Source organism: Myodes glareolus, chromosome 26, assembly GCF_982192425.1.
Source record: "Myodes glareolus chromosome 26, mMyoGla1.1, whole genome shotgun sequence".
NCBI lineage: Eukaryota > Metazoa > Chordata > Mammalia > Rodentia > Cricetidae > Myodes > Myodes glareolus.
The window spans coordinates 27,439,817-27,511,905 of record NC_142051.1 but is presented as its reverse complement, the minus strand read 5'-3'; the positions used below and the strand labels follow the sequence as shown (position 1 = coordinate 27,511,905).

At 36.5% G+C, this 72,089-nt stretch overlaps 1 protein-coding gene across 1 annotated transcript; it reads left to right on the top strand.

Moving 5' to 3' along the window:
- The first annotated feature begins 12,642 nt into the window (after positions 1-12,642).
- On the top strand, positions 12,643-64,301 carry Slc6a15 (solute carrier family 6 member 15). The gene is made up of 12 exons (XM_048418656.3): positions 12,643-13,109; positions 32,945-33,390; positions 37,163-37,320; positions 37,698-37,824; positions 38,661-38,842; positions 45,956-46,066; positions 49,780-50,021; positions 50,123-50,315; positions 53,684-53,876; positions 55,142-55,301; positions 61,524-61,686; positions 62,959-64,301. The coding sequence occupies exons 2-12, from the start codon at positions 33,102-33,104 to the stop codon at positions 63,328-63,330; spliced, it is 2,190 nt and encodes a 729-aa protein (XP_048274613.2). The 5' UTR covers positions 12,643-13,109; positions 32,945-33,101; the 3' UTR covers positions 63,331-64,301.
- Positions 64,302-72,089: the final 7,788 nt, after the last annotated feature.

The window sequence follows — 72,089 nt, the reverse complement described above, 5'->3', positions numbered from 1 at the left end:
ATGGGATTGACATAGGCCCTATGCATATTATATTACAGTTCTATACTTTGGTGTGCTTGTGGGACTCCTAACAGTGGGAGCAGGGTCTGTCTCTGATTCTGTTACCTGCTTTTGGGACCCCTTCCTCCTACCTTCTTGCCTTGTCCAGTCTCAATAGGTGAAAAGGTACTTAGTCTTCCTGTGACTTGATATACCATGTCTGGCTGATAGCCAAGGGAGGCCTACACTTTCCTGAACAGAAAGTGGAAGGAAGAGATGTGGGTGAAGAAATGGGAGACTGGGGAGAGGAATTAGAAGAAAAGGGAGAAGAAACTGTAATAGGCTGGGAAAATATTAACTAATTAATAAAAAAATTAACAAAAACTCATGTGTATTGGGAAAATCAGCAAAGTGATTGCTTTGGGAGGTTGTTAGAGATCTTACCCAAGAAGATGCAGTTGCAAACTCTTTTGAATGTTTCTTAGTCACTGTTCTCCTGCTGTGAATAGATAATCTTTAAAAGAAATTCTTTTAAAGATTATGTTAAAAGAAACCTTGAAATTGGAACCTTCTGACAGTTCAGAGGTTTCATTCATTGTCATCATGGCAGGGAGTATGGCAGCATAAAGTCAGACATGATGATGGAGAAGTGATCCAAACATTCTATCTGGAACGCCAAGCACTGAAAAAGGAGTCACTGGCATGGCTTGAAACACCCCCAATGACACACTTCTTTCAACAAGTCGACACCTACTCCAACAAGGCCATCTCTCTTAGAGGATCCATGCCCTAGTGACTACTTATTGAAATATGTGAGCCATAGGAGCATTCCTTTTCATACCTCACAGAATGATGGCATTGTAGGGTTACATAATTGTGTCAAAACTCATCACATTATATAGTAATTTCTGAGGGTGGGCATTTAAGTTTCTGGCAAACTTGTTTGCAAACTGAAAATTCTTGTAACCCTAGATCAGATATCACTGCTTTTAGAGCTCAAGGGGACATTTTTTTACATTTAACAGTGTATTTGAAAGATTTATGAACTGTCCAATGTACGGATTCATAGGCCTACAGTTTTCCAAGAAGAAGAACTTCCGTCTCCATGAATTGGTGTGTGTTTTTCATTGGACACATGGGTAGTTTCAGTTCGGGGCTCATCATCTCATAGTTTAGACTTTTACAGGAGTTTCATTCCATGAGTGTAACTGATTATTAACTCCACTGACAGCTCCTCTTTCCAAACTTAAAAATTTTAGGAGTGGCTGAAAGTTCAGTTCTTCTAATAACTGCATAGCTTTCTGTTGTTTAGCCCTTAACCCGAAGCTATACAGTAGCCACTTTAGAATCAAAGCTACTGCCATTCCTGAGAAAAGTATCAAGGATTTATGGGTTCTGTGGTAGGACCTGAATTCGGTTACCTAATATATATTTCTGATATTATAATGTATGATAATTCGCATGCAATAAAATGTGAATGGAATAATATAAGTAATGTGTATACACACACCCACAGTTACACACATATGTGCACACATATGTATGCCCTGGAAAACACTCAGATTTATGTGATTTGTCTATATATTCATAATTTTTCAAAATAATTTTTAGCAAATATTTCAACCACTGTTTTTAGAAATCAGAGCTATTTGGATCTGAACCAATTACTTCTTTCCTGTTTGCACAATGGTAGTTCTCTGTTCCTCGTTCCCATCACACCAGAATTTTTCATTTTAGTATATGAGAGTAAAATTTGCTTTTTTATAAGTATGTATCTGTCTCTTGTAAAATGACATTGTACTTTATTTTACTTATTGAGTCATATTAAATTACTATTGTTACTTAAGTCCAAGGTCAAGATTTCTAAAACTTAGCAAATTTAAAGTCTTTTAAACTACCTTTCTGTTTCCTATGGTATAAGTCTATTTCTGTAACCACCTTTGTGACAGGAGACTATTTTTTATGCTCATCTGATAATACACAGCACCACATCTAGATGTATCCATTCCTTTCAGAAATGGATTATTTTGCTGGGAGAAAAGTATTGAGAATTCAAGACATATAATCAGCTCATTGCTATGGCTATATTTCCTTTACCTTTCTATTCTCATATAAAATTCATGAAAGTCCACTAAATTAAACTAATGCATATTTAAATTATGTATTTAATTACTGAGTTTACTTTGAAGTTTGTAATTTTATCTAGCACCAGAAGATTCATCTTTTGCATTTTTTCTTTATGTGACATGCATCCTTGTATATATTACTTCAGGGATAATTTTCTTTCTTCATCTCTATTTTGTCTGTATCATATTCTTCATTGAATGTATGTTTATATGAATGATGTTTAAGTTTTCCACAATGAACTATAGATTTTCCTACAGATCATTTTCCTGTAGTAATCTTTGAAGTTTCCGGGAAGAAAATGGGGCCCCACAGAAAGAACTCTACCTAGTTGAGATGACATTGTGATGTTGACAGCTCTACTATAAGAAGAATTTTTTGGGTACCAGCTGCTGAAATGGTTCACCTTCTCATGATGTTTGGCCAGAACTCCAAATAAGAACTTTGGAAAAAAAACTCTATCAACTGCTCTGCTCAGGAATTGTTTGCAACTATACTAGACAGTAATTTTGAAACTTAACCATCACTTTATTTTGCAGGATCCCATTAAGAGAACATCACCACCATGACAGTGGGAAGCAATTCTAGAGGATGACACCCCCTAACACAAAAATGGTTGGGAACACTGTTTATGGGTTGTTGATTATTACTAGATAATAGATACTATTATCTATCTATTATAGATAGAGGGTTGAGGTGAAAACTATGTTTGTCCAAAGAAGAAAAGGGGGATAATAACAGTGGCTAATAGAGTGAATACTTGTGAGCTATTATTTATAGATAATTTCCATTGGTATAGTTTTTGTATGTTGATACCAGTTCAAATTATACTGTTGTTATTTGCATTATTTGTACACCTATGCAAAGTTATTCTGTCAGATTATATATATGCATGTTTCTCTCTCTGTTTAGGTTATTTTTGTATATATGCAATATATATTATTCCTACCTCTGAGCAGGATACTCAGAGATTATTTACATTTTGAGATCATTGATTTCTTTGGTTCCATATTTGTTTACAGATTATTTAATATTCTGACATGAAGTTTTAGTCTTTAAGTTATACAGGTATTAATTATTGATGTTGTTGAAGATTAGATAGCCATAGTTACTGTCCTCTTATGATATAGCCAAGCCATTTCCTATACAAGACTTAGACTCCTTAGGATAGGATGTTTACTAAAACATTTAGCATATATTCCTTGCTTAATATTGTTTATGCTGGTTGTAATTCTAATTATACTTGATATCTATTTCTAGTGTATATATCTTTGTATTGGGTTTGGAACTCTCTTATTTAAACAAAAGGGGGAGATGCTGTGGGAGCACATTCTGCTCCTTCAGACAATAGCCTTTAAGATACCAGCCCACATAGGCAAAGTCTCTGTTACTGTAAAAAGCAGATGTAAATGTGAACCTGCTATCTTGCTTTGCTCCTGCTCCAGCTGCTAAACTTTGTTCATGTTCACACAGTGGCAGAGGATTGTTATCTAGGACAGTGATCTGTAAGTTTTCCCTTTAAATAAATAACCCTTTTATTATTCATAATTCTGTACTAGTGTGGGATTGTTTTGTAAATTCCATCATCACAAGAGGACAGAAAAGACCTGGAATTGAACTGTAGAAATTCAGAAATACAAAAAACAAGAACATGTCCTCAAAGTAAATCATTTCCCCTTCTTAACAGACTTCAGTAAAATCACATTCATTGGCTTCTGGACTTACTATTCCTCTTTGCCTTGATGAATGAGCATGTCCAATATAGCCTCTATTCATTTATCCTGTGCTTCAAAGTCAAAAGTCACCCAACGTCTCTCTGATATGACAGAAAGCTGACTCCATGTAAATTAATATAAGCAGGATTGCCACACAAAACAAATACAGCAGCAAAAGATACTATACATGTGGCATCCAGTTTGGATAACATATTGAGTGTAAGGTTGACAGTTAGTAAAAGTTAAAAAACAGCAACCAATTTGAAACTATGGAGACATATTTGGTAAATCTGGTCAATTCAATGATCTACAAAATAGATAATCTATCTAAACACATGGCTATGGGAAAATTATGTCAAAATGAATATCTTTTTTTACTTTTACCTTATTGAAATATTTTCATATAACAGATGAATATAAGATTTTTGTTCTTTTAAAAAGATTTTTTTTAATTTTAAGTGCATTTATGTGCACATGTGCAAGTTTGTGTGGGTGAATGCAATGCCCATGGATGCAAGAAGGCAAAATTTCTGGAGCTGGAGTTACAAGCAATTGTGAGCTGGTTAACATGGATGCTGAATACTGAATCCCAGTCCTTTATAAAAACATATAGTCTCTTAACTGCTGAATTAGCTCTGCAGTTCCAAGATTTGACTCTTTTAAAAGAAGAGGTGAACAACTTATCCCAGAAATTCCAGGATTTGAAGAAATCTATATAGAATTCTCATTTTCAATGAGCAAAAGGGGAGAAATTCCAAAATGTCTTGAATGTTCTATATACGAAGTGAGGGCCTGGCCATTACACTTTTTATTTCTAAGATTTTATTTATGTATATGTTCGCTGTGCATAGGTGTTTGCCTGTGAGTGACTGTGAGCCACATGCATCCAGGACCAACAGAGGCCAGAACATCAGATTTGGAGTTAAACCTCATTAGCCACAGTGTAAGTGTGGGGACTTGAACCTGGCTAACCTGAGAGAGCGATAAGCGAGTATTGCAGGATTCTGTTTGAGTTCTTGCTCCTCCTTCCTGTTAAGGTAAGAGTTGGGCTGTGAATCAAGCTTCCTCCTCCAGGTAAGGTCGACAGTGAGAAGACACATGACTCTGAACAGACCAGAAGAAACTATAGCTTTAGAACTATAAAATAAGTAAGAAAAGGCATTCTTTGTTATGAGCAACCGACATTTTGATGTGGTGAACTGGGCAGGAAGTCTGGCTAACATAAGTTGGTATGGGGTAATCCATAATTAGGTAATTGTATCATGGGAGTTTAACCCTCATGAATGAGATTAGTGTTTTTTGTAGGACAAGAGTCAAGAGATTGTTCTGCTTCCCTCTTCTCTCTGCCTCATAAGGATATATAAAGACGTTTGCATCTGCATTCCAGGAAGAAACAGTCATCAAACTTCACATTTGGCAGCAGCTTACAGTACACTTCAGTCTCTAGACCTGAAGGAAAGAAAAGTTTATTGTTTCAGACAACCAGACTATGATAATGTCTTACAGGAGCTTGAACGCACTAAAATGCCTGCTTAGTGAGCAAACTTATTTTTTAAGGTATCTAATAGTATTATGCATATTTAAAATTTGTTTGATATTATGATACTTTAAAAAAATCTTCCAAATGACTACAAAGAAAGAAAGAAATTTCAATAGACACATAATTTAAAAAACTGAGTAACATGACATATCATTGACAGGTTTCTATGTCCAGACTGTTTTATAAGCTAATTGATTCTAATCTCTCTAAGAAGATATTCTTCTTAAACGATACACGCAGACAATTTTACAGTTTAAGAAGTTATAAAATCATCATGCTTCACTTTGTAAAATGAACACAGCCAAAATAATGTCGATCATAAATAATTAGAAACAAAACAAGAAGAAGGCAACAAGGGAAAGAGAGAGTGTGGGAGAAAAATAGTCTCCTAAGAATAAGAAGGAATAGGTGGAAGAGAAGGAAGTCCATAAGAGAAGGGGAATCTCAAGGAATCATTAGTAGTCATGTGATACTTTGAGTTGGATTGGCTTTTGTCTCTTTGTTACTGTCATACACTGTGACTTTTGCTGTGGAGACGTGACAAGCAAGCGTGTACTCCTCCAGACAAGGCATCAACAGACCAAAAATCTGATATTTTTCTGGTTAGCCTAGCAAACCAGTCATCTTATTGAGTTATTCACAGGAGCATAGAGCAAAGGTGAACAAAGACAGCTGTGTTGTGTTAGTGATGTCTTAGGAGGTTGCTCTCTTTAACATCACTTTACATATTTTAGGCAGCTCCACTGGTCTCCTCATCCCAGTGGTTGTTTTCGGCTCTTATACCTGTAGGGGGCAACTGACTCTTGCAACTTTATTAATTTTATAAGTTTTGTGAGGTTACTGAGTCTTTTGTGCTCCCTCCCCAAGAGGTAATGCTACATCTCAGAAGAAATACATACTTAACATGCCACCCCTTCCTTATAGTGGACATTTGTTTCTAATTATTCTGTTTACTTTAGGTTCAAATGACTGTAATAAACACTAATGTCCTTTGAAAAATATCTTCATACCAAGTGAAACTCCGCTATTCCAGAAAAGTCATTCAAACCACATCAGCTTTTACTGAAATATATAAAATCTGGGATGGGGCACGTGTTTGAATGTCTTCCTTAATCCATTTGTGTTATGTTTTTATTTATGAGTTGGAATAAAATTTCTGTGTTAAAAATAATTGAAAATTGTAGTAAATAAATAAATAAATAAATAAGAAGCTGACTTTTTCACGAGAGTCATTCTGGTTAGGGCTTTTTGACTTTTCTTGAATCTCTACTTTCTACATTGGTCGTATCTGAAAATGTCCGTGACTATCTGATTTCTCTGTTGCACTCCTTTCTGGATGCTCTAAAAATTTTTTTTAAAAAATGGAATGTAAAAGAAGAGTTGATTTTGGTTCCCAGTTCAAGGACATGGTCCATAGTACCAAAGGAGTCAGCCATGCGGAAGCTTGCAGCAATTGGTCACATGGCATCCACAATCAGGAAGCAGAGAGCAATGAATGTCTACTGCTGCTCAAGTCCCTTTCTCCATTTCTGTAGTTCAGCGTCCCAGTCAGAAAATAGTGGCACCTTGGTTTAACTCAACCTCCAGGCCACTATCATGTTTAGAGGCACACCTTTCAGGTGATTCTACTAACTGCACAGTGACATTAACCACCACGGTTCTAAACCCTTATATTTTTTTTTACCAAGCTTCAATTCACATATTTTAAGTCATATTTCCCATACTAAGTATCTTTCCTCAACTGTTTATAAAACTCCATTTTTATGATCAATCTAGTCAAGGATAACTAAAAACATTATTATATTATATATCCCAGGTACACAGTCCTTAAGGAAGGAAATCCATTCTAGAATTTGTTACTAATGATTTCCCTGTAGTGATAAAGGATATGATAATCTTCCCATTATCAGAAGAAAAAAGTCAATTGAAAATAATTAAGAAACAGAGGTGAAACTGAGTCTAAGAAGTATTGATTAACTATTAATTGCAAGGCAGACACTTAATCAAATAGGGGCTGCAGATTTCTATTTTTGCAACCTCAGATGCTTATGTTTCAAACTGTGATGATCATGAATGTGGTGGCTCATTCTCTACAAGCTTCTGTGTCTTACTGATTTATATTGGGTAGCTTTGCCTTTGTTTATATGTGGAATCTTCATGCAACATGAATTGTCATAACTGCTTTTATTTACAATTTAAATATTATCTTGGTGATTCTTGAACAATTCTCTGAGGACAATTGCTGTAATGCATTTATTTTTTCATGCCAGGAAATGTGGAAGTATCAAAGAATTTTTCCAAGGTACTTGATTTTCTAGATGTCATCCTTTTGTACATGCTTTCTAATGAAGCAATATTATAATTAAGAACAAAAGACCCCATGGTAGTTCACAAGATTCTGTACAGGAGCATACATATGAGTTTATGCAATAGCAAGTATACATTTTATTGAATACACCTTAAATAGATTCTGGTGTACTATTTGCATTGATTAAGCTTAAAAGAAAACAAAGAATAAGTAAAGGTTAATTCTAGGTTTTGGAGAATCTTAAGCAAAAGATTCTGTTTTAGCAGATTGATTAAAAACAGCCACAGAAATGGGCAATAGAAATAACTGTAACTTGGAAGTGTTGTGCTGTGAACCTTTTGTGATTATTTCTATAGAGCTGGGGCCTAGATGAAGGTCCAAAATCATTGATAAAGAAGTACAGTTGTGAGATTGGGGCATAGAAGATGCTTGGAAAATGCAGGAACTTTTCCTAAGTAAATAATTTTCTAATTTTGTTTGTATGTTACATCAGAATCAAAGATTTCATTATAACAAATAAAGTATTTTCTGTCAAATGTGGTCTGTGCACATAAGAGGAGGAGATTTCCTTAATCATGATTTTTTTTCACAGCAACCTTGGATTTTTGGAATTGGCAGAAGTAGCAAGCTATAATCTGTATAAAACCATAAACATTCTGACTGCAGGTACACTAGAGTGACAAAAGTTCCAAGTTCCCTGGAACTAAATCCAATTTGTGGCCTAGTAAAACAGGGATCTGTAGGTCTACTCTGATTATAATGCTATGGGATGGAGGCCATTGATAAGGTAAAACTGAAAGGCTAGGTTCTATGTCATTTCAGAAATGATGGTTTATCTTCCTTCACCTATGGGTCCTGGAAAACCTTGATCTGATCTTTGACTAGTTGACATTCTTATTAATTATCAGAATCTCAAATGTTCTCTCCATGACTCAAATTCTTTGGTTGCAAAAATCCAAAGTAACTATAGTGCTTATAACAACTCCAAAAAGTCAACTTCTCTCTCTCTCTCTCTCTCTCTCTCTCTCTCTCTCTGTGTGTGTGTGTGTGTGTGTGTGTGTGTGTGTGTGCGCGCGCGGGCGCGCGTGCATGTATTGTTGCAATTCTGTCAGCGCCTTTGCTTTATATTTTAACTATTTAACATATTCTTTTTTATCACTTTTCTGTTAATAGTGACTTTTGTTGGAGGAGTTTCTTCTAATCTATTTGATTATTATGGAACTTTGAATCTTCTCTTTAGAAACGTATTAGATCAGGTATAATAACATACATGGTTAAATATAATCAATCATACCCCTAGAAGGTATAGATGTCAAACATAAACCAACTATGAAATGTAAAGGAACCAAATATTTTGTTTTGAAAACTCAGATTGGAAAAATGTTATGCAGTTGCATAGGGCTTTGGAAGTAAAGGCTGCATATTTAAAGATTTAAAGTGCACAATTAATAAACTGAACCTAATAAAAAAATGCAAACATTCTTTTTTGTTCATGTTCATCCATATATATATATATATATACTTACATATATATTCATGTATTGTATAATATATACATATAGGCATGTGCAGTGGCCTTTTATTTGTATTTTAATAAATAAAGCTTGCCTGAAAATCAGAAAAGTAAAACAGTGACATTGGCCAGTCTTACAGACCAGGCAGCATTGACACACACCTTTAATTCCAGTAGCCACACTAGCTTGTCATAGTAACCAGGCAGTAGTGGTGCACACCCTCAATCCCAGAACTAGAGAGGACAGCTTTCAGACTCAATCTTACTCTGAGATTCCCTGGAGACAGGATCATCAATTTAGGACTGAGGCCCAGGTAAGAGCCAGTGGTTGTCTGCTTTGCTTTAATGGTCTTCAGGTTGAAACCCAATATCCATCTTTGAGTTTTTCTTAATTGTGCTTCAGGTATGTGTTTGTATAGCCTCTGTGCCTGTACTCACAGAAGCCCTGTCCAATCACTCTCAGACTTATTCTCCTAAAAAAGTGTTTCTCACTGGACCAGTAGTTAGTCTGGCATCCAAAAAGTTCTAATAATCCTTCTTTCTTTACTTCCAGCAGTGCTGGTTCTTCATTTATGTGAGTGATAGGATCCAAACTTGAGCCCTCATGTTTGTGACCAAATGCTCATGTCCACTGAAACATCTTTCCAGTCCAATATGTATGTATATGCATGTATAAATGCACATATATATTCAAAGGAATACATATATTCCTTTGAAGCCAATATGGATGATCTAATAAAAAAAAACAATTTCAGGCTACAAAATACAACTCAAAAACGAACAGAATTTATGTGGTATACATCAACACATAGAAACCAAATGCCATCATAAACTATAAGCAGCAAAACTGAAATTACAAGCATGCATATAAATCATTCACAAGCTAGTGTAGGATTATTTACTAAAAGATTCACAAATTATTTCATGTGCTGTAAATACAATGATCATGGATTTGCTACTATTTTAAATAGTGTGGTATGAGAGACTACCCTTCCATTTACTTGGGTTGACATAGTCTTTAGGTTGCTTCGGGGTACTATCCCTTCCTCCACATCAACACCATGTGATCATTTGTACAGAAAGAGTGAGAGCACTCAGTAATTCCTCGTAGAACAGATATTAGCAGATGGAGCCTTAAAATCTTGGAAGCATTATTGTTAAAATGAAAACATCAATGCTTTTTACCTGTGACTGGAGTTCCCTGAATTCAGGAGAGCAATCCTTCCACTTCCACTCCACCTTTTGTTTTCTAGGTGACTAACTCTTGTTAATTTTTTCCCTTTCCTCTCACGAAAGAAATCTGTCTACTAACTAAAACCTTACAAAATATTTCAAAGCTGGTACTGAGGACAGATTTACAGAAGACCACAGGTCTAAGTTTACATTTTACTAGCTCTATAAACTTTGAGGTGTTGTTTTTTTCTGAGTGTCACCAGTCTCAAATCTTTAAATCAGGAAATTTCCCTATAGTAACTAGCTGAAGAGATTAAAGAAAATATGATCAAACCCTCAGGTAATTAGTCATAAGCTTGATGCTTCAGTTGTTTTCCCAGATTTCCTTTATGGACATCAAATATACCAGTAGTTATAAGGGGCATCAATATATTTTATGACAAGTAGTTTGTTACATGCATTTAAAGTAGAGGTCAATTATCAGTGCAATAGTGGTGTGGGAGAATTGTCTGTATTCTGTTAATCATATTTTAATAAAACGCTGATTGGCCAGGCAGCCAGTATAGGCAGGAAAGCCAGACAGGAAGTAGGGGTGGAACAAAGAGACTGGGAGTATTCTGGGAAAACAGGAAGCTCCCTCCACACTCCTGCGCAGACCACCGAAGAGGCAGCATGTAACTTGCCCAGCTGAGAAAGGTACAGAGCCATGTGGCTAATGTAGATAAGGATAATGGGGTAACATAAGTTATAAGAGTTAACAAGAAGCCTGACCTAATGGGCCAATCAGTTTATAATCTTATGGATTCTTGTGTGTGATTTTCTTTGTGATTTGCTGGTTGTGGGTTACCAGCAGGATAGAAACCCCAACAAGCCGGCCCTCATGTTACACAATAGTATAAGGCACATGGACTTTAAGTATGTATTAGTTCAAAGGAAAACATTTGTGTATACAAACATATTACTTTCCCCCAAACAGATAAACATAATCTTGATTTTAGAGGACAGCAATATTCATTTCTGACATTCTTTTCCATAAGTCTTAATATTTCTCTTTCAACATATAAAGCAATGTTTAAGACTACATAAACATTTGCACATTATTATCTAAGATCTTCAGTATGAAACTTCCTGTAGATGCTTTCTATTTTTTCTGTATTTTTTTCTACTGAAGAGCAGCAACAGTGGCAGAGGAGGGAGCCTCCCAGGGCTAAATTTTGACATTTAATATATTTTTTTTAAGACGACTTTGAAGAGAAGGTGATGGGAAAAGCTCTTCTGGTTCCTTTCAAAGGAACCATGTTCTGACCCGAAATGCAGGTGTTGTGATGCCTTTTCAAGACATGCCTCACTTTGTGAAAGGCTAGCTAGTAGCAGTCTTACTACTAAAATCTGAGTTTATTGGATATAAACAGTTAAAACTGAAGGGAGCTTTGGAAGGCCTGGAAAGGCACAAACATTCTCACTAATAATATTAATCTTCTAGAAATGAAGAAATGCACCTCACTAAAGAACGAAACCCATTCTTCCGCAATATGTTCTTCGGGTCATTTTGCATCTCTCTCAAAAATGTAAAGTTTCAGCGCCCACAAATTCAATGCCTAGATCGAAGTCCTAGGGAATATGTTTAGGGAACAGTTCAGCGATTCTACAAGGGAGGCAAAGCTTTGTCTTCATCCATGTATATTTTAGGAATTCCCCCACGTGGCTTAACTGAAAGCCTGCTTTGAGTATGGGAAGAGGTAAGTCAGACTTCAGCTGGTAGACTCTGCTCTAGAAAGACTCTGATACATAGACACACACAATGAGTAAGGGCCCCCGCTCTCTAGAACCGGCTTAACTTTATACAACCTAACCAGAATCCCGAGGCTGGCAGTTCTCTGCTGATAAGCAAAGCCCCAAGCGCTTTTCTTTCACAAAATATGTAAATAGTGGTAGGGGAAGAAAGCCCAGGAACCCTCACCCCTAGATTCCTTACTGATTCTGAGAGAGGAGAAGAGCAAGCCCTATGCAATTGTTATCCTCCCAAAGACAAAGACCTGGTAGGCAACTAGTGCCCATCTTTTTAGCTGAGTGGGTCAGAAGACCAACGTAGAATAGCTCGTGGGGCGGAAGGTGGAGTGTGAAGGGAGGGGGAATCTGTTTTACGTGGGGCTTCCCCAGATCCACCCAGAATGCCGCCGGCCTAGCCCTATGCGCTGGGAGGACGCAGCGGGCAGCCGCAGTGGCCTCTGCGTCATGGGGTGGTGAGGAGGAGAGGAGGCTCCCAGCCTGCAGACCTGGCTCGATCCTTGGCGCCGAATCCCCGCCCGCAACCACCTCCTCTCCCCCGCAGCTTGTCTGGGGGCTGCTGCACGGGCGGGCTGGGCACGTGGGAGCCTCCGTCACACCCTCACTCACACACACACACACACACACACACACACACACACACACACACACACACACACACACACACTCAAACATACATATAGGCGCGAGTGCGCGCGCGCACTCACACACACATACACACATAAACCAAAACACACACAGCAGGAACCGCGCACCAGCATCCCGTGCCATTTCCCTGGCAGACACAGGCGCTCACGAGTCTCTTGGTGCCAGCCTGCAGGACAGCGACTCCCGAAACCAAGCTTGTCCTTTGGCAAGCTGTTTCAGCTCTCCAGACAGCTTCTCTGCAGCCTCTGGCCCCGTTACCTGGATCCGACCCTTTCTCGACCTAGGAAACAGTAAGAGGTGCAGGCTCCAGAAGCACCAGAGGTAATGTCACGCTCCGGTGCTGGAGCACCGCCGGGGGTAGGGTGGGGCGCTCTCTTAGACACCCTGGAGTCAGACGCCGGGAAGGGCAGCAGGATGCAGGGATGGAGCTCCAGAAAGATTCAGACTGGCTCCTGGGACGAAAGGAGGAAGGGCAAAGGGAAACGCGGAAGGGTGAAACTGGTTTCTGAGGATATCCCCCGGCTCTGCCTCCTGCACCTGTGCAAATTAGGGTTCGGGTGGTGGGGGTCCGAGGCGGCACTTGTTGGGAGAAACACGTGGGTCAAAACGTGCCGCCATCCTTCCTAACCTAAGTGGAAAATGCCTGGTGCATCCCAGGAGACAGGCTCCTTTCCAAATCGAACAGGGAGTTGATGGGTGGGTGTCGGGGAGTGGGGAGGGGGAGAGCGGGGGTTGACAGGGGAAGTCCGAGAGGAAAGTTGGTGTCAGAGCAGAGCTGTGCTCCCGAAGTAAATTGAAATCTAATCTTCCTAAGGGCGGGAGGTGAGGCGGGAGAGTAGCGAGCCTCCTTCCTGAGGGCTTGTGGATCATTTGCCACAGAATCACAGTCTATTAAGCACGATATTTCGTGAACCGGATTCGATTCTCTCGCGCTGGAGGCATCCTGTGATGGGCTGCCCGAAAACCAGCCTTTAGGCGAACACTCGGCACGTGGTTGCTGAAGAAAGCATAGCATCGCGTTTCTGTGCATCCTGGAATCGGGAAGGGTGACAGAGAGGGTCGTGGAGAGAATGGTGGCACAGGGATCTTAAGGAATGGCTGGGGTTGGAGAGGGACTGGGCATCCCTAAGCCTTCTACGTAGTCCACGCACTTGGTTGGTCTGTGTGTGACAGCGCAGAAAAATTTGAATATAGGAATGTTGTACACCCGAGCCTCGCTCTCTTAACTTGCTCACCAGCCTTAAGCAAAGAAATGAATATGAATCCCATAGGGTTACTGGGCTGGGGTAAGAGTGGGGTCGGAGTGGCCAGAGAGAGTCTGCTTTCAAGGGCTCCAACGGAGTTTGTTTGATTTTTGTTTTGTTTTGTTTTGTTTTGTTTCTGAGCTGAGAAGCGGCATTGAAAGTGCTCCTTAACATAGCTAATCTGGCCTCTCTCTTTTCCCTTTATCTTCCACCCTAGTGGAGAAAGGTTGGAGTAAGACTGGGCGGGGCCCAGAGGCCGGCGTGGTGACGTAGCAAGTGTTTGGGTGCTTATGCAAATAAGCCTGCAGCCATTGCCTCTGGTCCACCCTCCCTGTCTCTTCGCATCTTAAAGACATACCCATTCCTAGATCTGAGTTCTTCATTGCAGACCAGAGAATGATGTAGGGGAATAAAGGCTTTGCTTTAGGTGCTCTATTTGGGATTCTTTTGGTCTCTACTGTAAAACGTATCTTATGATTTCCAGTGCTTGGTCACTTTCCGGAAAGCCAAGATCAGAGAGCAGTTGCATCATGCATCAAACCCTAAATGTCTCACCCTCTCCCCCCTTAATTGCATCTTATTTAATATGAACCTGATTGCATCTTTCTCAACTTTCTTAGCCTGGAGTGGTTTAGGCAATTTATAAATACTTGGTGGAATGAGTGAGGTTTCTTGTTTATTCATCAACAATATTTATATTCCTCTCACATTAACTCAGACGATTTTGTATCATTCTAGGAAATGTAAAATGAAATTAACTGACCACTTTTCTCCAAGTGAAACTTTGAGTGCATTCTTTTTGTGTCGCTAGGAGACAAGAATGAACACGTTTTGAAAGGAAGTTAGTGTCTTGTGTTGATTGCTAAACGATATATTACTACACATTACCTAGATGGTTTAAGAATCATTGTAAAATTCCAATAACTATGACCCAAATTGTGACTTGTAATGGAATTTAAGTAGTATTTATACATGTTTCTGGAAGACAAGTTTTTTTTTAATCTAATTAACAATAAATAGGGAGTTTTTAAATTGAATGTTCTAGCCTTTAGGAGACAGGGAGAATGCCTTTCTATAAATTATCTAAACATCTAAAAATTATTTAAGATAGATATTACAAGTTGAGCTTTATGATTATATTCATACTTTATCCAGTTTTAGGATGTGCAGGTTAAAAAAAAGTCTCTCTGTCTTAAAAATGTACAAAATAGGAAATACTTTGGTGTTTCTTTAAACTCTGGAGTTATATGCAGCCAGTTTAAAACATGATTCCCTGAGAATGACAAAGCAGAAAGAGACCCCAGCGGTTATTGCAACCTTCAGGGTTTACTTTTCTTTTGCTTCTTCATATATCACTCAACTTTTTGTTGAAGATTATGTTAATTCTTTACCACGACATATGCACGACCGGATATAATAATACAGTATTTTGCAGACTTGATGGTGAAGTGATTTCTGGACAGATGGCATTATTAACAAAACTCCATAGGCATAGTGGAGTATCCAGTTTTCCATGGTCCGAATCTTTCAACTTAGTCTTGGTTTATGAACAACTTTACTCTGCTGCTGGTGTACAGCAATGCTTGATGAACTTCTTATGCTACAGTGTCAGATGTGGTCAAACATTATCATTTTCTCTGAGAATTTCCAACCCTAAAGATAAGCATGCAGCAGCATAGTTTATAATAAACATTATTGCTTGATTCAGGAATGAGAGAAATGCTTTAGCTCTGTTGGAAAGGTTACTTAATATCTGTCGGGATTAATCCGCAAAGCTGTCCTCTGAGTCTGAATGTTGTCTCTGAGTAGAATGGCTTGTTATGGAAGCTTTTCCATGCATCAGACTGGAAAAGATCACAAAGATGACTCAGGGGATGGAAGCAGGCACAATCACTCTCAGACGTTGTGTGTGACCACAGAGACTGAGAGCTTTATAAAGAACAACTTGGTAATACTTATCAGAATTTAAGATGTAGTTTTGATCCATCCGTTTCACCATCAGGAACTTATTCTGTAGATTCATAAATGTAAGAGATGCAAAACTATTTACTAAGATTTTCTAATGTAAATGATCAGATGCAATTTATATGCATCAAATATAAACACAAAGGTATTGTATGGCGATTAAAATAAGTCTAGTATATTAAGATCAAAAGTGTGGACTTCTAACCTCAAAAGCAAGGGAAATGAAGACATAGAATTAGAGCGTTATATGATTGTAAAAGTAAAAAAGGTCAAATAAGAGCTCTTGGTAGAGTAGTACTCAGGCATTCATTAGCTTGACTTTATTGATGCCTGAGTACCATTCTACCAAGGGCTCTCATTTGACCTTTTCACATTTACAATCTTTTATTTTTTTGCAACATTTGGAAACAACAAAAGAAAAGGTGCTTGATTATATTGAGTATAAAAGTCAAAAAGTATTAAACCTTTTTTACTATTGTTTTAAAATTCATAAGGAATTTATTTTCAATAATTTTCATTATTTGTTTTATTTTTTGAGATAATAAATGAAGCCTTTCCCCCTCCTCTTTTTTCTCCAAACCTTCCCATACAGACCTTTGCTCTCTTTAGAATTTGTGATCTTATTTTTTCAGTAACTTTTAATATGTATATATGTGTATATATATATATATATATATTTGTGTGTGTACATATATCAGTATATAAAATGTTACTTTCATGCATGTTTTCTGGGTTCATTCATGTAGCACGAGTTCTAACAGGTCTTAATAGTAAAAGTCGGAGTCAGATACAGGGGGAAATGCTAAGAGATTAGAAAGATGAAGGAATAAGATCACAGCCATCTTACCTCTCAACTTCCCAGCTGAAAAGAGACTGAACTCCTGTCTCCTAACAGCAGCCATATCACTTCCTGTCTGTCTATACAGACCTCCAGACAGCTATAGTCAGCTAGTGGCTAGCTCTGCCCCCTGAACTTCAGGCAAGCTTATTTATACAAACAAGATGTCGCCACAGGTTCACTATTTGATATCTAATAACCAATTGATGAGACCTCCCCTTAGTAAAACTGTTCCTTTTGCACCACTCTCAGCATTCCTTAGCTGCCTTTAGGGTTTTTTTTGTTTTGTTTTGTTTTTGTAGGATTGAGAACCCCTTAGACTATTTTTCTCTCTTTGCAGCAAAGAATATTAAGGAAAACTATAATAAATAAAAATTCAAAGTTGTGGAACCAAGTCCCCATCTACAAAACACTCCCATACACAGGGCTCAAGGAACATTGAGGAAGAAGGGACAGAAATATTGTATGAGCCAGACAATCAGGAAGTTTGCTATGAGATTGTCTCCTAGCAATGTCAGAAGCTACACCCACAAAGTTTAACCTACATGGATGCTTAAACATGAATTAAATAAGGGCACAAGAGGAGATATGACAAAGTGGTTGGGAGATAGCCCATATGGCCTCAATATTTTTCAGAATAAAATTATATAAGAAGAAATTTAAAATATTATTTATTAACTATCTCCCTCATAGTTTTATTTACAGTAGATTTAGTTGAATAGCTAAATTTAGTTGGGTGTATACAGACAAAAAAACAACTAAACATTCAGATAAACAAAAGGCACTTTTTTTAAATCAGTGAATGAATGAAAGATTTTTAACTTTAGTTATGAGATATTTACAGAATCACATGTAGTTGTTTTAAGGGATTACAGCCCTTGTTTATGGTTAAAATACATTTTAAACTTTCTTGCCAACTGTTAACCTCTTTAATAAGCTATACTATGAGGTCATTCTCTGTAGACAGAGACCGCTCATTCATTTCCTGACCATTCAGACCTAAAATAATCACACAGAAATTGTATTAACTAAAACACCGTTTGGCTTTTTCTTTCTTTTTTTTCGGAATTTTGATCAATAAAAGGGTTATTTTTATATTATTAAAAATTTCCACCTCCTCCCATTTCCCTCCCACTTCCCCCTTCCCCTCCCTCTCCAGTCCTAAGAGAAGTCAGGGCACCCTGCCCTGTGGGAAGTCCAAGGTCCTCCTTCCTCCATTCAGGTCTAGGAAGGTGTGCATCCAAATAGACTAGGATCCCCAAAAGCCAGTACTTGCAGTAAAATCAAAACCTGGTGTCATTATCATTGGCTTCTTAGTCAGCCTCCATTGTCAGCCACATTCAGAGAGTGCGGTTTGATCACACGCTCGTTCAGTCCCAGTTCAGCTGGCCTTGGTGAGCTCCCATTAGATCAGTCACACTGTCTCAGTGGGTGGATGAATGCCTCACGGTCATGACTTCCTTGTTCATGTTCTCCCTTCTTCTGTTCTTTATCTGGACCTTGGGAACTCAGTCTAGTGCTCCAATGTGAGTCTCTGTCTCTATCTCCATCTATCGCTGGATGAAGGTTCTATGGTGATATTCAAGATATTTATCAGTGTGGCTATGGAACAAGGCCAGTTCAGGCACCCTCTCCCCTGCTGTCCTAGGACCTAGCTGGGGACATCCCCTTGGACACCTGGGAATCCCTCTAGAGCCAAGTCTCTTGCCAACCCTAAAATGGCTCCCTTAATTAAGATATCTTCTTCCCTGCTCCCATATCCACCCTTCCTCCATCTCAACCATCCCACTTCTCCAAGCTCTTCCCAATCCTCCCCTTCTCCCTTCTTTCTCCTCATCTACTCTTCCCCCTACCCCCATGCTCCCAACTTTTGCTCGGTGATCTTGTCTACTTCCAATTTCCAGGAGGATAAATATGATTTTCTTTGGGTTCACCTTATTATTTAGCTTCTCTAGGATCATGAACTATGGGCTCAATGTCCTTTTGTTTATGGCTAGAAAACACTAATGAGTGAGTACATACCATATTCCTCTTTTTGGGTCTGGGTTATCTCACTCAGTAAAATGGTTTCTATTTCCATCCGTTTGTATGAAAATTCAAGATGTCATTGCTTTTTACCGCTGAGTAGAACTCTAATGTGTATATGTGCCACACCTTCTTTATCCATTCTCCCATTGAGGGGCACCTAGGTTGTTTCCAGGTTCTGGCTATTACAAGTAGTGCTGCTATGAACATAGTTGGCCAAAAGATACTTAAGGTCATGTTCAACTTCCTTAGCAATCAGGGAAATGCAAACCAAAATAACTTTGAGATACCATCGTACACCTGTCAAAATGGCTAAAGTCAAAAACACCAATGATAACCTATGCTGGAGAGAATGTGGAGTAAGGAGAATACTCATCCATTGCTGGTGGGAATACAAACTTGTGCAATCACTTTGGAAATCAGTGTGGTGGTCTTTCAGGAAACTTGGAGTGAACCTACCTCAGGATCCAGCAATTTCACTCTTGGGAATATACCCAAGAGATGCCCAATCATACTAAAAAGGCTTTTTATTTACTAACTCCTAAATCTTAAATTAACCCATTCCTATTGTTTTGTGTTTTATGCTCATGGTTTATTGGTAAGGTTCTAGGGCATCTATCTCCTTTGGCAGCTACATGGTATATAAGTATTAAGGAAAGTACTCTCATCGATCCTATCTTTGTGAGTCCAAAATTTTATATCCACTTTATTTTTTATAATAACTAAGGAAAACTTTAACTATAACTATCTGCCTTCAAATCTTCAAAGACCTCAGAAAGATATAATATTACCTAAGTCAACAGAAAGTGCATTGTAAGGAACTTCCAAAACTCTAGAATTGACAGAAACATCTAGTTGCCTGGACAGTCACCCAAAGTTCTTATGTAACATTGGGGCATTCATCTTCACCCTACAGACCCATAATATCCAGCAGACTTTTCCATGAAACAAGAAATTTGAAAGACTGTTTCACCTATATTTACAGTTTGTCAGTCACTTTTTTCTGTATCCTGAAGAATATCTGGTAGAGTTTTTTCATGAATCAGGAACCTTGAAGGCCTGTCTTACCTTTAGGTATATTCCACTGTCATTTTTCTATAGGTCTTACATGTGCATTTCATACAACATACTGTCAAACAGTCCAGTCAAGAGAAGTTTCTTGCCCACATAGCTAGAATTGTCACACTGAAGGCAAATTTATTAATAAGTTTCTTCAATGCCCATCAACCTCTTTGAAGAAATTGGTGCTTCCAGAAGTAGATATATCTCACTATTAAGAAAAGTCTAAGTTCTTAAAACATTTTAAATGCCACACTATGTACAACTTTGAAAGATATGAAGAATACATATCCACTTAAAATATATCTCTGTACACCTAGAAAACCTAAGTAACATGACTACAAGTTTGACTATTATGAATGACTGTTTATTAATTTGTATTTCATAATCATACATTACATTCTTAAATGAACTACATAAACATAATACCTTAAACAAGAGTATAAATACATATACCAAAACTGACCTTAAATTTCATCAATAGACCAAGATTCATACAAATGCAAAGTGTTCATCTCTATGACATATCCCCCTTTAAATGTAAACAAACATTTATAAACAATCATTTAGGGAATTTGGGTGTTGTTCTCTAGACTACTACCTCCTGATTGGGGGGTTGTTATTCAAGTCTTTCATGGGACATTCTATGTGCTATGTTCATCTTGGTCAACAGCCCTGAAACTGTCATAGATTTTTGGACCATGTGGACCATTGCTTCAGGGGTCTTGCTTGATCAAATCATATTATCTGGTAAGAAATCCAAAGCTTCTATCCTCTGTGGAAACAAAAGCAGAACCTCTTTTCCAAAACAATATATCCTTAGACCCAAATTTTGAAATCAAGATACCTTTAAAATATACATGTTAGTTTAGCTTAGCAGCCAGTATAATTAAATGTCTCTTTGTATTGTACTTATTCACAGTCAAAATATTCAAGAAAAGCACAATAATATACATAGTAAGACTCTTTGTATATATTCCATCTTTTGTGGCTTATTTTTCTTACTCTATTACTTTTTCTACAAGTTTGATGTTTAATTTATTATCTTTACTCCTTTATTCTATAACTGTCTGTACTCGTTTATATTATAGCTGTCAATACTCTTTTTTCTCTCTCCCAAATCTATGTTCATTTATTCAACACTGTGACCCATTTAGAAATCTTTTTCATTTGAATGTATATTTACTGTGTACATATCTGTAATCATTATCCAACCAGGAGTGCATTTCTTATTCTTAGCAGGCATGGCTAGGACCAACTACAAGGCCCTACCTGTTGGCTCAACCCAGTCCAACAGGGCAGAGGCATGTTTGCTGCCTCAGAGAGCCATGCATACTGCCCCAACTCCAGAGTCACCATTAAGCAATTTGTAACATGCTATTCGTAGACCCCATTTAAGTATTTGGACTCCTGAAAGAGCCAGAGCTGTCTATGCAACTAGCATAACCAGGAAGCCCTCCCCTAAAGCTGCCACACAGTCTTCACTGCCAATGATATATCAGGAAGACCTTTCTTAAAGAAGCCACAGTGCTCCTGCTTGCTGCCAGCAAGCAGAGCCCATCTGAAAAATAAAAATGTGGCTATGAAGAAGCTGTACTAAACTCTGTTCTTTTGTGTCTAGAATTCCTCTTCAGGCCCTCTTGGGTTTTATGTGAGCATAGTTGCCCCACATTGGGTGTCATTTTGTAGGCAGTGATACTCAGTCCTTTTCCAGTCATCCAGACCCCCCCCCCCAAATCACACAGAAACTATATCAATTAAAATGCTGCTTAAGCTTCTTATTAACTAACAGTTAAATCTTAAATTAACCCATTCCTATTGTTTTGTATTTTACCATGAGGCTTGTGGTTTACTCATAAAATTCCAGGGCATCTGTCTCCTTCAGCAGCTACATGACATCTCTCCTTTTGACTCTGCCTACTATCTCTATACATCTCTTCCAGCCTGGCTGTATTCTGCCCTGCTATAGGCCAAAGTAGCTTCTTTATTAACCAATGGTACTAAAGCATATTCACAACATACACAGAGGAATATCACATCAATTCTTAAATCATTGACTTTGCTTTAAAAACAATACAGAAAAATCCCAGCATGCAGAAAATACCTAGGTCTCCTTTTCATGGTCAAAGCCATCTTTTTCTCTTTCAAGTATGTTATGTAATGTAATCATGCAATAAACACACAGACTTTCTGAGTGCATAGTCATCTGCATTATAATTTAGTTTTTTATGTATATCAGTAGATTGCCCCATTGCAAAGGTGCACCAGAGTTTAAGCATTCACCCAGAGGACGGCATCTGGGTTGTTTCCAACCTGGAGCTTTGTGAGAGAAGTTGCTAGGGAGATTCCTGTACAGGTATTTATGGAGCATACCTTGAATTTATCTGGGGCATGGACTTAGGAATGCAAGTTCTAAGTTCTTTAGTAATCCCATACTCAATGTTAAAGCAGATTCTGAAAGAAAAACAACCTAACTGTTTTCTGGAGTAGTGGCCATACTTTACATTCTCACCAAGTATAAATGAGTGATCCACTTTTTACTATCCTCTAGGGAATTTAGACATTATGATGGGTATGTCATACTATTTCATTGTGACTTTGTTTCCTTATTTAAGAGTTAGCTTGAACTCTTTTATTGTGTTTGCCATCCACATAACAGTCAGTGGAGTTTTCACTAGTTTCTTCACTCAGGTAGTACTTTTTTTAAAAAAAACTTTATTTAACTTTATTTCATGCACATTGAACTAGATTTGAACTAGTAAATCTTGAACTAGATTTAAAGACACCTGCGAGCCGCCATGTGGGTGCTGGGAATTGAACCCGGGTCCTCTGGAGGAAGAGTCAGTGCTCTTAACCACTGAGCCATCTCACCAGCCCCACTCAGGTAGTACTTTATATGTATTATTTATCATTTATTGATCTATTGGTTTGTTTATTTATTTTCAAGATAGAGTTTCTCCGTGTAGCACTCTGATCTATCCTGGGACTTTCTCTATAGAACAGGTTGACCTGGAGTTTACAGAGATCAACCAGCCTCTGCTTCCTGAGTCCTGAGATTAAAGGTGTGCATAAATACCTCCCTGCTTTTACTTTGTATTTTTAATGGATGATTTTAAGAACCTTATAGACCTATAGAACTATTTTTTTCACTGTGTGATCTTTCAGCATTTTCTCTAGTTGAAACCAAATTTAGGGTCTTTGTCTCATTATGGTAGTGCTTTACTCCTTACTTAAAGATGACACAGTGGTTAAGAACACTGCCTGCTTCTTCCAAAGGTCCTGAGTTCAGTTCTCAGCAACCACAGGGTGGCCCACAACCATCTGTAATAAAATCTGGGGCCCTTTGAGAAAGGGACCTGCTCAGTCATCCACATCAACACAGATCTTAAAACCCAATATGAACAAGGTCATCACAAACTTCATATACAGGCTGCCCATGCATGTTTCACAAACAATCAACACCTTTTATTAAACTTCTGCTTGTTTCTCTTCATTCTTTTCTTAATTAAAAAAATAAAATAATGTAATTACATCACTTTTCTATCCCCTGTCTTACTCTGATGACATAAGTCACAAAACAGTCCCACACCAGTTCAGAATTATGAATAATAAAAGGGTTATTTATTTAAGGGAAAAACTTACAGATCACTGTTCTGGACAACAATCCTCTGTGCGAACAGGAACAGAGTCTAGCAGCCAGAAGCAGGAGCCGAAAGCAAGAGAGCTAGGCTCACATTTACTGCTGCTTTTGCAGTATAAAGACCATGCCCAAGTGGGCTGGCATCTTAAAGGATATTGGCTGAAGATGCAGAATGTGATCCCAGAACACTACTCTCAACCTCCCCCATGTTTCCCATTCATCAGGTAAACCGATGGCCTCCTTTAGATTACTATTATATACATATATATGCATATGTGTGCATGTGTGCATATAAATGTTCAAATATATAAATATAACCCGCTGAGTTCATTTATTGTGGCTTGTGTGTATATCATTTCAGAACTCAGTATTTCGCATTAGATAACCAATGAGGGGGCATATCTCTTTTAGAGGCTAATTTTTTCTCTTCCAGTAGTCATTAATTGCCTGTACTTTTTTGATAAAAGGTGAGAGAGACTCCCTGGACTCTACATTAGCATTTCATTGTTTAGGTCTTGTTTAGGAAGCCATGTTGTTGAAATATTGTGGATGCAACTTTCCAGTCATTTCTAGGAAACACAATCTAATAGCAGATTTGCTGGTATTTAGCCTTCTCCTGTACAATATTCACTGAGCCAGAGGATTCCTATGTAGATGTGTCTTTTGGGGTGGATACCACACAATCCATTGATCTCTCAACAGTTTGCAGCTGTTTATTTTTTATTGCTTGTTTTCATTTACTTTATAGATCTATTCATAATGGAAAAAGTATACTTTGAAGAATGGCTTATTAACTTTTGTTTTGTTGGATCTTGGTTTTGATTTCACATCTGAGAGATCTCTTAGATCTCTTCTTAACTCTAGGTCTCCAAGTCTTTTCCTGCCTATGTGTTTTGTGTTTTATATTCAAGTCTGTAAACAATTCTGAGTTAGCTATTGTATAATGTTTAAAACTTAGTTCATCCATAGTTGGACTAAATATGCTAAGTTGTTTTTTGAATGGCTTATTAAAATCACTATTATTTTCCTATTGACATTACCTTTGTATTTTATTAAGAATTCTCTATTCATATTTTATTCATCTATTTTTCTGGATAGAATATTCATTCCATGGTTTCATGAATTTATTTTTATGTTATCTTCATGTGGTATTTATTATTTATATTTTACTTTTTGTGTTGTTTGCATTCTTAGTAGCACTTTGTGTTTTAATAATTATGGTTTTATATTTCTTTCCATGGATTCTCTATTGTGTTCTTTCTTCTTGTTAATTCATAATATTTCTTCCTATATTGTCTTGATGTTTGGTTTGTTGGAAATAAGTTATTTTTTTAGATTTCTTGAATAGTGGAGCGTTTTTCTTTTTTCCTCAATTATGACACATAGTTTTGCTGGGTATATTAGTTTAGGCTGACTGCCAGAGTCCTTTAGAATTTGAAAAGCATTCCTGGGCTAGAGAGATGGCTCAGTGGTTAAGAGCATTGCCTGCTGTTCCAAAGGTCCTGAGTTCAATTCCTGGCAACCACATGTTGGCTCACAGCCATCTATGATGAGGTGTGGTGCCCTCTTCTGGCCTGCAGACATACACACAAACAGAATATTGTATACATAATAAATAAATACTAAAAAATAGAAACATTTTTTTAAAAAAAGCATTCCTGCGGATTTTTCTGGCTTTCAAAGTTTTCATGGAGAAATCAGCTATTGTTATCATAGGTTTTCCTTTACATGTGGTTTGAACTTAATTGTTTTTATAGCTTTCAATGCATTATTTTCCATGTGTAGCTAGTGTTTAACTATATATACCTGGGGATTTTCTTTCTAGTCTTGTCTATTTGGTGTTCTGTTTGCTTCTGGTCTCTGTATAAGAGTGTCTTTTCTTAGATTAGAGATGTTTTCTTCTATGATCTTGTTGAAGATCTGGTCTATGGTATTGACTTGAAATTCTTTTTCTTCATCCACACCTGCAAAGAGTTGGTTTTTACATGGTGACTCACATTTCAATATGTTATTTTCCTGTGTTTTCTTGCATTTTAATGCTTCTTACTTATTTATTCTTGACCTTCTACTTTATCATATGTGTGTGTGTGTGTTTAATAAAGTATGAAGTATAGATTATGATTTGGGGATTTTCACTCATAAAAATATTCTCCCCTGACCCCTGCCTTCTGATGTGTCATTTCGTTATCTTTTATGCTAACGCAACAGATATAGATATAGTGGGATATAAATTAAAAAAGAAAAAAGTTTAGATTGAGCTCTAGTTAGACAAATATTTTATATTATTTGTTAACTTTTTTCTGCATTTCATAAATTTTTCATTTGCTTCTTTTTGCAATTATTTCATAACTCTAGAGAAAATAGAAAAGTCTTCTGTTCTTTTCTGATCATTGTAATAAGGTTTAACTTTTGCTTTTTATTCAGATAGTTTGTACTTTATATTCTATATTTTAGAATTAGAAAATATGTAACATTGAATCCAGGATGACTTTCAAATTCAACACTCAGATTAATATTTAAGGAAAGAATGGCCAGTAGAATTTTAACTTGTTATAATTTGAATATCCTAACATATATTTGTGAGTGTTCTAGTGCATTATGATCATAAAGCTTTTGGCAAATCCTGAAGCTCAGCTAGTGCTGGCTGATTTGTCAGACCTATTCCTCATTACAGTGCAGGCAATTTTGCCAGAACTGTATCTCAGTCCAGTGCAGAGTTATCCTTGATATGTCTATAAGATGCACATGTCTCTATGTCTGCAATGTTTCTGCATATTTTTATTAAAAGTGTTAATTAAAACATATTTCAGAGAGGCTGCAATAGTTTGGAGCTGAGAACTTCTGAAATATGGAGCAAAAATGACCAAAGTATTGAGGCAATTCTCCAACAAAGTTATTAGTGTGACCTGGGAAAAGAAAAAAGGACGAGGGAGGAGAAGAAAAAAAAACCTAGAGAAGAGCTAGCATCGAAATCATTTTTAAAAATGATATAAAAGGAGAGGTTTTATTTTAAAAAAAAGCTGTTGGAATATCAGGAATTACTTTATGCCAGTAGAATTAGTAAAATGGCTAAAACCTTTGCAAAAGATGGATTTCTAAATGAAGGCAACAATAAAGTAACTTAAGTATCTGTATGTCAATGAGATGAATTGAATTTATAAATTAAATATATATCCTGAAACGTAACTCATGGTCTCACATGGCTTTATTGGTTAACATTGCCAAATATGTAGTGGAGAAAGAATATTAACCTCACTCATTTTCTTTCAGGAAATGAAAGAAAAATCACAAAAATCTCCTGCTATAAAAGCATTAAAATTAAAAAAATATGATATAAACATTATACTCACACTCTCAAAAGATCTGTACAAATATCTATTTATTTTGTGTGTGTGATGTGATGGTCACAATTTAGTAAAAGAAGACAATTTGATGAGGTGTGGTAGCCACACTTATCTGTGTGTTTAAGAATAAGGCTTAGAATGTAGTAAGAAATTATTCTGTTCTAGCAAAGTGCTAGGCATGATTTCTGTCCTGTTGAATGACCTCAAGTCCAACTACACAGCAGTTGGTGGCCTCAACTTGTGAGTGCCGGTATTGCATCGTTAGTTGTAATTCAAAAGTATTGCATCTCGGTAGGACTGTTAATCACTTTACCCTAAGCAGCCTGCATAGCGTTTTCTGGAACTGTGGATGCTAGACCATAAGGAAAGAGGTTTTCGGGTCAGATCCAGTGAAAGTCACCTGAATTCTAAGTCCTAAGTGTGTGGTGTCTTCAGCAATATGGGCGCACCTTCAACTCCATGAGGCAACAAATGATAACATACATGTCTACTTTATTTTGTTTGGAGAGTTACTTGGACTATCCTGACATACCATTCAATAGGAGGTTTCTCGTATCTGGACACAGTGAAGAAATCAAGAGATCCTAGGATACTCAGTCCCAAGTGATACATCTCCCTCATAGTTCCTGTATTTACGGCTTAGTGGATATCAGAGGAAAGGAGGCAGAAATATTTTAAGAGCTAGAATACTGGGATGTTTGGCATGCAACAATCTTTCCTAAAATTAGCTACACAAATAAGTTGGAACAAAGGCGTTATCAATACACATGTTAACAAAGAAGTTGCTAGACTTTGTGATTTCTCATGTCTATACAAGGAACTACAGACAACCAATGGCTGCCAGGAAGAGATTCAGCCTCTCCCAGGGATTAGAAATCTTAATAGTAATCAAATACAGAGAGGTCAACATTGAAATTGTATACACAACAACCACAATGAACTCAGAAGGTTTGCACAGGATTGTGCGCACACACACACACACACACACACACACACACACACACACAAGTAATAATCCAAGAGAAAGAAGCTATCAGCTTGAGAGAAGTCAGGTATGGGAAAGTTGGAGAAAAGAAAGGAAGAAATGACATTGTTTTGATTCTATTTCAATTAAAAATATATTAAAGAAATAAAATGTATAAGAGCCAAGTCTTAAAAATAATTATCACTGGCTTCTTCTAGAGGTACATTAAACATAAAACACATATATTATTACATAAATTAAATCATTTAAAAACAGTTTTTAGTGTTCTATATTAGCATGTTAAGAAGTTATGTAATTATTTTAATAAAGGCAGAAATTTATAGATCAAATTAAGTTTCTTATTCAAACTTTCAAATAAAAATTATAAAAGCTACTTTCCAAGTAACAAAATGAAACATCCTTAAAATGATAAAAAATATGTTCACAAAAGTTAAATTGCTTAAATTTTACTTAATTGAAACAGAGAATATTTCCCTAGTCATGTTAGGACATGAAAAGATGTCTGCTCGTGTACCTGTTCTAATGGGAGCTCACCAAATCCAGCTGGACAGAGTCTGAATGAGCATGTGATCAAACCAGACTCTCTGATTGTGGCTGACAATGGGGCTGACTGAGAAGCCATTGATAAAGGCACTAGAACTTGTTTTTACAGCATGTTCTTACTTTTTGGGACCCTAGTCTATATGGATGCACAGCTGCCTAGGCCTGGATGTAGGGGGGAGGGCCTTGGACTTCCCACAGGGCAGGGTTCCCTACCCTCTCTCAAGCAGGGAGGGGAAAGGAGGAGTGGGTGTGGGGTAGCTGGAGGGGATTGAGAGGAGGGAAGGAAGTATTAAATATTTGAATGGAAAAATAAAAAAAAATTTAAAAAAAGAAAATATGTCTGCTCTTAGCATCTTAATCCAACATTATATTTTGGCTAGTAACATTAGTTGAGTAAGGGATATTAGAATTAGCTAACTAAAGAACAAGTCAAATTATCTCCATTCATTCGTTGATCAGATAAAATATTTATTCTAGGTTATCTTGTAAAATGACAAAATCTAATTAATATCATTAGAAGTATGAATTAAAAATCAGTTTTATTCCATATAGAGTAAAATCTAATTCCTAAATTAAAAAAAAGAATTATAAAAATATAAAAAAGTCAGGTAACTAGTAGTAAATTTAGCAAAGTATATTATGAAACAGTGTTTAGTAAAATTGATGAATATTCTTGTACATGTTGTGGCAAACCAAGTTTACTAACTAGAAAAGCCATATTTTTAGATGCCATTGTTACCAAATAAATTTGCATGACATTAATTAATATAATATTGTTTAAAATACCATTAAACTTAGTTTTAATTATTTTTGTTTCAAAATTTTAATTCTTAAATTATTCTCATTCTCTATCTCTGTTTCCTATCTGTGACTCTGTCTCTGTCTCTGTCTCTCTCTATCTCTACATACTGCGGCATATATGTGGAGGTGAGAGGACCACTTTCAAGAGTTGGTTCTTTTCTTTTACCATGTGGGTCCTTTTATAACAAACTCAGCTAACCCACTGATCAGGCGTAGTGCCAACTGCATTCATTATTTGGGCTGTCTCACAGGTTTTTATTTTTGTTTTTGGATAGATCTTGACAAATTTCAAAACCTGTGTTGGAAGACAAAGAACCAAACTAGGTAAAGCATTCTGTAACAAGAAGAAAATATAAAGGTGTTTCGTTGGACGTATATATTGGTTTAAAAAGTTTTGGGGATAAAACGTAAGTGCTTCAAAGGCTTTATTCTTAATTTTTTTTGTGTGTGACGATAATTAAATTAAGAAAAAATGCAGGGATGGGAAAAATTTAAACAATAAAGTTCTCAGCATGTTTCATAAGTAGACATTCTTATTAACATAAAGACAGAATAATTTGGTATTTAAATGTGCTATGTTATTTAGAGTTTTTGTTTGCAAGTTGTAGAAAGTGGCAAAAAAGTAAATGGAAAGAATAAAGAAAAAAGAAAGAAAGAAAGGAAGGAAGGAAGGAAGGAAGGAAGGAAGGAAGGAAGGAAGGAAGGAAGGAAACAACTGGCAAAAAGCCTCATGAACACAACGGGGTGCTTGACAATGAGATAGAAAAAGAAAAGAATGAAAGTAGTTCTGAGAATCAGAAGGCAGGATCCACCACTAATGAAATGGTTATGTTCTGTCATTGATACATTTGATGAAACTTCAGCTATTTTTTGATATTTGTCTCCTTTTGATGCAAACCACAAGCAAGGAAGATTATTTTCAAAGGTGATGTTGGTAATTTTTTTTCTATTGTCCTACACCCTTTGTTGTAAGAATTTGTTGCCACTTCCTTCAAAAAATGGGATTTATCTCTTTTTTTCTATCTTAAGGTTTAGATTGTACCTGGGTATGGTTTTGCACACCTTTAATCTCAGCACTCTGGAGGGTGGAGGCAGGCAGAGCTCTGTGAGTTTAAGGTTAGCGTGGTCTACGTAGTGAGTTCCAGGACGGCTAGACCAATATAGTGAGATTTTTTTTTCATAACATCCCATTCAAAATAAACAAACAAACAGAACTCTTTTAAAAATTAACAAACAAAGTAGGTGGTTTCATTAGGACATTTACACACATTCGTTGTATTGGTTGATTGTCCTTGCCTGTTCCTGTCTTCCACCTCGCACTGGGCCTCTTGTATCCTTCTTTTCTCAATACACCACATTCCACTTTCAAATAACAGGTCCTCTTACGATCTCCCCAACTCCCTTAAAACCTCTTCTTCTCTTATATGGACCCTTTTCTTGGCTCGGTTCCTCAACCACATTCAATTTCATATAAATATACTTATGTAATATTAGAAAGTAAGATCTACATGACACAAGAACACGTGGCAGTTGTCTAAGCCTAGCGTGGTTCACTGAACGTAATTTCATCTCAAGACATTTCCATTTTTCTGAAAATTGCATAATTCCATTTTCTTTATGGCTGAGGACAATTCCATTGTGAATATGCACTACATAGTTATTATAAACTCATCAGCTGATGGACCTCTCAGCTGATTCCATTTTATGGTTGCTGTGAATAGAGATGTAATAAACATGGATGTACAAGTATCTTTGTGGCCTGATTTGGGTGTATATCAAGGTCTGGAATATCTTGGTCTTATAGTATTACTCTGAACTTTGTTGCGAAAACTTCACACTTATCAGCTTACACTCATTCCATGAATAAATAGGATTCCCACTTTTTATGAATATACATCCCATATTTTAAAATATTTCTTGACCTCATATTTTTCTTCTTTTGAAAACTTCCTAATTAGTTCTTTAGTCTATTTATTTTGGCAGAAGTTTTTCTTGATCTTTTGGAGTTATTTCCATATTCTAGATGCTAGACTCTTATTTTCAGTAAACTGGTGAAGATTTTTCTTTCTTTCTGTAGACTTCCCATTTGCTATGGTGACACTTTTTTTCATGTGCATCTGTTTAAATTTTTATGTAACTTAATTTTTTAGTTTAATCTGTGTCCTGTGCTATTAAGTTTGTATTCAGAAAGTTCTTGCCTATACCTTAAAGAGCATCTTCTGTTTTCTTCCAGTAGTTTCAGATTTAAATTAAGGTCTTTTACATTAATATAGATTTAATGTGACACGAGAGATATATATCTAAATTTACTCTTCAGAAGGTGGATATACAAGTTTGAGCACTGTTTGTTGAATAGGCTGTGTTTCTTCCACCTTCATAAAAAAAATAATGTAACCATGGTTGTGTGGGTTTATTTCCAGGTCCTCTATTTGGTTCCATTGGTCCAATTATCTATTTTATTCAAATCGGCTTGGATTTAGTTGTGAAACTGTCTCTTACCAGTAAGTCATTTTCAAATATAGCTCAGAGGCTAGCTAGTACATTTGCTTAGGCTCAACTTTTGTTGGGAATCTGTGTTTACAATATAGACAGTGGGAGCCAGGATTCTAGAAAAGGTACATCTAGAAAAAAAATACAGCAATCTGAATGCTAGTTTGTCTCCTGCCTCGTTGAGGTAGAGACTTTCAGGCTGTCATATTGAAGCCAAAAGAGGTCTTTTGTGCAGCAATACAGCACGTAAAAACTGATGCAACAATTGCCCATGAAAGTCTAGTTCACATTAGTAAATCAATGAATCACGCACAGTTAAAACCCTTGTTCTGTTTAAAGTTAGAAGGTTTTGAAATTGGCCCGGTGTGCAAAAAAAGAATGTAGTATTTATGAAAAATTTCTGCTGAAGCATGGAACATTTATTCTGGACATGCAACAAATTAATTATAGACGATTGTACTCAAAAGGCTGAACATAGCCACAGTAGTACTTTCTTATTGTGGTGGTATTTCCACAAGAACTTTTATTGGGCAAGCTTATTATCATATTCAATTCACAAATGAGTTGAATAACTTAGCTAAGATAATAACATCCCTAAAATTTATAGAGAAGATTCAAGTTCAGAAGGCCTGATTTTGTAAACTAGATTTAAATATTTGGCAGTGATATATTTCTTCACATGGACATATTAGTTCTTATACGATTCCACTATCATAAAAGAGGAAATCTTATATGAGAACACAGAGAGATGAAGAGGTTGAGGAGAGTATCTTTTATATTATGAAAAGATAGCTCATATTAGTGTCCAACATCTTTCATGAAGTAGCAATGGCATTTTTATGCTTGTATTTATACCTATTCCTTTAATTTTATTTCCCAATTTTGATACATTATTTTAAATTTCAATCTGCATCTTCCTCTCAACTGACTTTCTAAAATTGCTAAAAAAAATAGCAAATAATGAGTGGTCTATATACTGTACATTAATGTCTAGATTAAAGTGTATTTTTTCAAGGAAGAACTAAACTAAAAGAAGTAGGTATAAAACTATACACATTCTAAATCACATACTTTTGAAATTGTTGAACTCTGAATCATCAAGATCAATCATATTTTGTAGTATTGGATAGGGACTCTACCAAAAAGAGGAGCAAGAAAGGATGTTGAAGTATTGTGATATTTTTCGCTACTAAATATCACATTTCAACTTTTTATTTCACAGGTATCTACAGAGTATCTGGATCAGTTCTGGGATCCCTAAAAATTCCTCACCTTGAATCAAGGCTCTATATGATATTCTTCTCAGATTTACATCGTTTTGAAAAACATTAGAAAAAGGACATTTGCCTCAAAAGTGTCTTTTCAAAGAATACTTTCCAATGCCTAAGAATAGCAAAGTGGTAAAGAGAGATTTAGATGATGAGGTCATTGAGTCTGTCAAGGACCTTCTGTCCAACGAAGACTCACCCGAAGAGGCGTTTAAGAAGAGTGAACTTATCGTTGATGTTCAGGAAGAGAAAGACACTGATGTCGACGATGGATCTGAGGCAGATGATGAAAGGCCTGCTTGGAACAGCAAACTGCAATACATTCTGGCTCAAGTTGGATTTTCTGTAGGTCTGGGGAATGTGTGGCGATTCCCATACCTCTGTCAGAAGAATGGTGGTGGTAAGTCATGTTTGCTTGCTTTAATTATAAATTGTTACACTGGTAAATTATTGTTCCTTATTTTGGGTAGCTCCTATTACTACTACAGTATCATATTTTCAGAAATTTTGAGTTCCATTACCAAGCTAGGAAGACTCCTTTGTGGGAAGCAAGCCCAGCTCTGTGTTCAGATTAAGTTTCCAGAGAAACAGATTGGTGTCCTACAAATACACAGTGATTGCTCAAGGAAATACATCCTCGAACTTCTTCCCTGGATACTGTAAACATCGTTGAAGTACTAAGAGGAACTTTTCTAACATGGGCTTTGTTCTCTGCATGCCAGACTTTTGCTTTCAATAAGAATCTAAAGCCAACAGCACTGACTGAACGTGAATGTTCTCTCGGTGACTTACTACCTCTGAATTTTAAATTGTTTCGTTCTTTAACAAAAGAAGAACTAATATGTAATTTAGAATGATTATGGTCTTTAAATGTGGACAAGCACTTTTAGGACTTATGAAGGAGTTGAACCAGGTAATTACCATAATGCCATTCATTCTTTGTCCTTGGAGGTTTTACACCCTCTATTCCAGGTCTGTAACATAATACTGAGGAATGCTGTCCAGCTTCAACAAGTACTTTGAAAAAGAGAATACTTTTATTTAATTTCAAACAAAAATAGTTTCACCATTATTAGCACTTTTACTATGTATAGTGGGCACATAATTATCAACAGTTTAAAAAGAATAAAACTGTCATAAAACTCTTGTGAAAAAGCTGGGGATAGTATACATGCCTTCAATCCCAACACTCATGAGGATCTCTGTGAGTCTGAGACTAGCCTGGTTTACAAGGTGACTTCCTGGATAGCCAGAACTCTTACACACCGTAGTACTATATCAAATAAATAAATAAATAAATAAAAAATAAAAAAGTAAAAAACCAAGAGCAGCCCAGGTAGTGGTGGTGCTTGCCTTTAATCCCAGTAATTAGAAGGCAGAGAGGCAGATCTCTGTGAGTTTGTGTCCAGACTGGCCTGCAGAGTGAGGACCCGGAAAGGCTCCAAAGCTATAGAGGAACCCTGTTTCGAGAAACCAACCAACCAAACAAACACATGCATGCATGCATCCATCCATACACACACATATATGAGGGGAATATATATGTGTATATATATTTATATCACCAATAGTCTTCTAATTGTATAATGCATGCATGTAAAGTCTGTTAAAGTAAACATGGATAAAAGTACATACTCTGGACTGAGCTGATGACTCAGTAGGAATATCAGATGGTGTTCAAACTTGAGTCCCTGAGTTTGAAGACCATCCATGGTAGCATGCATCTGTAACCCTAATGCTCATGGTAGGAAGTTCTGCAAATCCATGGGGCTTGCTATTCAACCAGTTAAACCAAATCAGTGAGTGCCAGCCTCAGTGAGAGACCTTGTCTTAAAAGACAAAGTTTATTTTGATAGACAAAATGCCTGAAATTGACCTCTGGCGTCTACATGTTTATGTCCCAAATCACACACAAACCCAAACCTACATATTCCGAATGGTACACATTTTTATCTCCAACTATTACAAGGGGTGTTTGATATTATTTCTGGCCTGTGATAGTTTGGTTGGCTAAAGCAATTATGGTTTTATTTTGCAGTAATTATAATACACACACACACACACACACCATGTCAAATGAATGGAACTATTCATTTGCAATTTTTCCTCAGTTACTAAGATAAAATGCCAAGGCATTATGGCGATTAAAGTATACTTTAGGTGGTTAGAGAATTCCACTAGGAGCACAGTAAGAGGTTTTGGAAAGCAAACTTTTGAACGAACCTGACTGAGATGTAAGAATTCAGTTTTATGTGAAGTGAGCCACTCACTCCATACTGCTCATAAAACAGTAATTTTTTTTTAGTATCTCTAGCAAGTTGATAATATCCCATGGGAATTATTTATGGTGTCAAAGATTAGCACCTGTATATGTTCGTTTTTTTAAAAAATAAAATTTTTTTTGCTTTTTTTGTTTGCTCCTTGCTTTTTTATTAGTTTCTCACTATTCATTTCATTTTCTAAGATTGGCAGAAATACTTACTTTGAGACATTTCACTTTCTATAACTTCCTGGACATCTTACTAAGGATAAAGGCAGACTCAGATGAAAGTTTGGTTTTATTCCTTTCAGTATGACTTCAGCCTTGATGGACAGCTATTAAAAGTTTGACTATTAGTTATTAACAAGACCTACCTTTCTACCTCTTTCTTTGATAAAAGTAATATTCAGGTTAATTTCCCTACTATTGATTTCTTGCCTACCAATGTAAATAGAGAGGAGTATTGCATATCTTGCCAAAAAAAAAAATAGGCTGCATTGGAGAGGAACAAGTACTATGTAGCAGAGTTTTCTAGAAAGCCAAGGAGTATCTTCATCAAACACAAAACAACCAAAACTTATTCATGAATCATTTGTAGCATTTTCTAAATAACAAACAAACAAAAAACCAGGTCTAAAACACACATCGATTTGTGTAGATATTACATTTACTACACAGTGCCAAAGCTTAAAAAATCTTAGAATAAAAGGATGTCTCATATTTTGCAGTCACTCCAACAGTTCGAAGCCTGGTTCTTTCTCTTGTTTCAAGCCACGTGACCTTTTGCAGCTGCCTCATTACTTCACGCTCAGTTCCCACACATGTAAAATGAGACTGGTTATTGAAACACACTCAGTGTGTGTGTGGTGGGGGGGTGGGGGGGTGCACGCGCGTGTGTGCGTGTGTTGTGTGGTCTACACATGCATTTGTGTAGGTCCATGTTCCTGTGCACCCATGGAGGGTAGCAGAGCAGATTCAGTATCCTGCTTTGTCACTGTCTGCCGTCCTTCTTTGTGACAGGGGGTATTCATCAATGAACACAGAGCAAGGCTGCCAGCCTAGAAATTTGAATGTATGGAGCCCAGTGTGTGGGTCATTTTATAATCATTTGCAATGATATCATAGAGAAATGGATGTACATAACTTCTTTATTCCATCAATCAAAAAGGAAAGAATGATATTGCCCAGCATTTCAATTGATTTGCAAACTGTTAGTTATAATTTACATGTGATTTTGATGGAAAATGGTTATTTCCTTAACTGCGGGTGTTTTGCTACAAACATAGCAGCACATACACTTTAATAGTAGACAGATAGTGTGTTAGTTTTACTTTTTCAAACACTTTGTGCATTCTTCCTCATAATTTTGAAAATAAAATCATATGGTTCCTGAACTAAACTTTTTATATGTGAGATATAGACAAAAACGAAGAAATGATCCTCTATTTTCAAATGAAGCTATTTTACCTTTTCAACAAAATTAAAGTAGGATTTTTATTACCCCTTTTAATCAGAATTATTTCTACCATGGAATAAAATTTTTAACTGTGACTATTATTTTATACATGTGTGTTTATGTGTGGTGCATATGTGTGTTCAGAGGTACATGCATGCAGAGGTCAGAGGATGTTTCAGGAGTTTTCTCCTTCCACTATGGTTCAGGAAATCAAATTCAACTCATAAGACTTGTGCGGAAAGGTACCATCTAGCTGGCCTGAGAGACTTCTTAGAGGAGTTAAATCCAAGATTCAACATTTTGGATGTTCAAACAAAATCAGCTATATTTTCTCAAAGACCTCTATTTGTATTAAAGAAAAACTCAAATATCGTCTTTCATACAATGTTTAGCGTCAATGTATACTCTACTATAACTTGAAAATACGGCACATTCTGTTTGTTTTTGTCCCTCTAGGTGCATATCTTCTGCCATATTTAATATTACTTCTGGTAATAGGAATTCCTCTCTTTTTCCTGGAACTTTCTGTGGGTCAAAGAATTCGGAGGGGCAGCATTGGTGTTTGGAATTACATAAGCCCTAAACTGGGCGGGATTGGATTCGCAAGCTGTGTAGTAAGTCTCCTCCCCCGACATTGTTCTTCCCTGTGCTGGTTTGAAATCATGTAATCCTCTTTTCTGTAAACTCCAGGTCTTTGTCTCTGTATAGTTCTTTATTCACATATCATAAGCTACGGGTACAGAGAGCGCTATACAAAATCTATAATGATAACTGATAGTACCTCAATCTCGAAATGGATTTTAAATATTCAATTCAGAAAATAGTTTAAAGTAAAGATAATGCTTTCAGATAAAAATATTATAAGATCAAGATCTAAATATTATTACAACTTAAAAAAGTATTAAATATTATGAAGTGAATTCTACCCTACTGTTTTAAAGGGAGTGTCAGAGGATGAGCAATAAAAGTATATCCTTTTACTTTTTTGCAGGTCTGCTACTTTGTGGCTCTTTACTACAATGTCATCATTGGCTGGACGTTATTTTACTTTTCTCAATCTTTTCAACAACCTCTTCCTTGGGACCAGTGCCCCCTGGTGAAAAATGCATCTCATACTTGTAAGACGCGTGTTATGGTGTCTTCTTCTATTGAAAGATTTCAAAATTAGCAAAGGCGCAGACTTTCTTTTCTGCTTTTTAGAAACTGCCTTGTGTGAGAACAATTAAAAAATAAATAAAACAAGCAAACAAAATGTCCGTCGTGAGCATCATAAGAGACGCCCTTTGGCTTTTGAAATGGCCACTGGTCGTAGTCATTATTTTTTTTAAATCTTAGAATATAAAGAAATATTTTCTATAGAATGCAACTCATTCATGAAGTTAAAAATGTTCTACTAGTCCCATTTAAGAAAGTAAAATAAAACACGTCAAATATTTTTATTTTATCCAGTATATACAAGTGTTACCATTTAGAGTTGCAATGTATGCAAATATTATTTTGTTGGCATTATAGTTAACCTTAGTTTTCATGCAAAAATTCCAAAATTCCTGCCTGGATTTTACATTAACAGCACATACATATCACTTCATTCTGCTTTTCAGTAAAATCCCTTTGGCAGCAGCTATTACATTTGACGGTGCTGTGCTCCTGTATCTTATAATTATGGGTCTGGGAAGGGAAGTGTAAATTACTTGTTTCAATTATTTCCTTAAGAAGTTCATGTATTCCTTAGGAATTAGTAATAACTATCAAAAAGGATACCTGTTCTCGGATTTTTCAAAGTCCGCAAATTTTTGTATTTCATTGTGAACTTGACCGCTGTTTTCAGGGTAATTATTTTCTTGGAAATGAATAAGAATTGGCTCATGAATTTGCTCAGCAAAATCCAATATTACTCATTGCTCCTCATATATAATCTGAATTATTGCATCTTATTATTTTTATTCCCACACAGATATCGAGCCAGAATGTGAAAAAAGTTCCGCCACCACCTATTACTGGTACAGGGAAGCCTTGGATATCACCAGTTCCATCTCTGAAAGTGGAGGCTTAAACTGGAAGATGACTGTCTGCCTGCTGGCTGCCTGGGTCATGGTTTGTCTAGCCATGATCAAAGGCATTCAGTCTTCTGGAAAAGTTAGTATGCTAGAATTCCTCCTGATCCGGCTAAGTACCCATCATGGGTATTGCTAATCCATTGCAGCTATCCCTAAAATTCAGTTGATAAATTGCTTGTAAAACATCATACTAAGTATTTACCAGAAGTGATATGTTTAAAAACGTTTAAAAAACGTATCTTAAAAGAGTAGATAAGTAATAAGCAAAGTATTTTGTAGTGACATTTAGTATCATTTGTAGTATAAAAATTTTTTCCAGCAATATCTTTTTAAAAAACATTCAATATTTAAGTCTGTTCATTTTGCCATTAGTTCAGTATCTGATAGTTCTCTGACTACGTCACCTCCAGTAATGGAAAGTGATGGACTGACAAATTAATATTTTTGTTTCTTTGCTTTGTATCATTTCCTTCTTTCGGGTCTTTTTCTCAGAAATGATTATAAAGAATATTCAAATCATGTACTTTTGAGTGTTTCTTAAAGTTCTTGTCCTTAGGTAGGTAGAATAATGCCAACAAGCAATGCAGAATAAATAAAAAATGACAGTAGTACACCTTCCAGGACAAATAAAAATTTAAATATACTGGGCTTGACAAGAACATTAGGTGCAGTGTGAATAGTCTGAATAGCTTGCTGTTTTCTTTTTTAAAATGATGCATTGTGCACATAATTTTTATCCATTCTTTTGCTTTTGAAAGCATTAGAATCCAACACTTATCACTGCCCTACCCATTCTTCAACTGCTTCATAGCAAGAATTCAGTGTTGGCTCTTCTGACTGTTCCCTAATGGTATAATTATATTTATTTATCTTTTCAAAGTGTAGCTGTAATCATGTGTCTTTTCAGTCTAATTGGGCATCATAGTTAGGAACACTGGAAGGAGTGAAAGTTGGACTACTCTACTATTATTATAAGAATAATTAATAACAATAAATCATGTGATGATGATGATGATGATAATAATAATAATAATAATGTGACATTGTTACAGATAATTTGAGCAAAGCTGCTAATAAGTAATTATACCTAGTAGACATCTCTTTGTTGTGAGACCTGTACTACTTTATCTTACTTACTCCTCAAAGCCCTAAAGTGTGGTTACAACTTTCAGATCCACTTTACTGATTAATCAAAACGGCTGAGACAGGTTATCCTGTGTAGCCCAACTTTTTTTGAACTGGAGTCTTCCTGCCTCCTGTGTGGTAGTCACACAGCCATGTGTCACCTTGCCTTGTTGTCTGTGCCTTTAATGGAAGAGGCTGTGGCATGGTCCACGCTATGCTGCCTCTGAGTATGTACGATATCTGTGCCCATCAAATGATGACTTAAGAACGGGGGTGAGAGTGGACAGAAGTTGATCTAACGCATCTTTGCTTCCTGTTAATTCCACTTTAGTAACAATACGGATGGCATTTTATCCTGTAAATCTGTTTATCTGACCGTCACGTTCTTGTTGTGGTTGCTTCATTATTTTGCATGTGACAAAGTGAACACAATAGGTGCACAACTTAATGTCTTGAAATCTTTTGTAAATGTTTAATGCCAACTTCCTAATTTTAGACATTGTTTTGATTGAATGCACCTTGACCACGTGGGGGGGTTACTGGATTTAGATTATAAATAAAGGAATAAGTTCTTAAGCCAGGTTTCATCACATGAACATAATTTCTAAGTTAGTGTTATGTGGGAGGAAGAGCCATCTCTAGTTGACTGTAGAGATTTGAAAGCTGTCACGGTTAAGTTTGCTAAGACTTTCTGAGTTTGTGTGTTATTGTCACTTAAAAAATAATTTCGTCCTTTAAAAAATATACTAGCTTCTATTATGCTATTTTTACAAATTGCAATTGTACACATGTGTGGAACATCAAGTTGATGTTACAATTTTTCTGGAAATTGTGTAATTATCAACACAAGTGAATTAGCCTATCTATCACATCACGTATTTATCAACTTATCTGATGAGATGATTTGAAATTGACTCTCATGATATCAGTGGTACTTTCCTGTTTTGTCTTTAACATCACGCAATAAAAATGTTTGAGTAGAATGGAATACAAGTTATGCAGTACATGTGATTTACTATTCCGGTAATAGGACCTTAGGGAGAGGGTGACATTGAGGCAGAATTTGAAGCAAGACTTGGACTGTGTTGTATTGGATGCTTTAATGTAGTTGAGGGTCTCTTCTGAGTGAGCATCCTCATCCAAAAGTGATTTTAACTGTCCAGACGGGTCAAAAACTAGCTGTAAGCTAGTGGAAAAGATACGAATGCTTCAAATGACACAGTACTTAGTATTGAATAGAGAAGTGAAGACGGTGAAAGGAGAATCGATTGTAAAGGGTGAATGTGTGTGTGTTAAGCAATCAAACAAAAAGCCTCCAAATAAAGTATTCCGCAAACACTAGGTAGAAAAGAGTGGTGGAAGGCTAGCAAGTGCGCACCTTGTCATCGGGAAGTCCCAGTTGGAAGATGAGACCTCCTTCTATCATTTTGTAAACATGCAAACACACAGAGAGTGGAGAGTGATAGGTGCTGCCTGGAACCTGCGTGAGTGACAAGAGAAGGATGCTGGTAATCACTCAGGCTGACTAAGCACACCTCAAAATGCAACTGCAGCACTGGGTTCTGATATCTTTTATTTTTCTGCCTCTCTATGGGGACAAGAAATTGTTGGTCTGTGAGCACAATCAACAAGGAGTTAAATAAAAAGGAGACAACAAATCCACAAAGAACAGGACTATGCCCCAGTATAAGAGAGTAGAAGGAATAAGAGAGACAATAAATCCTCACATTAAAAACAACAACAACAAAAAAAAACCCTTCTAGGACAATGCTTTGTGACAGTGAAATTAATTGCCTCTATAATAGACAGTCCAATCTCACTGGCTATGTTCACAGGCTGTATGAGATCTGGTTCCAGCATCTTATGACATTTGTGACCCCAGAATAGAAGATTGAAATGATACGTTATCGACTTGCTTCCAGCTCCAGGGTGACTTTTTTTGTTAGCTTTTCTTCACTATTAGTATATTACTCTGTTAAATATGGTGTATACATTGGTTCCTTCATTCTGACAGCCAAATGAGTCATAAGTTTTAATTCTAACCCACAACAAAGTTCAGAATCAAGTTAACTATCCTGAATTAAGTAACTAAATTACTTAACTAAAATCAGGCCTTGAAGACAACAGTAAGATTTCTTCTGAATGTGTGTCTATAACAAACATTTTAATATAAAGAGAAAAACAATTGAGAATTATTATAAGTTTCCCAATTCTAGTAGTGAAACAATATGAAAATAGTTTACATAATTTTTTGATTGACAAAGTCATCTTTTACTTAATATAATTGCTGTGAAAAGTAATAAAATTGCTGTAAAAAGTTTTGGTTGGCAACTCTAAGGAGGCTCTAAATTAAACAGAGGAATGTCTCTCATTTCTCTATTCTAATCACATGTACCTCTTAGACTATATCAAGCTCATCGACCCTTCCATTCATCTATGTATTTTACAAAGGTATTAAATATTTTGGTCTTTATTAGAATTTGATTTAGTTTAGCAAGGGGCAAAGTCTGGATTTAGGATCTTTCCATTCTAGTGACAGTGGCAAACCACAAATTTGTAAAATCATTCTAGGTACAAGTGTACAACACCAATATATAGAATGCGTGAGGTTTAGGTAGCTATATAAAATAAAGGAATTTCAGGTAACAATGTATATGCATCTGTGATATATGAGGCAGATTTAAATGAAATTTTTTCAGTTTCATGCAAGATTTTGCTATAAAAAATAGCCATTGTGTAAATGTAAAGCATTTGTGTTTAAGGACAAGGTAGATGCTTTATACAGTGTGGCTTAAGATACATTCTTGTAACCCTAAGAATTTTATAAATGAATATACAGACTTTCTTTTCTTACAGAAGAATGCTGTCACGGCCTTGGCATACTTATACTGTTCATCTGTTTGATATATTGACTTTGTTTTCACAGTATAAACTGGAATATTTCTGTTTTTCTTTCTTAAGAATGTATGTTAAAATCTTATTACCAAATCCAGATTAGTTTATTTAAGAACACAAGTGTTTGTTGAACTAATAAAATGAAGTGGAAATAATTGGGACCACATAATTAGAAAACAATTTAAAATTCTATATAATAAAGACATTGTAGAGTGTACACAGAAGAAATCTTAACTTTCTAGGTGTTCTTTTCTAATGTACAGTATATTTGATGACTTACTGAATGCTGTGTACTAGTATATAGTTATTAGTACAGAAATGTCTGTTCTCATAAAGCCCATAGTGTAAAGATCCAGGCAGATAATTGCTGTATTGCAAATGAAAATGGAGTCAAAGAGAACATGCATAAGACAGCCATTGCAATCAGTCTGGATTTTAGGAGACTTGACATAGTGGGTAATTTGGGATCATGCTAAGATAGTTGAAGGAAAGCTTATAAGAAGGATGAGGATGAGAAAGAGGTCATTGCAGGTGCAGAATATGGCATGCATGAAGCCCAGAGGAAGCTAAATGCTCCTGTGTGATTCTGACATCCAGTTTGGGCTGCAAGAGATGAAGCAACAATGTGATCTGGTTGCTGATGGACTTGGAAGTGTCTGCAGAAACTGGTAAAACAGTGGACTGTTATCTAGTAAACACTGTAGATTTGAAGATTTTTAACTGTTCAGCAAACAATACCATCAGATTTCTAGAAAGCTCCATACAGAAGAGCCATGGATGTGGAACCTTTGCCATTCAGAGGCGAACTGATAGGGAGCTGCTGGAGGAAAGATCAGCAGGAAATAAACTGAGAATCAGCAAAGTCCTTCACGCCACTTAAGAAGCAGCAAATTGAATTTGATTTGAGAAATGTGCAGAAAGGACTCACGCTTTTGGTAGCCTCATAATTGTGGAGAGCTACAATCAAATAAGACCTAGGGGACTGGAAGATTTAAAGAAGGTTGAAGAAGGTTGTCAGAGATAACCAGAAAAGTAACCCCCCCAATAAGGAAAAATTAGGAAAAGAAATTGAAAGTGGGTTATCAAAGCAGAGGCCAATCTAAGATTATTGAAAATGTTTGTTTTCACTAATGGCAACATAATTACTTTATCAAAACATAGATTTTAATATACTGACATCCTACACGTAGAACTAACCTGTCCCTGATAGCTTCAGAATGCCTAAGTATGACTTTCAGAGGATAAACTATAAAGGAAGCAAACACAGGCATCATCTTTCCATTACAAGTTCTTTAGAGTTATCGAGTCACATGCTCCCTGCCCCGAGGCCTCCTCTGCTTTGATAGTCTCCCCTTATTCTCCCAGGCTACCTTCATTTCTTCTTTATGCACATGTTTATCGTATAGCTATTCTGTTTCTGCAAATGTATTAGGAGTTCAAGATCTATTAGTGAACAGGAAAGACATGGCCTCTACCTCCACAGAGCTTCTATAACAGCAGAGCGGGCAGTCCACGAGAGAACTCAAGTCAGGTAACTGCAGCAAGGCTACATGCTGTCACAGACCAAACCAAACCTAATGGTAACATCTCCAAGGGGATGTCACCGTCTCTACTGTGGTAGGAGTCATACCCGATGGTGGATTCAGCTTGAAAATAAAAGGGCAGTCTTTTTTGGGGGTGCTCAGGAAGATTTCTGCGATATCTGTGAGTAGAGAAGAGGAGCAAGCAGGGGGTGTGCTTACAGGGAGAGGCTGAGCTTGCTGCACCTACCAGGTGGTAAGGGCATGAGGGCCAGAGCTCTGCAGAAGGAGAACATTATTAGCTTAAAGATGTGCAGGACTGAGGGAGCAATTAGCAATTGGTTCAATGCTATTAGGAACACTTAGGGTGCACTTAGCAGAAAATGGCACAGCTGGGATGCTGATCTGGAACCTGAGAGCATATTGCAGATCGTCTTGGATAACTCTGCGTGTGTGACTTCAGCAACAGGATGGCCGGGACCGTTTTCTGAAAAGGAGAGGGCACAAGTACAAGAGAAATTCAAAAGTTTGTTTCCACAATGGGGAAGTCTTAAACGTGTTAGACCTCCTCCTGAAGATGTCAAGAAGCTAGTTAATGCCTGGGTCAAATGACTCCTTTGGGTGATAGCAATTTGCTGAGTTCCCTACAGGCAAACAAACCAGAAATAACGGATTAAAGGTTTTATGCTGAATGCAGTACCTAAAGATTACCCAAGACGTTGGGAGCTTTATAGCTTCATCATGAAACATTACATAAAATACGTGTAAAACATGAACCAGGACTTATTAGGCAGTTTATGTCTGATCCTTTCTTTCCTAAATATTACTTTTAAATAGGCATTGAAAACAATCAACGCCATAAATTAATCATACACCATAGTTGTGCCCTAATTCAAGGAAAATTAAATCAGCTTTTTTCCATGTAAGCACACAATGATATATAGAGTCATTGAGCAGAATTAAATCCTGCCAGAAGAAGCAACGTAGATGGTAAACATTTTGTATTTTTTAATTCTGCACACACACATGCACATGCGCTCTCTGAATATTATCCACCTACTAAATGAGATGGCGTTCTATCATTTACAACACAGATAGAACATAAGTGTAATAATGCAGTAAGAGAAAGACAAATTCTATGTGTTTTCCTGTCTGGCTAACTAAAAAGCCTATTATATGAGGCCACAGAGTGGTCATTCTAGAGACTGGGAAGGAAAGAGATGGATAAAGAACTATTGGACAATGACACCCAAAAGGCCAAAGGAAGATCACAATTCAGAATTGGGTACCACACTGGCGTGAATATAGTTCACCATAACTTACTGTGACTCTTAAGATAATTGCAAGCTTAAAAGCTTACAACACAAAATGTTAATTACCTCTAAATTGATATTAAGCATTTTATACAAGTATTGAATTATACTGTACCCCATAAATATATACAATATCAATCGGTTTAAACAGGGTTTTATTTATGTCTCAGATAAGATCTTAAGGAATTCAGAACAATTCTCTTTAAAAATGACTTTAGAAATTGTTAACCATATTGTTCTTCACACTACAAAAAAATAGTAGCTATCAAAGTGTAGTTATAACCGTGAGAATTATCATTCGTCTGTCTCACCTATTGTCATTTTTTTTTTTGCTTGCAGATCATGTATTTTAGTTCTCTGTTTCCTTACGTGGTACTTGTATGCTTCCTAATCAGATCTCTCCTTTTAAATGGCTCAATTGATGGCATCCGACACATGTTTACCCCTAAGGTATGTCCCTTATTTTCCATTACGTTTATTGTAAATATGTCTCCTTAGCTATGTGTAAGGGCTAATTGTTTTTAACATAAATATATTAGACTTCTAAATTATGGTATGTTGACTACTACAGACAAGTAGCTTTTCTGTATTCCCAATTCAATCCACCTCCAATTTTTAAAACATACGATTCAGGTTCTTGAGTAAGATTGTCAGTATTTAAATTAGAAAAGTTTCTACCTGTGACATAGCTTATGATTTACAGTAATAAATCTGGGAAATTTTGATCTGCATTTGCTCATCGTCCTCTAGTTGAGTGGTTTATATCTAATATGTGTCAGGGATTATTTGAAACATCAACAACAGTATCTTTTTGCTAGAAGAACTAGTGAAAATATTAATTTCCCCAGTATCCGCAGGTTACACGCCATCTAAAATCTCTGGGGGAGAACCCCACTGTTTGCTAGAATACTGTCTTATAGAAGATTAATGTTTTCTTGGGAATGTTTTGCTCTCTCTGGAGTCATAGATAAGGTGGTAAGCTTGATAATTTTTATAAGCACGTACACATATCAGGAAATTTTCTTTTAGTTTCAAAGAGGGTTTGAAACTCATGTTGTCAATCTACTAAGTAATGATAAGTTTACTGCTGTCTGTCTTGTTCCTGGTTACCCATAATTTACTTGCAGACTTAGTCATGCCTTGTTATTTTTAATTCAAAACAAAACAGAAATAGGTTTTGGGAGCGTCCTGGTTTTTGTGATTCAGGAACATAAAATTTCAGCTCACCGTTAGCTTGTTAAGACTCTGGGGAGGAGGTCAGAGTGTGCAGTTAAAACTGTTCCTAGCCTGGAGGTTATGTGAAGGACGATTGTGGTGCAACGGTGGGTCTGTAAGCATGGTCCTTTGAGCAGGGGCAGCAGGGATCAGCTTCTGTGGGATTCTTTGTCAGCTGCCTTGTTAGGAGGTAAAAGAAGCTGTGTTCTTTGCATGTCTGGGTCTGAGTTTGTATTCATTCTGTAGGAGCAAAAATGCTGACGGGGGCGTCTGGTTTTCTTCTTTAGTTCAAAGTGCTCTTTAATATTTGGTGTCACTGAGAACTTTCGGTGGAACACTGCTTTGAATTCATACACTTCAACCACCTTAGAATTGAAATCTGCTCCAAGCCTCACATACTTGATGACCAAAGCGATTTATATTCAGAGCGTTGAAGAAAATGTTTCTTGGGTTCATGGCAACTAATTCTTCTGGCTTAACTTCTGAACTGTAACTACTTCCCCAGTTCACAACTGGCTGTCACACAGTTCTGGAGTTTGATTTTAGTGCTTAGTTTAGAACTGATACGAACTTTTACGTGGATCTAGCATTTAAAATTTCAGATTATAGTAACATTTTTTAATGTGTATTAGGGATCTCCTTTAAAGTGTTAATTTGTTTTCTTTCCTTTTTTTCTTCTTTTCTTGTTAGCTAACTTCCCATTTACTATTGATAAATGGTGTTTGTTTGTTCTAGGGCAGTAGTTCTCAACCTGTGGCTCACAATGCCTTTTTCAAACTTCTATCTCTATAATTATTTGTATATTAATTCATAACAGTAGCAAAATCTGAGTTATGAACTAGCATCAAAAATACATTGTATGGTTGGGACAACATGAGAAACAGTATTAAAAGTTTGCAGCATTAGGAAGGTGGAGAACCACTGATAAAGGGTGTTGATAAAAGGTTAAAATAATTATAGCATACGTTTTGTTTGTTTGTTTGTTTGAGACAGTGCATCACTTTATAGTCCCTGATGGTCTGGAATTTAGTCAGGGCTGGCCTCATACATGTGGCAATACCCCTGTTTCAACCAGGTGCTGGGATAGCAAGCATGAGCTATCATACCTGGCTATGAGTTACTTTTTTTAATCTAAAAAGGCATTTTATTTACTTTTTCATCTATTTATTTTACATCCCATCCTCAGCCTCACTGCTTCTCCCCCCCACCTCCCATTCTCCCTTCCCAGGCCCTCCACCGCCCCTGTTCTACCCCCAATTCCCACCTCTTTCTTTGTTTCCATCCAGGAAAGGGCAAGTCTCCAGTGAACATCAATAAAACATGGCATGTTATAAGTAATTTTACATTGTTTACATTGTTTATGTAGGAAAGAAAGTACCTAAGCACACAACATATCCTGAAACACCAAGTGGAAATTCACCTTGGTATTTGAAAGCATAAGTCTTTAGACACGACTCTCTCCTGCCATCTAGTGGTGACGCCATGATAGACAGCTGAGTGTATTTAAAAAAATACTCCACATATTAAATAACTGTTAAAAATATAGTTAATTTTAAAAATATCGATCTAATATTATGTCCAGTAATAGTACTTCATAAAGTATTAAAAATTAATTAAAATTTCCCGAAGCAATACATCCCAATATTTGAGAGAGAGTGGTTTCGAATATTCCTATTTATATCTGCCTCTGACATGCAATGTGGCGATGGGCTGGTTTCTCATCTTTTCAAAGGCTCTGATAACTGATTCAACAACTGCATGGGATCCTATAAATATAAATGAGAAAAACATGCAAAGCACTTGACTGTGTTTGTCACTATACTTTTCATGCAGTATCAATATTGAACTGTTAGACTTTAGTTGATACTGTGGCAATAATTTTGTGGCTATTCTTTCTATTGAAAAAGCAGAATGAAAAGGATACTGAGCTGCCTTGACTTGCACTTTTTTAAGTCCAGTGACTTTTGTGTCTTTTAAAATATTTATTTATTTATTATTTGTACAGTATTTTGCTTGCATGTATGATTGTAGGCCAGAAGAGGACACCACAACTCATTAGAAACAACCATGAGTCTCCATGTAGTTGCTGGGAATTGAATTCAGAAGCTCTGGAAGAGCAACCAATGCTCTTAACGTCTGAGCCATCCCTCCGGCTGTTATCTTGTACTTTCATTAAATTTTATAGCATCCTGGTTTGATTTGGTACGATTCATATTCTTAGCTACCACCTACCTTGGCATTACTCCCAATAAAGACAATTTGACTTCAATGTGAGAGGGAAAAAATACCAATTGAGCATTTTTATGACTGGAAATCAGCTTAAGTGCTTATTGAAGTGATTTATTTCATTAAGTTCTTGAAAGATTTGATGAGTTTTCAAAGAAGTAAGGCACAGCCCACATGGTGGAATGTGTTTGCACAGTCAGAACACTCGTAATGCAATAGACCTCCCTCGGTTCTCAAAGAAATGGAAAGGTATCGTGGCAGCCCAGTCATTCCTATCGTGTACCAGTTACCTCCATCCTTAGATTTCCAGCAAAATTTGCGAAACCTGAGAAGGCTGGGATGTGAAGTGATTATTTCACTTTGTGTTGGTACTTGATGTATTATGCAATGAAAAAGACAAGGAAAGATATAAAATGGGAAATTATCAAAGAGTAGTAATTTCTCTGTCACCATCTGCTGTTACGATTTATCTGAAAACACTGAAAATTTCTTTTGTAAATGCAAAAGTCACCACGTAAGGGCTTGATAATATTCCCTGTTGCATTCTTAGCTACTTTTCTAGAAAAAAATCTTAAGTGATAATTTATTTTTCTATTTTAAATTATATTTGGGTTTATAAATATCACTTATCTGTATGAAAATGATCTAATCTCATATAGGTGAATTGCTCAGAACTAGGAATGTATTCCTGACTTCTTTAATTCTCTCTTGCTTTCAAACAGCTCGAAATGATGTTGGAGCCCAAGGTGTGGAGAGAGGCCGCCACTCAGGTGTTCTTTGCCTTAGGTCTGGGATTTGGTGGGGTCATTGCCTTCTCGAGCTACAACAAGAGAGACAATAACTGCCACTTCGACGCTGTCCTGGTGTCCTTCATCAATTTTATCACTTCTGTGCTGGCGACGTTGGTGGTGTTTGCCGTCCTGGGGTTCAAAGCCAATATCGTGAATGAAAAATGCATTTCACAGTATGTACCGTTCATTTCCATGTGTTTTTAATGATACAATTCTCTATGGAACCTGCATCAAAGAAACAGAGTTCTCATTCTCGCTCCGCTCTCTTTTTCAGAAATTCTGAGATGATCTTGAAATTTTTGAAAGTGGGGAACATTAGTCGGGATGTCATTCCCCATCACATTAACCTTTCAGCTGTTACTGCGGAAGATTATCATTTAGTTTATGACATCATTCAAAAAGTAAAAGAAGAGGAGTTTGCTGCTCTTCATCTCAACTCCTGTCAAATCGAGGATGAGCTAAATAAAGTTAGTAAGCCTTGTCTGAGAAGTCAAGCAATTATCATTCAATTCAAGTATGCATCATCCAAAAACGTTCTTCAGTTAAGTGGGTTGCAAAGTGCCTAGCGATGCAGTTTCAAAATTCTCAGCTAACTCTGCATCTCATAGAGTACGTTTACTTACAAAGATTTTCATTATTTTAAAAAAGAAATCTCATCATATGCAAACCAATATCTCTTACAGAATGAAGACTAATCCTATACACATTTTGGTACAAAATTTGATGCAAAACTTGAATTTTGATTTCTGAGTTTTTGATAAATGGATGAATGAGTGAATGATAACTTTTGTTAGACAGTTGAGTTCAACACATTCTGATTATGTCTTTTTCTTAGACTATAATATATTTTAATCAGTAAGGAATTGGGGAAAAGTAATAAATGTCCTTCTATTGGTTGCTTTTATCTGTTTACATTGTCAACTAGGAAGACAGAAATTGGCCATTAATCATTTGTTCTAATATAGATGGCTATGCCTGAAACTCAACATAAATAACCCATGCTGGCAACTATGGCTGAAGCCTTAAATAATTATAACTTTGAACTCTAAGAGAAAATAAATTTCTAGTTTGTTCATCAATTCTTTTAACTGAAGTAACACAATCACCTTGTAGAGTTTTGCTGTTTTAATATTAATAACATGTTTCACTCTGTGTGTGTGTGTATGTGTGTGTGTGTTTGTTTATGTGTGTGTCTGTGTGTATATGTGATGGCATTCCCCCATTGGGAATGTCCAGAGAGACCATAGTTTGATAGGTGTTTTCACCAATCACTTTTCTACCTATGACCTCTCAATGAACCTGGAACCACAGGCATCTGCTTGTAATGTCTGTGTGTGCCACCAAACTCTTACCTTGTACTGCAGTTATAGACACATGGTAACAGGCCTGACTTTTACATGGATGCTGGATAGCTATACAGATCCTCATATTTGTACAGCAAACACTTCACTCACTGACCCGTGGCTTCATTTTATCACTAAAAATTATTTTCCCCATCGATGTATATTATCTGTACATAGTACTGGGTTACATAAGAACAGTTTTGTTTAGGAGTTTTATTTCTCCCACGCACACTCCTCCTTAGAGCTCCTCCTACTGTTTGTTTCCCTAGACAATTATTGTTTATATTTTTAATTAAGGTAAAACATTACATATACATATATGTATTAATTTAATGTTTAAATATATGTGTGTGTTAGACAAAAAGATAAGGAAAACACACCTAATATGCAAAAAACTTTAACTACTAAATAATAAGAATCCAACAACACAATCAGTAAATAGGCTACTTTTTCCACTAACCACACACAGACACACACAGATACACACGCACACACACACAAACATGCGCATACATACACACACACGCATAGAAAACACACATTTTAGAAACCAGACATGAGAGAAAACATGAAAGATTAGCTCTTTTGAAACTAAGTATGTTTGATATGATTATCTTCAGTTATAGCCATTTTTCTGTACAAGATGTGACCTTGTTATTTAGCACTAACACAGTTTCATAGTGTATACATGGTGCATCATGTCTGCCATTCCTCTGTTGATGCTCACCTACGTGTATAGATGCTGCATCATGGGTGCCATTCCTGCCGATGCCCACCTATGTGTATATAGGCTCCATTGTATCTGCCATTCCTGCTGATGCTCACCTACTTGGTTCGATACCTAAGCTGTTGTCAACAGTACTACAATAACTAATGTTCAAGTATGACTGCGATGTGTTAACAGGGAGTTCTTTGCATAAATACCAGGCATGGTACATCTGGGTTTTATGGTATATCGACTTAATTTGGAGGAAAGCTTCATAGTTATTTCCTTATCGTTAGAGTCCTCCCAGTGGTATATGGGAATTCCTTTTCTCAAGAATCTCACCAGTATTCATTGTGATTTTTTTTTGATGATTGCTATCAGGATTTGAGTAAAATGGATAACTAATAAAAATGTTTTAATTTTCTTTTCTGTTATGGCTAATATGTTGAACCTTTGCATGTGTTTGTGGTTCATCTTTTGAGAAATTGTTGTTTATTTCTTCAGTCCATGTACTTTTCTTCTTCATTTTTAGTAGTTAAATTTCTTTGTATATTTTGGATATTAATACTCTGTCATTTGTATGGCTTGCAAACTTTCATGTATAGGCTGTCCATTCGTTTGTTTCTTTTGTTGTACAAAAGTTGTTTAATTTCATGATACCTAATTTTTCAGTTGTTAACATCATTTTGTCAGCAAATGCAGTCCTAATCAGAAAGTCTTTAAACATTCCTATAATTTCATGTGTGCTCTTAACTTTTTCCTCTAACAATTTCAGTAATTATAAAAATTGCCCATTAAAACAAAGGTTTTTGGAACATTGGAATATAGGAATGTTAGATTTAGATAAGATAACTTTTTATTGAAAGCATGTGCTTTCTTTTTTATTGCATTTTTTAGCAATAATAGATTCGTCTCTTATACAATACTCCACTTCTTCCATCTCCCCTACCACCTTGTCTCCTCCCAGACTCACTCCCCCTCCATTGCTCTTTACAAAAGAACAGCCTTCCAAGGGAGAACAACTAAGCAACACAAAATAAGATGCAATAAGATAAGGCAAAGGTCCTAATCTCAAGACTGGACAAGGCAGTACAAGAGGAATAAAAGAAGTTTTTCATAAAACTCATTTTGACCACGATTTCCCCTCTCCCAGCTCTGTCCTGCTCCACCCCATTTCCCCACCCATTCATCTCCACTCTTTTGACAGAGAGAGAGAGAGAGAGAGAGAGAGAGAGAGAGAGAGAGAGAGAAACCAAAAGATGCTTCATTCTGTTTTTCCCCCAAAAAATTGATTTTTCTTAAGATTGAAAACTGACTTTCTATAATTCAGTATTTTTTCTTTTGCATTCTTTTAAGCTAAAATGTTTATTCTTTCCGTTGTTTGTTTTCTTTATTCAAGTTGACTAAGCTACTTCATGGGGCAGAAATACTTGCATACATATATACCATGCTTTGTGTTTATTGCAATAAATCAGTATTTGCATTCACAAGTTTTAAAAAAATTCACAAATATCATTTATTTACTAATACTCTTTATCATCCCCGGATCTTTGAGATAATACACAAGACCATATGGTTGTATATTCTGCTTAGCAACTCTGAACGGTAATTCAGTCTGTGGTTACTCAATACCATCAGTCTATGTCCTGGGAATGAGAACATGATTTAAGGGATAAAAGGTTATGCTAGCACATTTCTTTGCAGGAGCTCTGACCATTACTTACTGTTGAACAGTAGCATCTCAGGCTCTTGCTCTTGGTTAATGCTGGTTGTCTATGTTCTGCAGGCTGTGCAGGGTACTGGCTTGGCTTTCATTGCCTTTACAGAAGCTATGACTCACTTTCCTGCATCTCCATTCTGGTCAGTGATGTTTTTTCTCATGCTGATAAATCTCGGACTTGGCAGTATGTTTGGAACCATTGAAGGAATCATCACTCCTGTTGTGGACACATTCAAAGTGAGGAAGGAAATACTCACTGGTGAGATTTGGCTTTGGATTGTCAGCATCAGCTGTGGTCCATTTATGTTGCTGAGAGAATAGATACTGTAATTAGACTGTGTTATCTTTTGGATTGCATTAATATCAATATGACAGTAGATTATAATTTATAATAATATAATAGTAGGTCTTATTGTTTCAGTGTATTAGTTCCTTCAGAAAAACATGTGTTTAATATAAATTACATTTACATTTTTATCTTTTCCAAAAAGTAGTTTTTATTGCTATCCTATATTTGTTACTTGTCTTCTGCTGTGGGGAAAAAAAAACATGTTCAAGGTAAGTAATTGAAGAAAGAATCTATTTGGAATTTACAGTTTGAGAGGGTTAGAGAGTCTGAAGTAGCATGCAGTTCAAGCAGTATGTGAGACCTCACATCAGATCCACACCGAGGGAGTGGAGAAAGCTATACCCAGCTTCTTCTAATTTTACTCAAGTTAAAAGGAGATTGAGACATGCAATACAGTCTTTATTTATATTAACTGTCAAAAAGGTCAAGAAAACAGCTTTAAAATGTGCAGAAAACTACACTATCGATTACAAACGTATCCATAAGGTTTTACAATAACAAGTATACCTAAGTTTGTGAATCTGTTTCTTAGATGTTAAGCAGGAAACATTTCTTCTCAGTTGATACTTGGATAAGGAGAATACTCATCCCTACAATAGTTACTTTACTTTGCACACACAAGCTTTACTTTGCACACTCAGGCAAGATAAATACATAAATATGGGTTGTTAGCAAAACTTTTGTAGTTGGATTTTTCATGTTATGCTTTAATGACAATCATATTTCAATCAAACATGATCATTCGTAAGTTTGATAATTCCATTAGGAACCACACTAGACTCATTATTGCATTAATATTTAAACACTACAGAAGCTTATTAAATGTAATAATCACCAATGAGTGTGTGTTGCCTTAAAGATCACTTTTCTATTAATAATAGAAATATGGAATGAATATTTATTTTTAAAATTGTCATACAATTGCCCCTCAGTTATTATTTGTACTTGGTAGATGGGATGCCCAAGAATTAAGGAGATGAGTTATATACTATTAAATTTAGAGATTAACCCTGTGTAACCTACTCCTAACATGTAACTTTCCATAGAATCAGAGAAGCTATTGCCTACAACAAATTATAAAAATTGAAAACTATTGGTTGAATGTAGTGATTCACAATAAGGGAAAGTCTTGGCTTTATGTAAAGGCTAATTTTTTGTTTGTTTATTTTCTTTAGTTATCTGCTGCCTCCTAGCATTTTGTATTGGCCTGATATTTGTGCAGCGCTCTGGAAATTACTTTGTTACAATGTTTGATGATTATTCTGCTACGTTGCCTCTGCTAATTGTGGTCATCTTGGAGAATATTGCTGTAAGCTTTGTTTACGGCATAGATAAGTGAGTATACTTGATTGCGTGCCACTGTTTTCCGCCTCTATTTTTGAAAAGTTTGATCAATATTTCATTTAAAAGGGAACAAAATGAAAAGGAATGAATCTTCAGCAAGTCAAGTCTTTCACAGTCTTTTCTTGATTTAACAGTTTATGGGTGTGTATTCCCTCAGTGCATGAGGGTTGGGAACGGCATACAATTTAAGGTTGTCTAGAATTCTAAGCCCTGGCTTAATTCTTATTCAAAGGATAACTTCCACACTTGAAAAGTATTTGGTATGTTCCTGACCATAAGTGTCTCTGACTTGTTATTGTTTCTCACATTTTATATATGATGAGAATACAAAACCCAAAAGGCTCCTTACTCATTTAGAACCTGAACAGCAGCAGACCTGTGACTCACAGATTTCCCCCACTTCATTATAAAGCTTGTGCCCTACTTATTAGGCTGGATTATATTATGAGAAGGGAGAAAGAAAGGAGAGACAGAGACAGAGAGAGGGAGGAGTTCCTGTTTTCTAGTATCAGAAAGATTTGGGAAAATGGCCTAGTCTATTCTGAGTCGCATATACATTCACAGCACACAGACTATATATGCAATTAACTGAATTTTCTGGACGTTTAAACCCCAGTAACACACTTTCTATGTGTGAAGAATGTGTATTTGATATGAAATGAAATATCAAGTTCATCTCAATGAATAAGAAAATTTTGAAGTATTTATTCACTGTGTTTTAAATTAATTGTCTCCACCAGACACACATAGATTGAGTGATGAGAGAATTGTGTAAAGTTTATGCTAGATGAAGACTAGAGTCTCTTATGTGACATAAATAACATAATGGGTATTGAATGAATATTTAGACAGAGTAGAGACAATATTAATTTTGTCCAAATCTAAAAGTCAGGAAGAATAGGAATTGCTTGTAACGATCACGTTTCAGTTAGTGAAAGCAGCAATAACAATTTTAGAAGGAAACAAGATCTTGTGTCGTAATTCTGGATGAAAAACTTCTGTATTATCACGGAAATGCATGGGAATTAAGGGGGCTAGGGAGATAGCTTAGTGAGTAAGCTCTTTCAGTTAGCACAGAGACTGAAGTTCACTTTCCTAAAACCAATGGAAAAAAAAATGTTGTTTGGGCATGGTGGCTTGCCCATAATCCCTCCATAAAGGAAACAGAGACTGGAAGTTTCTTGGACACTGGTTAGTCAAAAAGCATAGCGTTCAGTTAAAAAAAAAACTCTGTATAAACATATTGTGATTAGGGAAGACATGTGTCTTACTTAGGGTTACTGTTGCTGTGATCAAACACCTTCACCAAGAGCAAGATGAAGAGGGAAGATTTTAATTTGGTTTACACTTCTGGATCATAGTCCAGTACTGGAGAAAGTCAGGGCAGGAACTCAAGCAGGGCTGGCACCTGGAGGCAGGGACTGACACAGAAGCCATGGGTGAATGCTGCTTCCTGGCTTGCTTCCCATGGCTTGTTCATTCCACCTTCTAATATAGAACTTAGGACCAGCAGCCCAAGGATGGCACCATCCACCATGACGTCATCCACCATGACGCCTATTGGTCATTAAATGAGAAAACATCTTACAGCTGGATCTCATAGAGGCATTTCCTCCACTAAGGCTCCTTCCTCTGATTACTCTAGCTTGTTTCAAGTTGGCACAAACCCGGCTAGTATAACATGCAATGCCAATCCCCAGGGCAACATACCCACATACATACATGCATCTATGCATCCACGCATCCATCCATCCATCCATACATACATACATACACATGTACACACAGATATGTAAGCATACATATACAATCACACATACCTACATATACATATGTATGAAAAATGAAATGCAAATTAAGATAGCAATGAGATATCCTTAACACTCGCTGGAAGGGATAACATTTCAAACACCAACAACACAAAGTACTGATGAGAATCTAGACTAGAAGAAACCCTCAATCATCGCTGTTGGAGATGTGAGACGAAGGAGCCATTTCAGAAGACAGTTCTCCAGCTTGTGATAAAATGAAGACACTGTATCCTATGACATGTCAGGTATACAGTTTGGTATTTATTAAGAAGAAATATATTCCAGATGAAAACTAGTACAAAAATGGTTATAGCCGCTTTTCTAAGAATGGTTAAAAATCAGAAACAGTCAAGATACCTTTGAACAGATGAATGGATAAATCTACCCACAGAGGAAAATATTGTCCAATCCTAGATAAATTCCTACCAAGTTATGAAAGCAATGTTGGAAATATAATGTGTATTGCTAAGAGACAGAAGCTGTAGCTGATAATGCTGTATCCGAATGGATTCCAACTTGTTACATCTGTTTAGATAGTATCGTGATAAGTGTTTGATAGCAACTGGGGATAGGGAAAGATTTGTAGATTGAGTCCAAGGGCTGTTTAGAACACATATAATAATAATAAATATAAATTGTTATGGTTTTGTCCAAACCCATAGAAGGCGTAATACTAATAATGAATTTGAGCTATGGGCAGTAGAGAATAGTGATATGTCGATACCAGCTTATCATTTCTAATATATATGCAACTCTGATATAGGATGTTGATAATGGGGGACATGACTCATGAGTTGGGATCAGAGATATATTGGATTTAGCATCTTTAGGTCAGCTTTGTTATGAACCAAAAATTGTTCTAAAATTAAATGTCTACGGAGAAATGTTCTTTAGTGACTAACATTACACACACTTTTAAGATGAGGGATTGTTTCTTCCTGCTTGAAAAGGCACAGTGTGCTAACTGTACAGATAGAAATTTGATTTAGATCTTGATTACAAAGCCACGTTTCTTAATGTGTTACCACATGGCAATGACTCCTAACCTTCACTGTGATAGAATCCGACACTGTTACTAGATTTCCCTCTCAATTAATAAGTTATTAACTTAGATTTACATTTAAATAGTTTATTATTTGAAGAAGGCTTGCTAGAGAATATCATTTTTTAATGATAGTGTTTCTAACCAACAACAATAAGAGAATGCCAAGAATAGCTGCATTTGTTGAATTCCTATTGCATAAGAAATAGTATGTTCTGCATATGTCATTTTTGATTTTAACAATCATCTTTCAAGTTAGATACAGTAGGTTTTGAAGAAAAGCGTATGTTAAAAGATGACAGAGTTTTCATTTGGAATAACACAGCTTTATTTCAAAGGTCACAGTTTATCTAAGGTTTTGGCATGGAAACTCTCATACAAGAATTTTCCAATTTAATTAGTTTTCCTTTTACATCATTGAGCGGCATTGAATACTTCCTGCTCAGCTCCAATGATTTTATGATTTCATAAGCTCAGTAACCTAATATACTTCTACCTGAATCTCCACTTATACCTTTGAAAGACGGCAGGCAATTGAGAGTAGACAATGTAAATTCAAATTTTTATCATAGCAAACAGTTTAGCACAGAGAAAGAAAATATTAAATTATACTAACTCAGTGTTATTAGTAAATATGAATATGAATGTAAAAGTGGTATTCTAAAAACCTGGAAATGATGGCTACATGGTTCTTTTTTGCTTTGAGGTGTTTATTTGTTTTTGTTCTTTATTGGCTTTAAAAGTGAAATCAAAGGTTTACAGTCTTTGACAAGAGGATCCCCCCACCATGATCCTTCATGAAAGGTTAAGGATAAACCACTGTTACAGAAAAGATCTGTTGGTGTCCCTTATATGGGAGAGAGCAGTAGAAAACATGCAGCTAGGCTTATGACACCTTCTTTAATCTCTTTAGTTCACTGAAGCAAAACGTGCCATGCTGTTCTGAAGACGTGACCTAATCTCAAATGAATGTCTTGGGTCGCATCCCTCACTGCAAGGGCTGCAAAGACCTTAGAACACAGTAAGATATTCAGTGAGGGAATAAACCAGTCTCTGAAAGCAGAAACAAGCTAGTGTGCCCTTCTAGAATTAAACTCTGTTCTGAATAAAAAAAAATAATGAGAAGATAATTAATTTAGCAAGATAGACATAAGCAAGGCCAGTCTGAAATGGAAGAACAGGTAAAGGAGAGGAGGAAAAAGAAGAGGCCACAGGTCTGAGACAATACAAAGACAATCTTTGATCATTTTGCAACCATGGAGGTGTCCTCATTCTTTCCTCCTGAAAATTCGGGAAAATGAATTCCTTTTATATGTAGTCAAGTCTTAAGGAAAACAAGTCATTTCAAAAGAAAGAAAATGAGGAAATGAGTCATACAGCAAGCCATAAAAAGATAGAATTTTCACAAGATACTTAAGTCAAGTTTTAGATTTGACAGATACTTCAAAAGGATGGGATTGTAGAATTATTTTAATTTTCAAAAATATAAAAGAAGAAAAAATAGATGTAAAAGCAGAAATAATTGGGATTTAAGAAAGAGTTGTGTGTAAAACCTAAATATGCTATAAATGAGGCCCCAAAATAAAAGGAACATAAAAGAAAGCAAAGTAGTTAATTATTTAAGAATGGAAAATAATTTTTATTTATTTTTTATAAAATCAAATAAATATAATGGATACATTAATATATTGAATATATCACACAAAACTATACTGAAGGAACTGACCCGAAATAAGTGACAATGTGATTATTGAAAGAGTACATGGAGTTCTTCAAAACCAGATGTAATAGCTAATACCAGGTCTCTAAGTTATTAGTTCAAGAAAATATATTGAGCATCATACTAAAACAAAACTTCATTTTGATGAATCATACTAATATTTAAAAGAAAACTCTGCTCGTTAGCAGGCATTTTTATATATTATTTGATAACTATATATGTATATAATTGAGAAAAGAAAACGTAATTTTGAACATAGCTAAACTGTCATTCAAGTATAGTGCTTGTAGACAGTTAAAGAACATCAATGCAGGGACTAATGGGTACCTGTAAGATTCATTTTTTTATTTATCTAAGTATTTGTGATTTCACTACATTTTTTATTTATGTGTGTGTGTGTGTGTGTGTGGAATACATATTCCAGTACACTCATGGAGGTCAGAGAACTATTTTCAAGTGTGATTCTATGTTTACACTGTGGAGTTTCTGGCTATCTAATTCTGGTCACAGGCTTGGTTGCCAGAGCCTTCATCCACTGAGTTATCATGGTGGCTCCAAGGTTCATTTTTAGTTGAATTCAAAGGGAGATGGCTATTTTTACAATGGCTCTATACGGTTGCCATGTTGATACTGAATTTCTTCCCTTATAAATTATACCACTGTAACCAGACAACCCTGCCCCCACTCTGGTCCAGCAAAATTCTAACCACGATTCTGGTTACATGGCTAGTTTATAAGCAGTAAGAAAATCAGACGTCTTTGTGAACCAGAAAATGGAGAAGGCCACAGGTAACTGACCCTGGGAAATTACAGGAGAAAGTAAAGAGACAATCCTAGGGGAGGGGCTTTAAGACTCAGATTGGACTTATCTGACAAATATCTGAGATATTTGAATGAACTGCAGAATGAGAATATTCTTTCAATTATGATACTACTCAGAAAAACAAATACTGAGCATTCCATAAAATTTAAACACCCAATGGTGGTATTCTGTGATAGCATAGAATCACTATAATTTTTGTAAAATGTTGTTCAAGGTGTTTAACATAACAACAAACAAATTTTGCAATCGTATTCTAGGTCATCATCCATAGTACATTTCAATAATTGGCTAGGGGTTTGCGCTAAACATACTGATAACAGCTTCAATTTATTTTATAAGTAAATATTCATTCTCTACATCATCTTTCATTTTGACTTTGTGTGTGTTCGTATGTATGCATGTATGTAAAGGTAAGGTTGTCTGTTTATGTACCTGTGGAAGCCAGAAGATAACGTTGTATTACCATCTTCTGTTGCCTTCCATTTTAATTTTTGGAAACACTCTCTTCCTGAGTCAGGGGCCTTCTATGTCAGCTGGACTGACTGGCAAGCGAGCTCCTGTGATTTGTTAGTCTCATTTCCTTAGTGCTGAAGTTGATATGCATACTGATGTTCCTTAGCTTTCTATGTGGGTGCTGGAATTTGAACTTAAGCCCTCATGCTTAAATGGTGGGCACTTAGCTCACAGAGCTCCCACTCTATCCATTGAATCTGTGAACAGTGCAACACATACTAAAGTCTTTATATCTAGATTTCTATCAAATTAGTAAGGTAATGTCATATGATGGAGGAATAATTAAATGTTTTCTTTTTCCCAGGTTTATAGAAGACCTAACGGATATGTTAGGCTTTGCTCCAAGCAGATATTACTATTATATGTGGAAATACATTTCCCCTTTAATGCTACTAACATTGCTAATCGCTAGCATTGTGAATATGGGATTAAGTCCTCCCGGCTATAACGCATGGATTGAGGAGAAGGTAAAATGCAAAATAAAGAAGTCAGTTCTTTTTCTTTTATCTTTTTTTTGACTTTTTAAAATTTGATTTTTTTAAATAAAAGAAAACAATTATTTTTTTCCATTATACATACCAGTCCAAGTTCCTACTCCCTCCAGTTTACTTTGAAGTGAAAATATGCCACGTTAGAAATCTTTGTATTTTATTTACTTCATCGTATTATATCAATTTATTTGTTTATTTATCTCTTTTGAAAGATTCTGCTTTGATTTGGGGTTAATAAGATTTATAATTTGTACCTCACACAGCTTTGATGTTTATACACTGTATTCTTTAGCAAATGACACTCAAAAAGCCTTCTATTTATTAAACCAGATCTCTTCATTTTATCATTGAAGAACAATGGTTTCATGGCCTTTGACTCTAGGAAGCATAGTAAAGCTCCAGGAATGTATATCTGTAGAAATTCATTAAATATAAGCTACTCGTAATGCTTAAAATACATAGTCACAATATATAGTAATTTAAATAAATATTAAATCAAGGCTTTATGACAATTGTTTTCTATGAACAAATGACTATGGAAGGCGTGTTTCCAAGTAGTGCTAGCCACAATGGCTCACACATGAGATCTGTGTTGGCTGTTATAGATCAGTGTGCTGATTTTAACTCTTCTATGGTCAATAATTCTACATATTAATAACACATTCACAATGGAAACATAGACCAGCCTGTCTTATTTATCAAACCATGGGACGAGATGTTCTTTGAAGTCTAGGTTTTCAGATTTTTGAGAGGTGGTATGGTACACATAACACATGTCTGTTACTTAGTAACAGAGTACCCCCAAACTTAGTGATTGATAGTTTTCTGTAATTATTGTCAATTCTTTTGGTTTTCCTAAACTAATAGATGTGGTAGCATTTGGTTGGGAAATAACCTCTCTCTCTCTCTCTCTCTCTCTCTCTCTCTCTCTCTCTCTCTCTCACTCTCTCTCTCCCCCTCTCTGTTTGCTCTCTCTTTCTCCCTCTCCCTTTTTTCCTTTGGCTTTATCTCCTCCTTGGATTCCCTCAAGTTTAAAGGGGTCAGGGCAGAATTCTAAGAAATAAAAATATTAATGATCATACTCTTTAATCATTGAGTTAGTTGAATGACACTTCCATTACTTACTGTCAGTCAGAGCAAGTGAAATAATTATGTAAGAGCCTGACTTACAAACCCAAGACCAATATAATGCTTTCATATGTGTGCATAAGAAGATGGTTGATATTTATCTTTCCTTGACTTTACCAGGCTTCAGAAGAATTTCTGAGCTACCCGGTGTGGGGGATGGTTGTCTGTTTCTCCCTGATGGCTCTTGCAATACTTCCTGTCCCTGTTGTTTTCCTTGTTCGTCGCTGCAACCTCATAGACGATAGCTCCGGGAACTTGGCCTCTGTGACCTACAAGAGAGGAAGAGTCCTGAAAGAGCCTGTGAACTTGGAAGGAGATGATGCAAGTCTCATTCACGGCAAGATACCAAGCGAAATGTCGTCGCCTAGTTTTGGTAAAAATATCTATCGAAAGCAAAGTGGTTCCCCGACACTGGACACTGCTCCCAATGGACGCTATGGGATTGGGTATTTGATGGCAGATATGCCAGATATGCCAGAGTCAGACTTGTAGCTGAAATGGCAGCAGCTGCCCGTGGTTCATTTTTATCAATGGATGTTGGTTCTACTATGAGAAGCATTGGGCTTCACTTGTCAGAAGGTGATCTCAGGTGTCCATGGCTGTGATCTTTAATCCCAACAGTATAAGGCAGTCTAAGAAGCGCATTCCTCAGTTTACATTCGCACCGAAATGATTAAAAACAAAGCTTACAGTGACTGAGGTCATATTTTGCCAGGATTTTTTTTAAGAAAATACTTTTGGCATATTTTCAAGTATTTCTATCTCTTTAAAAGAAAACCAGGTGTTACCTCAGTTTCTAATGATTACTGGATTTAATATGATTGGCAATTTTAAAATCATTGGTATATCTTTCAATTTCTAATTTTGCCTTCAGGGCAAGTAAATCCCAGTATTACCAAGGACAGTTGTGAGAGTCCGTGCCTCTCTGCATAATTCCATGAATGTGTTCTGTAGATAGGCTCTACTTATTTAGGCACTTAATTGAAGAAGACTGCGAAGTATTTTCTTATATGACAGCCATATAGAACAATAGTAACAAAGAGTGAGTGAGAAGGCACTAACGCTGTATGAAATGTTAGATTCATAGGTGACAGAGGATCACGTGATGGCTGTATATATTGTGTAAAATAGGTGAGTGAAAATGACCTAAGAGTGAGTTGCTCCACACTCTGTAGAATTATGCAGACTCTGCATTTTTTATGCCGTGTGCCTAAAAACCTACTTAATATTTATTGTGGTTTCGAGATCACTTATAGTATATTTATATAATATACTTACAATGTATAGAGATGCATATTGGGACTCTAAGTGCTGATTTGAAAACTTGAAGCAAGATAGTATTTGATTTCATATATTTCTGTTTTGCTTCATTTTATGCAAATATAAATCCTTTTTTAAGTGGTTGTTAAAACCGTATGGCATTACATTTTAACCTACAAATAAACGAAGTTTAAACAATGGCATTTGTTTTCCTTGCTGATTTTCCTTGAATCACCTGAACAGGATTGTGCCTCTTGCAATTCGTGAGCAAGGTCATCTTGCATTTCAGCCAGCACTTTAGCATTTTGTAGTAATCATCACATTTCCAGTGGGATCAACAAAGTCACAGGGCTGCCACCACTTTACAGACAAATAAACAATCGAGTTTAATGATTGAAGGGTGGCTCTCATGCAGTCTCAAAGTATGGAAAAAGGCATATCATTTCCAACAAACTGTGCATAGAGTTGAACGTTTGCTTCATATTTTTTATTGTATGACATTAGCTAAACAGTCAGAAACAAAATAGAATAACCTGAATATACAATGCAGTTTTATTAATTATAGTCAGTTTCCTTTCCTATCTCCTCTTTCTTCTTTCCTTACTGGATGTTAAACCTATGTGCGTATTGCACAATTAAGGCAAGTGCTCTACCACTGAGTTATACGCATGCCCAGGCCTGCCCTGTTAATGCCTATGATTTATAAGAGCCCTCTACATTTATTTTTCATTTCTAATCATTTCCATAAGTGCATGTCTATTTTTCTACATTTCTTCTTCTACTCTGTTGCTGGAAATTCATTGTTCTATGCTCAGTTTGCAATTACAATGTTTGTTTTAAAAAGAAAAAAGCTCACACATAAATGAAAACATATAATATTTGACTATCTGCTTCTGAATCTTCTCATTTCTTTGGTTTCTTCAGTGTTGTCCCAGATGACAGTCTCTCCCCCCTCCTTCTCTCTCTCTGTCTCTGCTAAATAATATTTAGATTTTATATATAACACTGCTTTTATATATAAAAGTGGTTACTTCTTTTCCTGCTGGTGCTTTGGTGGACACATACGTTGCTTCCATCCCTTACAATTTTTTGCGTGGTGTTGCAGCAGAAAGAGCTCTGTGAGGGGCTGATTTCATTTCTCTTCCGGCAATGTTTATAGTTTGGGATCCTACCTTATACAGTAAAACAGATCTCCATCCCTTATTCTCAAACTAATTAAGAATCATGCAGGAAGTGTGTTTTTGACTTGGAGAACAATTTAAATTCATTCTCAGACTCCTGCTTGCTGCCCAAGGAACATTGGTCTAGAGGTTAGAGCAAAGTGAAGTGTCCTTTCATTTTGAATTATCATGCTGTCAATTCTTCAGCTGTTCTTTCAGGTAGTTGTTGCCCTGATTTCAGCGTATGTTGAATAAACATCTGCAAGGTACGGTGGTTTTTGTCTGTTCTGCCAGTACTCAGAAGATGAGGCAGGGAATGGCTGCATGTTCAAGTTCAACATAATCCACAAAGTGCGATGTAAGAAGGCCTGTGCTAAAAAGATAACCTGACAATATATAAATAAGTAAATAAAGATCAGCATTACTCCTTATAAATAACAAGTCAATGTGCCATGACAATTATAATTAAAATATAGATAATATCACATTTCCTTATTAATTCCCTATTCTTAATTCCCTTTTCCTATATTAATTGCCTGTGAGAACTTTATCTTTTCTTTCCCCAGCTACTTTGGTATTTATCAACAATAACAACAAAAGTTAATAATTGGAGATAATTGTTCCCTAAAACTAAAATTTGAATCAATTTACTTATTTCTTCTAACTCTTCAAGGCTTGTCCTAAATTTACATCTAGGATTGTCATGGCTAAGGGATGTCTCTTGGCAGTTAGTTACAAAACAGAATGAAAAATGATAGACTTCTTATCACAGTACTGAGAACACAGTACTGAGGATAAAATGGCTGAGGGAAGAAAGACCCTCATTGCTGGGGTCAGAGTCTCAGTTTAGGAGGCAGTATCATAATTAGGTGATGGAACATGGTTACATGAAGATGTATTTGCATCTCTATACCTTGGTGATGTTTACAATATCATTTACTTATCGTTAGATTTCTTTTACTCCTTCTGTTTTGTTATGGGAAACCAATGAATTTATTGGACTTGCTTATAGAGCTATGGGTGAGGGGTTGTTTATTGGAACATGCATACACTGTACCAACTTCACTGCCGCAAGACCTACAGGATCATGACTAGCAACATGGAAGTTACATCATGCAGTTGCCGTTCAATCGGCTTTTCACTTTCTGTTCACTCTAGTTTCTCTAATGATTACGGGCAGTGGGAGATGCTCAGGAGGAGGTATTAGCTACAGACATTAGACCCTCTCCTTTTACTTCTAGGAAGCGATAACAAACTTTCCAGCTTGCACTTGGTTTAATGGTAAGAAAGATAAGAATGTGCTGATGAGATGTCTCAGTGGGTTGACACCAACTCTGACGTCATGAATTTGATCCACAGAACCCACAGGGTAGGGAGATAGGCCTCCAGCTGTATGCTTTCACATCCCCCTCAGACACAAATAATTATTTTCAAAAGTTATCTTAAATTTTTTATCTTATTTTTTATTGTTACTTTTTTACTATATATTTTTGCCTCTTTTTACTGTCTACATTCTTTGAATATATACTTTCGCTTTCAGTTTAGTGTTTGTATGGGTTACCTGAGTGTACAAATGTACATAGGGTCTCTGTATATCTTCAGCTCCTTTCCTTATTTTTGTTGTATTAATATCACGTTAGTTTTTCTTCTATCTCATGATATTGTGTTTATTTTATTATTCTCTTTTAGAAGCCTGCTTCTTTTCTAATGAGAGTCAGATTCAGATGGGAAGGGAAAAGAGGAGCAAATGAGAAGAGATAGTTGTCAGGATACATTATATGAAAAAATGTTTTAAATAAAAGAAAATCATAAAAACAAAACGACAAAATCACATCGTTTCTCTATAGCCAACCCCCAAAAAACACTCAGAGAAAGTACGACAGACATACTCTCATTTACAACAGTCTCAGAGAAATGGAGATACCCAGGAACAAATCCAAACAGGGAAGCAAACATTCTCTACAATGAATACATTAAATCTCTAAAGAAGTTGAGTGAGTCACTAGAAGATGCGATAGGAAATCTTTCCATGTTCATGGACGGATAGAATTAATATAAAGAAAATGATCCAAAATCATTGTGCAGATTTAATACAGTCAAAATCCCCATGACTTTCTTCATGAGAACATGTTTGGATGGGATATTTTCAATCACTTTGCTACCTTGGTCTCAGCTCAGCAGCACCCTTCTCCAAAGTGTGTGGGCCCATTTCTCTATTTAAAATGATGGGTTACCTTTTACCCACAAATGTACTTCTCAGTTCCACAGACCTTTGTTTGCCATATTCTGCCAGATATACAGAACAAACAAAAGATAAAGCAGCCTGTCTTGCTGAGATTAGAATTTCCACTTTTAAACCAATATATTTTATTCCTCCCTCATAAAATCACGTTTTTCTTCATTAAAAATGCATTGAGGGGTCCTGACTTCTAGCAGAGGGCCATCGGAGGGGTGAGTTTGCTTCTGGCCGTGGCAGGGTCCCAGTGAGGAGGGGCTTGGGCATTCCCCGACCCCATAGACGCCCAGGGCGCCCTGCAGTGCTGGCTACCCCCTCCCGCCTGCCATCCCAGCTCCCATTCAGGTACGAATTCCTATATTTCTCCCTTCCCCCTGGGGTCATAAAATTTCCCCAACTCAGCTGTCTTGCGAGCTGGGCCTGGGCTGTAGGCGCATCCTGGCTGGAGGCAGTTCCTGGGTCTTAAAGGCCTCCCTGAGGACAGGTGGACCAGGTGCCAGCTCAGCCACATTCCTGACCAGCAGGGGCCCTGACTTCTAGCAGAGGGCCATAGGAGGGGTGAGTTTGCTTCAGGCCCGTGGCAGGGTCCCGGTGAAGAGGAGCTTGGGCGTTCCCCGACCCCATAGACACCCAGGTCACCCTGCAGTACTGGCTCCCCCTTCCCGCCTGCCATCCCAGCTCCCATCCAGGTACGAATTCCTATATTTCTCCCTTCCCCCTGGGGCCATAAAATTTCCCCAGCTCAGCTGCCTTGCAAGCTGAGCCTGCATTGTAAGCACATCCCGGAAAGAGGGAGTGCCTGTGCTTCAATAGCCTGCCTGAGGAAAGGTGGGCATTCTGTCAGTGAAGTACCTGCCCAAGAAGGGAACCTGACTCAGTAACAGAAGTTCCAATAGAGAACATTTGAAGTAAGAGATGGACAGACGCCAAGGCAAGACCCCATCCAACAATCTGAAAAACAACATGAAAACACCAGATCCCAAGGACCCTACAATAGAAGGCCTTGAACACCTTAACCCAGAAGAAGTGGAAAAAAGTGCCATTATGAAAGCAATAGAGTCCCTTAAACAGGATATGAATAACTCCCTTAAAGAATTGGATGAGAAATATAACAAAAAGTTTGAAGAAATGAGTATAGAAATAGATGAGAAATATAACAAAAAGTTTGAAAAAGTAAGTAAATCCGTGAATGAGACCCTGAGAAACCAAGAAAAAACAATCAAACAAGTAAAGGAAACAGTTCAAGAATTGAAAACTGAAATGGAGGCAATGAAGAAAACACAAACCGAGAACCGGCTGGATATGGAAAACCTAGGTAAACGAACGGAGACTACAGAATCAAGCATAAAAAATAGAATACAAGAGATAGAAGAACGAATCTCAGATTCTGAAGATACCATAGATAAAATGAATGCTCTGATCAAAGAAAACAGCAAATCCAACAAATTCTCTTCACAAAACATTCAGGAAATCTGGGACACAATAAAAAAAAAAACCAAATCTAAGAACAATAGTGATTGAAGAAGGAGAAGAACTGCAGATCAAAGGCCCTGAAAATATATTCAACAAAATTATAGAAAACTTTCCCAACCTAAAGAACGATATTCCTATGAAGGTTCAAGAAGCATACAGAACACCGAATAGAATGGATCAGAAAAAAACATCCCCTCACTGTATAATAATCAAAACACAAAACATACAGATTAAAGAAAAAAATTTAAGAGCTGCAAAGGAAAACGGTCAAGTAACTTATAAAGGTAAACCTATCAGGCTTACACCGGACTTCTCTGTGGAAACCATGAAAGCCAGAAGATCCTGAATAGAGGTACTGCAGAAAAAAGAGACCATGGATGCAAACCCAGACTACTATACCCAGTCAAGCTATCGTTCACTATCAATGGAGAAAAAAAATATTCCAGGATAAAAACAAATTTAAACAATACGTAGCTACTAATCCAGCCTTACAGAGAATATTAGAAGGAAAATCACTACCGAAGGAATCCAACACTGCCTACAATAACTCAAACATCTAGCGACCATTCACAAGCACAAATCAAAGAAGGAAAACACATACACTCTACTACCTAAAAAAAAAAAAAAATGACCGGAGTCAACAACCACTGGTCATTAATATCACTTAATATCAATGGACTCAATTCACCTATAAAGAGGCACAGACTTAGAGATTGGATATGAAAACAGGATCCAACATTCTACTGTTTACAAGAAACACACCTCAACCACAAAGATAGACACCTACTCAGAGTAAAGGGTTGGGAAAAGGTTTTCCAAGCAAATGGACCTAAGAAACAAGCGGGTGTGGCCATTCTAATATCTAACAAAATCGACTTCAAACTAAAATCAATCAGAAGAAATGGAGATGGACATTTCATACTCATAACAGGAACAATTCATCAGGAGGAAGTCTCAATCCTGAATATCTATGCTCCTAATGTAAAGGCACCCACATATGTAAAAGAAACTCTTCTAGAACTCAAGGCAGTCATCAAACCACACACACTAATAGTAGGAGACTTCAACACTCCTCTCTCACCAAAGGACAGGTCAATCAGACAGAAACCAAACAGAGAATTAAGAGATTTATTGGAGGTATTGTATCAAATGGACTTAACAGACATCTATAGAACACTCCACCCAAAAAGAAGAGAATATACCTTCTTCTCTACAGCTCATGGAACCTTCTCGAAAATTGACCACATACTTGGTAACAAAGCAAACTTCCACAGATACAAAAAAATATTAGCAACCACCTGTGTCTTGTCAGATCACCATGGACTAAAATTAGAATTCAACAACAATGCTTCCCCCAGGAAGCCATAAACTCATGGAAGTTGAACAGTCAACTACTAATCACCCCTGGGTCAAGGAAGAAATAAAGAAAGAAATTAAACTCTTCCTTGAATTTAATGAAAACAAAGACACAACATACTCAAACACTATGAAAGCAGTTCTAAGAGGAAAGTTCATAGCACTAAGTGCCCAATTAAAGAAAACGGAGAAAGCACACATTGGAGACTTAACAGCACACTTGAAAGCTCTAGAAAAAAAGAAGCTGAGTCACCCATGAGGTGTAGAAGACTGGAAATAATCAAACTGAGGGCTGAAATCAACAAAATAGAAACACAGAAAACAATCCAAAGAATCAATGAAACTAAAAGCTGGTTCTTGGAGAAAATCAACAAGATCGACAAACCCCTATCCAAACTAATCAAAAGGCCGAGAGAGAACATGCAAATTAATAAGATCAGAAATGAAAAGGGAGACATAACCACAGACACAGAGGAAATTCAGAGAATCATTAGATCTTACTATGAAAGTTTATATGCCACAAAGTTGGAAAATGTAAAAGAAATGGACATTTTTTAGATAAATACCATATACCAAAGTTTAACCAAGAACAGGTTAAAAAAAGAACAATCTAAATAGACCTGTTAGTCACGAAGAATTAGAAGCTGTTATCAAAAATCTCCCTACCAAAAAAAGCCTCGGACCAGATGGTTTCAATGCAGAATTCTACCAGAACTTCCAGGAAGAGCTAATACCTTTACTCCTTAACGTATTCCACAATATAGAAACAGAAGAGTCATTGCCTAACTCCTTTTATGAAGCTACAGTTACCCTAATACCAAAACCACACAAAGACACAACCAAGAAAGAGAATTACAGGCCAATCTCACTCATGAACATCGACACGAAAATTCTCAATAAAATACTGGCAAACCGAATCCAAGAACACATTAGAAAAAATATCCATTATGATCAAGTCGGCTTCATTCCAGAGATGCAGGGCTGGTTCAACATATGCAAATCTATCAATGTAATCCATCATATAAATAAACTGAAAGAAAAAAACATATGATCATCTCACTAGATGCTGAAAAAGCATTTGACAAAATTCAACATCCATTTATGATAAAGGTGTTGGAGAGACTGGGGATACAAGGATCATACCTAAATATAATAAAAGCAATATACAACAAGCCAACAGATAACATCAAACTGAATGGAGAGAAACTCAAAGCCTTTCCATTAAAATCAGGAATGCGACAAGGCTGTCCACTCTCTCCATACCTCTTCAATATAGTGCTTGAAGTTCTAGCAATAGCAATAAGACAACATAAGGAGATCAAGGGGATTCGTATTGGAAAGGATGAAGTTAAACTTTCGTTATTTGCTGACGATATGATAGTATACATAAGTGACCCCAAAAAATTCTACCAAAGAACTCCTACAGCTGATAAACACCTTTAGTAACGTGGCAGGATACAAGATCAACTCCAAAAAATCAGTGGCCCTCCTATACAAAAAGGATAAAGAAGCAGAGAGGGAAATCAGAGAAACATCACCTTTCATGATAGCCACAAATAGCATAAAATATCTTGGGGTTACTCTAACCAAGGAAGTGAAAGACCTATTTGACAAGAACTTTAAGTCTTTGAAGAAAGAAATTGAGGAGGATATCAGAAAATGGAAAGACCTCCCCTGCTCTTGGATTGGGAGAATCAACATAGTAAAAATGGCAATTCTACCAAAAGCAATCTATAGATTCAATGCAATCCCCATCAAAATCCCAT

Excerpts from the sequence above, each read along its gene's own strand:
- Slc6a15 (XM_048418656.3), top strand. The coding sequence starts at position 33,102 with ATGCCTAAGAATAGCAAAGTGGTAAAGAGAGATTTAGATGATGAGGTC. Across the intron at positions 37,825-38,660 it reads GAAAAATGCATCTCATACTT|ATATCGAGCCAGAATGTGAA; the intron begins GTAAGACGCGTG and ends ATTCCCACACAG. Across the intron at positions 38,843-45,955 it reads GCATTCAGTCTTCTGGAAAA|ATCATGTATTTTAGTTCTCT; the intron begins GTTAGTATGCTA and ends TTTTGCTTGCAG.